Genomic DNA, 71368 nt, shown 5'->3' on the forward strand with positions numbered 1-71368 from the left:
TTTGCGCCAGAACACGCCTCCTCCTTCCGCCGAACCGCCCCTTGGGGCGCATGATCAATCCCTAATTTACCGGCGAGTGGCGGTGGTGGGAAAAGAACGCTCTGCGACAGTTGTAAACTAGCAACGACACATGCGCCAGTGACTAAGTCACTTGCGCCAGATGCAAGATAGGGCCCTAGGCCATCTGGCCGTGGCCGTTTTCACACCTAACCGTGCTCAAATCTGCCAGTGTGAGTGTGGCCAGTGTGGCCAGGCCAGGCCAACTTGGCCACTTGGGAGAGGTGTGCTGCTACGGTACGGGCCGCCACAGTACAGATGCTAATGAGCCGACACGCGCACACGCACGGCTACGCAACCTGAGCTGGATGATGTATAGACCATGCGACGACCATGGACATAATAAAGGCGACGAGCCTTCTTTCCAATTAAATGGTAAACATGGCGTCAAGCGGTTCAACTGTTGGTTCACGTTGGTCCCATAGAAAAGTCGAGTGTCTGTTAGCCATTTGGGCAGACGATAAGCAACAGACTCAGCAAAGTGCGAACTGTGTTCTCTGTGTTGTTGTCCATTGCTGTTAAAACTCTGACCGGCGGCAGACTTTATTATGGTCCATGCAGCGGACGCTTGGTGATGACGTGTTACGACGTGATGACGTATGTACAAGAGCCTTCCGTGGCCAGGCCACAGCTGCGACAGCCAACGGCCACGGCCAGATGGCCTAGTGTGAGTGCAGGCCAGAGAACACACGGTTAGGTGTGAAAACGGCCAACGGCCACGGCCAGATGGCCTAGTGTGAGTGCAACCTAATACCTCCTTTAACATGTAGCTAAGTGACATTCAAAATAAAGGTATATTACGAGGGACAAATAGTATAAATTTTTATTTATTTTTTTAATACTTTATTTAAACATGCCAATTACAAAATATAAATACCATTTCAGGTTAAACATCTTTACAATGGGTCTTGCTCGTTGCCCGAGACAATGGCAGCCAGTCTGTCTCTTGTATCATTACCAGGGGTCTGGTTATCTGCCAGGGGGCACGGGGAGGCCATGATGACGTCACAGGGTAGGGTTGTCCCATTTGGTAGGGGATCGGTTAGGGGTAGCAATGAGGGGTAGCAATGAGGGTTAGGGTTGAGACAGTGAGCAAAGAAACGGGATTGGGCCTTTATATGACCTGGATTACACATATGTTGTTTGTGGATTTGAATGATCATTTTTCATGCAAAGAAAACTAAAAATGTTCGTGAAGAAGATTGATAATTTTAGGTTTTATGTGAGGCCGCTTTGTGAACTACAGCTCTTCGCTGCTCTCGACGCATATGATATACGTCACAACACCCGCACTTGGAACTCGGCACAGAGATTCAAAGATGGCGATCTCTCTGCCCACTTCACCGCTGTTTCCAAGGGGAGGATAAAAGCATCGAAAGAGGTGAAAACCATCATAAGTCGGGGCACGTGCAGAGTTTCAGTTATGCCGATGGGAAGATTGTCGGTCTTCTCCACACCAGTCGCAGGGAGCGTGACGTCACATACGAGCCGTGTAGTCTTTCTCGTTGCGTTTTCTCTACAGCCTTTATCTGAACAATTGCACAATAAACGGTCGAACTCTTTGCATGAAAAATTATCCTTTAAATCCACAAACAACATATGTGTAATCCAGGGCATATAAAGACCGGGACCAGAAAATAATTATTTTCTCTCCATTGACACCCATTCATATTTTTCGATCTCATAGGTCCCATGAGCTCTACCGGAAGGGGCGTGACTTCGCCACTCGATAGTCGAATCTCTGGACTGAAAAGGCAGATCTGATTCGACCCTGAATGAATCTGAGTAAACTGGCAGTTTACACCGATTAAGACGTTCAAATGTATTTATGTAGATAAAGTTGTTAAATTGTGTTAAGAAATGTGTTTAAAAACGCACAAAGATGTTGTAATGTTTCAGAAATATGTTTAAAATATTCTGACGTGTTGCTGAAAAAATATGTTTCAAATGTTTCAAAAATATGTTTCAAATGTTTTAAAATTATGATCAGAGATGTTTAAAATGTGTAAAATAATTAAGATAGCTTTCAAAACACAGGTATTTAGAAAAAAAAATTGGGGGGGGGGGGCTCAGCTGAAATTTCTTCTCTGAGGGGGGGCTCACTCTCTCACACTTTGAAAACCCCATTAAGCTTTATGCCTTTAAACACAGGTAAACATTATCTTCTCTGAAATGTCTACCTGGATTGTCCACAGTTCAGTTTCAATTGAGTAAAAGTACAGTATCAACATTGCCACTTAACAAGTCACAGTTCAGTATTAATTTGTCTCGTCGTTAATAATTTTGTTGACTTTCAATGTATGTGGCAAAGTCAGTAACAACACTCCACCTAGGTGAATAGGGTTCTCCAGACAAAAGAGGCAGGGTGGTGGCATTAAAAATCTGGTTGATTGCAAATGTTTGATAATTAACATGGCAGGGGTGCTCCACTGCCATCAACATGTGCGCACTGATTCCTCATTGTGCAACAGGTGTGCAGCCTCACCCAGCCCCATAGTCCAATCAGACTCAGTCACGTTAGGCTGCTTAAACCAGCCGTCATCCATACACACCATCAAAGAAAAATAACTGGAACCTGAACCCCATTGTCCCTGCACCCCCTGGGATACACACCAACCCACCCTCCCCCTCCTCCCTGGAGACCGGAGACATGGGATGCTGCCTTGCCTGGCTGAGCTTCAGCGGATGCGTTGGTGGCAGGGCTGTCAGGACAGGGCTGCTGGGGTTGAGGTTCAGATGGGCTACAGTGGAAGCTCCTCGGATGGCCGGAAACAGCCCCTGGTAGGGCCACCCTCTCCCAGGGCCATTCCACAACCCCTCATGGAGCATGCAGCCATTTTTTGTTCCTGTGCTGGCTGGCCGAGGGGTGACTGGGCCTGTGCTGCTTTTGGTGCAGGGCTGGGCTAGCTGTAGACGCTTGCCTCCCAGTGGCTGCCTCCCCTGGTCACCACTGCATTGTTGGGGAAAGGGCTGATGCTGGCTGCCTATCTCCGCTGCTGGTGGTCAGTGCGTCCCTGGACATTCCTTCTGGGGCCCCAGCGGTTTTGAGAGGCCCCACATTGGCCGCCAGTGTAAGACTGGCTATTGCCAGGCCAAGATCAATCGTAGATTGCACGTTGGTCTGGGGAAGCTGCCGTCATTTTCTTCAGCACAAGAGGCATGATCAACGGGCCTAGTTCAAATGACTCTGTATGCGATTGGCTGCTTGCTGTTGCTTCCCTGCCGTCATTGTGTTAAACCAGCCAATAGCGCGCCAAGGGGAAAAGCCAACTTGGTAATTGGCTCCCGCAAAAAAGCTTCAGAAGCAGAAAGAAATGTATTGCTCTTCTCCAGACCCTTGTGCAGGGCGAACCCAAATCGCCGGCAGAATGGGCGGGGGTACCCAGTTTATGCCAGTGTAGCAAAGGCCATGCCACACTCCACCGAAGAGACTCTTCCAGCCGTCATCCAAACACCAGAAAAGTCCCCTAGGCTCCTCCAAACATGAAGGACAGGACAAGGGTGGTGATGTTAAATCTGGTTTATTGTTAATGAACATGGCAAGGGTGCTGTGCTGCCATACATGAGATCTGTGTGGAGATTGCTGGTTAAGCCAGTACACACTGATTACCCAATGTGCAACATGTGTGCAGCAGGGTCCAAAGCAGCCATCATCCATACACTGCCACAATGTCAACATTGTAAAGTAGACACTCAATACGATTATCAAGAACATATCGACATGTATTAAATTAAGTCTCATTAAATAACGGTTATAACAGTTTCATTATTTAATCAACCACATGAATAGCAACTTTTTCCAACTCATTTTCTTCAACTAATATTGTAATTGAGTGCTTACTGCGTACATACCAATCTATATTTCTGTATATATATATATATATATATATATATATATATATATATATATATATATATATACTTTAATTTGTATATAAATACAAAGAGCAATACTTTATGGTAGCGTGACTGTATTATACTACTATATGCACAGCCAGTAGTAACCATGAGGACAATTCATTGATTGCTGTCGCTGGTCTGATGAACATTAAGGTAGAGAACAGCGAGCAGAGTGAGTGAGCGGTAGTTGGATCCTCCGGCCAGGGCCAGATTATCCATAAGGGCATGTGGGCCCGTGCCAAGGAGCACCAACCATTGGCAATGGCAACCACTGGGGGGGCCCCATATGAAAGAAGCTTTACTTTTCTTTTTTTTCGGAAATTGTTAGATTATTCACTTGAAATTGTTGAAAGACCATACATTACTCGTTTATGAATATTAATTTCACAAAAATAACAATAATAAAAATAATAATTAAATCAAGATGACCACTATCACTCCCCCTCCCCAATCTGTCAGAATTGAGTTGGTCCACAAGCGCGCGCAAATGTGCAAACGCTCAACTTGATAAATTGGAAACCGTGATTATGACAGATGTTTGGGAAAGCATACCTACCAGGTTCAAGGCCACTACTTTGCAAACCCATGACATAACTTTGGATAATGCACAACGTCTTTTGGAGTCACTGCGTTCTTAATTGGCATAGCAGAGGGATCAAATGTAACGCTAGCCCTCATGTACTTCACTATACTATACAGTTTATATCTTCTAATATGATACATCTATTCAAATTCTACTGTATTTGCGGGCGCTGAATGCAATAAAGATGATAAAAAAGACATGATGTGAAAAGTTCCGCTTTCAGCCTGCATTTCAAACACAACATTAAACTGATATGTAGCTAAAGCAAAAGTTTAATCAGGATGACATTGAAAGCACCTCCACTTCAACTCTCAACCAATTAGGACCTCATGCATTAACAGTACAATTGCGCGCCAACACAAGCATTCATGCTTGTCACTTGTCTGTTGTTTTCATTGCGACTCGCTGCAGCCCTCCTCTATTCTCTATTCTGTAGCGTCTAGACAGCGTCTAGACAGCGTCAAGGGGGTCAGGGGTCGGGGCGCAGGGTCAGCTTAGCTCAGGAGGTAGAGTGGGTTGACGTGTAAACGGAAGGTAGCTATTTAGATGCCCGGCTCCTCCTAGAGTGTAGAGAAGACCCTGAGTAAGACGCATCACCCTAACTGCTCCCGATGAGCTGGCTGTCGCCTTGCATGGTTAACTCCGCCGTCGGAGTGTGATGGTGTCTAATCGCCAAATGTGTTGTCAATAAATGTTGTGGTTCATTTAAAATACTTTGCTCTCCTGATTAAAATACCTACTATCGGAGTAAAATAAGGTTCTACATCAATGAATACAGTACAAACATTGACAGGTTTGAAAGCATTTTTCATATCTGTTACATTTATTTTAATCAAGTATGAATTATTTTCATACAAGTGAGGAAAATATTTTCAATCCCATTTATACTCCTGCTCCTTGGTATTTTTCTGTTCAAACACTGACTCATTCCATATGCAGTGTGTTTGACAGCTGCCGTAGTGATCTGGTACATGTTGAATCAAAGGTCAGGCTACTGATTTCAATGTTCTTGACATACAAACTTTATAAGTCACACAAACACACGCACGCATGCACGCACGCACACACACACGCACACGCACACGCACACACATACACACAACCACACACAAACACACACATAATTTTGGTTGAAGCTATAAGCATCCTTATATATCGCGTTTCATAAATGTATGAGGTTTTTTTCTGCATACATAAAATAGGTAATCCGATAACTAGATGGATAGCCAGACAGATAGGAAGATATATGCTGTGTGGAGCCACAATAACTTTATAAATAATTTGTAAACGGATGTTTATTAGTTTATTCTAAGTAAAAGATTTGTTACATAGCACACTACATTGATGAAATAATAATAAAAAAACATAGTAGCAATGGAAACACTGGAAGGTGTGGAACCTAAAGGTATAAATACATGCAACACTATACCCTCCAGTATCAGGCCTCTATAAAATCTTAATCCCTGGCATTATGTCATCAACATCTTTAAATTCTAACCATGCCTGGAAAGGAATGCAGGCTCGCAGTTGCAACTGCTATCAAACTATATATTTATAGAGTCAACCGATTTTCAGCTTATCAAACATAGCAAATGTTCAAAACATCAGCATGGAAACACATTAGAAAATGTGCATTAAATATCTCCACACGTTATAGCATATACAATTTCAATAAATTATAATATTACATATTATTATATAATATTTGAATCGTGGAAAAACATAACATATACGTTAACATTATAATGCATTCTATTTTGTATTATTTGAAAGAGATTATGAATTGTATTCCAGGTCTACACTATTGTGATAGAAATTATTAATCTATATATATACTGCTATCATGTATGATATTCAAGGTATGAGCCAATGACAAAATCTAGTGCAAAGCTAAATAAAACAGCCATTTGAAGATCTGTCCTTATATAGTTGGCCTGGACTGCAGGACCACCTATATATAAGAGGCTAGAAGATGAGATGGATAGTCTGCAGGGGAGTTCAGGTTATTACAACTGGTGGTAAGTAAGACAGAGGCATCAGCTGCTGTGTAGGGGAGACCACTGCATTAGAGTGGAGAATCTTTCAAGCATGTTTTCTTGGAGGTTATTTTCCTGTATTTCAATTGCTCTTACCTACCTAATTCTTCTTTACCTTATTTATTTATTTTACTTGAAAGATACTTACCTATATTTTAGTTTAAGAAACCATTAGAATGCACATTTGCATGTAGTTGTTTCCTGTAAGGTTACGTTTTTTATGCATTAACTCTTATCTACTTTTATTTAATTCTATGAAGGTTATTTAAGATTTGTATTTGATATTAGTATAGTTGTTTTCAGATGATAAAATGTCAATGGAAGAGATACATCTATTAGGTTATAAAGTATACACAATCAATTTCCGTTTTGTCTGCAAATTTCTACTCAAAATACAGAATAAACATTTTGAAGTCAGTAAATTGTGAAAGTTAGACTGTGACTTTTACAAGTGACTCATTAACATAATGACTAACTTTTTTTGAAGGAACACTTTCTTCTACAGTTGAAGGAAAGAAGACGGTAAGAATAATTAAATATCATCTCAACATTATCATCTCAAACTTCTCCAAACAGCTTAAAATATGTTTATAATATTATAATATTATTATATATGATATTATGTATAATATATATTTTTTTTTTTTCATGAAATAAGCCTCCATCATGAGTACGGACGCAGAGATGGCCGCTTACGGCAAGGCTGCCATTTACCTCCGGAAGCCAGAGAAGGAGAGGATTGCGGCCCAGAGCGCGCCATTCGATGCAAAGGCTGCTGCATATGTCACTGATGTTAAGGAACTGTACGTAAAGTGTACCATCAATAAGAGGGAGGGTGGCAAAGTCACCGTCACCGTTTTGGCTACAAAGGAGGTAGGCAGTGGTTGATCATGGCAGAGGCTAATCTGTTGGAATCAACAGTACGAAAGGGAAAGTTGCAATAGATGCACTCGTAAGAAAACTAAAAAAGGATTTCCATATTTTAGGAGAGAACAGTCAAGGAGGACGATGTCACACCCATGAACCCTCCCAAGTACGACAAAATTGAGGACATGGCCATGATGACTCATCTCAATGAAGCCTCTGTGTTGTATAACCTTGCAGAGCGTTATGCAGCATGGATGATCTACGTAAGATACTTAACATTCTAAATGAAAATAAATAATATATACAATATATAATAATATATTATATCAATCACTATTCATCTCTCTGTGAATTCCTTCAGACCTACTCTGGGCTGTTCTGTGCCACTGTAAACCCCTACAAGTGGCTCCCAGTGTACGATCAGGAGGTTGTCAATGCCTACAGAGGCAAGAAGCGTATGGAGGCTCCACCCCACATCTTCTCTGTCTCTGACAACGCCTTTCAGTTCATGCTCACTGGTTTGTAAATTCAAAGTTTCAATTCCCTAATTTTATTAATTAGAAGCATACTCATGCAATGTTTGATACATTTGTTTTACAGATAGAGAGAACCAGTCTGTCCTGATCACGTAAGTTTGATTCTGTCCACATTATATAAATATACTACAACGATTCCTACATTGGAAAACATGTCAGAATTAACTTACTTTATTCTTCTTTTCATACCCAGTGGAGAATCCGGTGCTGGAAAAACTGTGAACACCAAGCGTGTCATCCAATACTTTGCTACCATCTCAGTGGGTGGAGAGAAGAAGAAGGATGAAGGCGCTGGAAAGATAAAGGTGTGTTTAAAAATGAACAGTAAATCAATGAATCAATACATAAAGAAATCACATAATAAGAACATGAAGAATATAAATATGATTCAATAAAAAGGTATTCATATTTTATCTTTTGATTATAGGGGTCACTTGAGGACCAGATTATTGCAGCCAATCCCCTGCTGGAGGCCTATGGTAATGCCAAGACTGTGAGAAATGACAACTCCTCCCGTTTTGTAAGTATGACGTTAGAATTCCTCCCTGAGGAAGCTCCTTAGATTGAATTGATGTTTTTAGGATGCTTAAACTAATTATTTCCAAACAGGGTAAATTCATCAGAATTCATTTTCACGCAACTGGTAAACTGTCCAGTGCTGACATTGAGACGTGTAAGTATCTCATTCTAAATTTGAATTAACTATGATAATTAGTGGATGTGGTAGTTTTGTTTATCGAATGGGCCTTTTAGACCTGTTGGAGAAGTCCAGAGTGACATTCCAGCTTCCTGATGAGAGAGGCTATCACATCTTCTACCAGATGATGACCAACCACAAACCTGAGATCATTGGTGAGGTTGTTTAATAGTGAAGCATATGTATCATGTAAAGATGCATTGTTATTAAAACTTTTTTTAATTATAATTATTTTTAAATGTATTTAACTTTGTGAAGGAGTGTGCTTTTCATTCTAGAATTAAATGGTTGCTGGTAACGTTTATATCTCTCATTGCAACGTTTGTAACCACTTAAAGCATGCAAGTGCAAAGAAAGAGTTTCAATCTTTGATTTGGAAGTGTTCTGTTAGCTGGTAGAGCGAACAAGAGACATTGATACAATTTGAGGAGAATATACCTTTATTTAATCCCTCAGAAATGACTCTCATCACGACAAACCCCTACGACTTCCCCATGTGCAGTCAAGGTCAGATCACTGTGGCCAGCATTGATGACAAAGAGGAGCTGGATGCTACTGATGTCAGTAGTTGTTTTGAACACACATATATTCTCCACGCTATATTTACTTTCTGAATTATGTGTAACATTAGCCTTGTTTTCACACAGACTGCTATTGATATTTTGGGCTTCACTAATGAGGACAAGATGGGCATCTACAAGTTCACTGGTGCTGTGCTTCACCACGGTAACATGAAGTTCAAGCAGAAGCAGCGTGAGGAGCAGGCTGAGCCTGATGGCAATGAAGGTAACGATTAACATGAATTCATCAGTGAACTACAAGTTATATTGATGCATATTTGCTTGTATTACATTGGAGTAATTATTATACTGAATAAAAACACATTTTTCATGTTACCTTTGTAGAGGCCGACAAGATTTCCTATCTACTGGGTCTGAACTCTGCTGATATGCTCAAGGCTCTTTGCTACCCAAGAGTGAAGGTCGGAAATGAGTATGTCACCAAGGGACAGACTGTACCTCAGGTAAGAAAAACACAATGTGTTCATGAAATATGGTACAAATTGTCAAAACATGATGCATTGTCTAATATCAGATTAATATTTTTGAGGATTTTTGATGAAAATGTATTTTCAGGTCAACAACTCAGTGAGTGCCCTGGCCAAGTCTATCTATGAGAGGATGTTCTTGTGGATGGTCATCCGTATCAACACGATGCTGGACACCAAGCAAGCAAGACAATTCTACATTGGTGTGCTGGACATTGCTGGTTTTGAGATTTTTGATGTAAGTTGTTACATAATGTGGCCGCATCGCTTCCTAGCATTTCCTTCATTCAGACAGAATAGTACCATTCAATTATTGAAAACTTGTAACAGTTGGTTTATTAAATGTCCCCTAATAGTACAACAGCATGGAGCAGCTGTGCATCAACTTCACCAATGAGAAACTGCAACAGTTCTTCAACCACCACATGTTCGTCTTGGAGCAAGAGGAGTACAAGAAGGAGGGCATCATCTGGGAGTTCATTGACTTCGGCATGGACTTGGCTGCCTGTATTGAGCTCATTGAGAAGGTATACCTGAGTAATATAACAATATATCATTATTCTATGTGTCGCTAAAAAGGTACTTTTCAAAATTTGTCCTCTTTTGAATATGTCCTTTTTTCTCTTAAGCCAATGGGCATCTTCTCAATCCTTGAAGAGGAGTGCATGTTCCCCAAGGCCTCAGACACTACCTTCAAGAACAAGCTGTATGACCAGCATCTTGGCAAGACCAAAGCATTTGAGAAACCAAAGCCTGCAAAGGGCAAGGCCGAGGCCCATTTCGCCATGGTGCACTATGCTGGTACTGTGGACTACAACATCACTGGCTGGCTGGACAAGAACAAGGATCCCCTGAATGACTCTGTTGTGCAGCTGTACCAGAAGTCCTCAAACAAACTGCTGCCCGTCCTGTACCCACCTGTAGTTGAAGGTACATGTTCAGAGTGTAACCGTAGTTTATAACTGTTGATACATTATATTAAAATACCCATTCATTTAATCCATTTATTGCCTACATTTTATCAATAAAAACGTATATATATATATTTCTTTTACTAATTACCAATAATTTAAAACAGAGACTGGGGGTGCAAAGAAGGGAGGCAAGAAGAAGGGTGGCTCCATGCAGACTGTGTCTTCACAATTCAGGGTAAGGGAAAACTAGCAAACTAATGTAAAAATATATGTAATTTGGTACCAAATGTCACATGTATTTTCTGAATTTGTTCTTTATCAGTTCATTTGTACATGTTTCATATTTTATTCTGTGTTGAGTCTTTAGGAGAACTTGGGCAAACTGATGACCAACTTGAGGAGCACCCATCCTCACTTTGTCCGTTGCCTGATTCCCAATGAGTCAAAGACTCCAGGTACAGTGAGCACTTAGTTAGTCACTGCTAAACCAAACTAATTATATTCACAATGTATTTCTCACCTATGTCAAAGGTCTCATGGAGAACTTCCTGGTTATCCACCAGCTGAGGTGTAACGGTGTACTGGAGGGCATCAGAATCTGCAGAAAGGGCTTCCCTAGCAGAATCCTCTATGCTGACTTCAAGCAGAGGTATTAACTAAATGATTATTCAAGGACAACTTTACAAATGCCTTTGAAATTTTTAATTAATGTTAAACACATTACAATGGTCTTCTTTAGGTACAAAGTACTGAATGCCAGTGTCATTCCTGAGGGCCAGTTTATTGACAACAAGAAGGCTTCTGAGAAACTGCTTGGGTCCATTGATGTGCCTCACGATGAGTACAAATTTGGACACACCAAGGTCTGTTTATTGTTGTTAAAAACGATGTTTATACTTTATTGAAAATTACTGGCTGACAAATATCTGTTCTTACATTAAGGTGTTCTTTAAAGCTGGTCTTCTGGGTACTCTTGAGGAGTTGCGAGATGAGAAGCTTGCAGCTCTGGTCGGAATGATTCAGTCTGCATGCAGAGGTTATGTCATGAGAAAGGAGTATGTGAAGATGACGGAGAGGAGGTATGTTTTAAAACATAATGCTCAAAATTCAAACAGGTTTCTGGCCCCTGAGTGCAACCCCAATAGGATGGTTTGTTTATTTTTATAGGGAAGCCATCTTCACTATTCAGTACAACATCCGCTCATTCATGAATGTCAAACACTGGCCATGGATGAAGGTGTACTACAAGATCAAGCCTCTTCTGAAGAGTGCTGAAACCGAGAAGGAGCTTGCCAATATGAAGGATAACTATGAAAAGATGAAGATAGACCTAGCAGCTGCCCTGGCCAAGAAGAAGGAACTTGAGCAGAAGATGGTTTCTCTCCTGCAGGAGAAGAATGATCTTGCGCTGCAAGTGGCTTCTGTAAGTAAACATCATATTTTGTGTTCACTTGTGCAAACATTAATATACATGTGATATGATATGTTCTACCTATCTAAATATTATACAGGAAGGAGAGAATCTGAATGATGCTGAAGAGAGGTGTGAAGGACTTATCAAAGGTAAGATCCAGCTGGAGGCCAAACTCAAGGAGACGACTGAAAGACTGGAAGATGAAGAGGAAATGAATGCTGAGCTGACTGCCAAGAAGAGAAAACTGGAGGATGAATGCTCTGAGCTCAAGAAGGACATTGATGACCTGGAGCTTACCTTGGCCAAAGTGGAGAAGGAGAAACATGCCACTGAGAACAAGGTTTGTACATATTTTAGCACAATACCAACATCCTCAACATTGTCCAAACCATCATCAGTAGAGTTCAGTCATTAATGAGGAAGTATGACACATGATTTTGTTTTGTTCAGGTGAAGAACCTGACTGAGGAGATGGCCTCTCAGGATGAGAGTGTCGCTAAGCTGACAAAGGAGAAGAAAGCCCTCCAAGAGTCACATCAGCAGACTCTTGATGACCTGCAGGCAGAGGAAGACAAAGTCAACACTCTGACCAAGGCTAAGACCAAGCTTGAACAGCAAGTGGATGATGTGAGTATATAAAATCCCATTGAGCTTTGAGCACGAAGTGAATTTTTATTAATCCATTCGATCGTTTTGAATTAACCCTAATTTTAAATTATTGACATCCAGCTTGAAGGTTCTCTGGAGCAAGAGAAGAAGCTCCGTATGGACCTTGAGAGATCCAAGAGAAAACTTGAGGGTGATCTGAAACTGGCTCAGGAATCTGTCATGGATCTTGAGAATGACAAACAACAGTCTGACGAGAAACTCAAGAAGTAACATATATATTTTCTGAACCACAAAAGGATGAACTCCATATTCCTTCTGATTAAATTGAGCTGACCATTGTTTAAATTAATTATTCACAGGAAGGACTTTGAAACCAGCCAGCTACTGAGCAAAATTGAGGATGAGCAGTCCCTGGGTGCTCAACTTCAGAAGAAGATCAAAGAGCTTCAGGTTGGGAATACCAGAAATTTCTCTTAATGACGTTTTTTATTGATTTCTGAAATCATATGTTTGGATATTAATCCCAATATTTGCCCATTATTTAGGCTCGTATCGAGGAGCTAGAGGAAGAGATTGAGGCTGAGCGTGCTGCTCGTGCCAAGGTTGAGAAGCAGAGAGCTGATCTCTCCAGGGAACTTGAAGAGATCAGTGAGAGGCTTGAGGAGGCTGGTGGAGCCACTTCTGCTCAGATTGAGATGAACAAGAAGCGTGAGGCTGAGTTCCAGAAGCTGCGTCGTGACCTTGAGGAGTCCACCCTGCAGCATGAAGCCACTGCTGCTGCTCTGCGTAAGAAGCAGGCTGACAGTGTAGCAGAGCTGGGAGAGCAGATTGACAACCTCCAGCGTGTCAAGCAGAAGCTTGAGAAGGAGAAGAGCGAGTACAAGATGGAGATTGATGACCTCTCCAGCAACATGGAAGCTGTTTCCAAAGCCAAGGTAAGTTATTCTTAAATGCCTTCATTGAATTAAGAAGTAATAAAAAATAATATAGAAAATAAGTACGTAAATATTAATAAATTAACATGATTTCAAATTGATAAAATCTTTATCATCAGGGAAATCTGGAGAAGATCTGCCGTACCCTTGAGGACCAACTGAGTGAAATCAAGGCTAAGAGTGATGAGAATGCTCGCCAGATCAATGACATCAGTGCTCAGAGAGCAAGACTACTGACAGAAAACGGTTGATAGTTCTTCCATTCACTCATTTGAAAGACTATTTTGGGAACATAATTTAACATACATTTCATGTTTCACAAATTTTACATTTTTTTTATATTTCTCTTCCAACTAGGTGAGTTTGGTCGTCAGCTTGAGGAGAAGGAAGCTCTTGTCTCCCAGCTGACCAGAGGCAAGCAGGCTTATACTCAACAGATTGAGGAGCTGAAGAGGCAAAATGAGGAGGAAGTAAAGGTAAGGTAGTATTATTCTTAAAAGTTTCAGGGTACAAAGATAAAAAAATATCTTGGATTGACATGCTCTCTTTCCCCTTTTGTAGGCCAAGAATGCTCTCGCACATGGTGTGCAATCAGCCCGCCATGACTGTGACCTTCTGAGGGAGCAGTTTGAGGAGGAGCAGGAGGCCAAGGCTGAGCTGCAGCGTGGAATGTCCAAGGCCAACAGTGAGGTGGCTCAGTGGAGGAGCAAGTATGAAACTGATGCTATCCAGCGCACTGAGGAGCTTGAGGAGTCCAAGTGAGTTAAACATTTAATACTTTCGCTAAATAACACATACAATTTGATGAATGTAGACCAATTAAGCAATGCTATAATTCATTAACAGGAAAAAGCTTGCCCAACGTCTTCAGGAGGCTGAAGAACAGATTGAGGCTGTGAACTCAAAGTGTGCCTCTCTGGAGAAGACCAAACAGAGACTCCAGGGTGAAGTGGAAGACCTCATGGTTGATGTGGAGAGGGCCAATGGACTGGCTGCCAACCTAGACAAGAAGCAGAGGAACTTTGACAAGGTTTGTACACATTGATTTAAAACTATAGTTTAATCTTGATTATCCCGATCTCTCGTCAAGTGCTAAACATTGCTAAACAACAATTTTCTACAGGTTTTGGCCGACTGGAAGCAGAAATATGAGGAGGGCCAGGCAGAGCTTGAAGGAACGCAGAAAGAGGCTCGTTCTCTCAGCACTGAGCTTTTCAAGATGAAGAACTCCTATGAGGAAACTCTGGATCAGCTGGAGACCCTGAAGCGTGAAAACAAGAACCTCCAACGTGAGATTATGCTCTGTGATGTTTACAGCACTAGTCTGTGGATAAGAAAAATATACCATACCTAAACACATAACATTACTCTACAGAGGAGATTTCCGATTTGACTGAACAAATTGGTGAGACTGGAAAGAGCATCCATGAGCTGGAGAAATCCAAGAAGCAGGTGGAGACTGAGAAGTCTGAGATCCAGACAGCCCTTGAGGAAGCTGAGGTGAGCATGACGAAATAAGCAACCATAATTATAAAACGTTCTATCAAGTTTTTAATACATCTGCCTAAAACATCTTTGACCTACATCAGGGAACTCTGGAGCATGAAGAGTCCAAGATTCTGCGTGTCCAGCTGGAGCTGAACCAGATTAAGGGTGAGGTTGACAGGAAGCTGGCTGAGAAGGATGAGGAGATGGAGCAGATCAAGAGGAACAGTCAGAGGGTCACTGACTCCATGCAGAGCACGCTGGACTCTGAGGTTAGGAGCAGGAATGATGCCCTGAGAATCAAGAAGAAGATGGAGGGTGATCTGAACGAGATGGAGATCCAGTTGAGCCATGCCAACCGCCAGGCTGCTGAGGCCCAAAAGCAGCTGAGGAATGTTCAGGGACAACTGAAGGTATGACACAACCTAATGTATGGCGCATGTAAAACATGTCATGTAGCTATCTTGTTAGGGATGTTTTCTGATATGTGTTTTCTGTATAATATTAGGATGCCCAACTGCATCTTGATGATGCAGTCAGAGCTGCAGAAGACCTGAAGGAGCAGGCTGCCATGGTGGACCGTAGGAACGGTCTCATGGTGGCTGAAATTGAGGAGCTGAGGGCAGCTCTGGAACAGACAGAGAGAGGCCGCAAAGTGGCTGAGCAAGAGCTGGTGGACACCAGCGAGCGTGTTGGACTGCTGCACTCTCAAGTAAACAAACATTCCAAGCCTATCATTTGAATACAAGAACACATATTTGTTTTGATAGAAATTGTATAATGATATGTTTCAGAACACAAGCCTGTTGAACGCAAAGAAGAAGCTTGAGTCTGACTTGGTCCAAGTCCAGGGTGAGGTGGACGACACCGTCCAGGAAGCCAGGAATGCTGAAGAGAAGGCCAAGAAAGCCATCACTGATGTAGGTCCACACTAGTTTGTTTGTCGATGTTATGAAAACTTAATGGAACTCTTAATGAATATATTACTTGACCTTGTAGGCTGCCATGATGGCTGAGGAGCTTAAGAAAGAGCAGGATACTAGTTCTCACCTTGAGAGGATGAAGAAGAACCTGGAGGTCACAGTGAAAGACCTGCAGCACCGCCTGGATGAGGCTGAGAACTTGGCCATGAAGGGTGGCAAGAAGCAGCTCCAGAAACTGGAGGCCAGAGTAAGATGATAATCAGAATGCATTTTAAAAAGTTTGCGTCCAATGTAAGGACAAGATTAATTCATTCACTTTTACTCACTTTTAAAGGTTCGTGATCTGGAGGCAGAGGTTGATAATGAACAGAGACGAGGAGCAGATGCTGTAAAAGGTGTCCGCAAATACGAGAGGAGAGTAAAGGAACTGACCTACCAGGTATGTCCAACTTAAATCTCCAAACATGTTTCTACTGCATTAGCATTTTGATCATATATAAAGGCCACATGATGTTGATTTTTCACTTTCAAATGTGGACCAGACTGAGGAAGATAAGAAGAATGGTGCCAGACTCCAGGATCTTGTTGATAAGCTGCAGCTGAAGGTGAAGGCTTACAAGAGGCAGTCTGAGGAAGCAGTAAGTAGAATTACTTAACAAAATCTGGTTATTGCATCAAGTATAAATTATTTAAACAAAATATGAATGTTTCAACAGGAGGAGCAGGCCAACTCTTACCTGTCTAAGTGCAGGAAGGTTCAACATGAGCTGGAGGAGGCTGAGGAACGTGCTGACATCGCTGAGACTCAGGTCAACAAGCTGAGGGCCAAGAGCCGTGATGGTGGCAAGGTAATTGGATGGCAAAGTACTGTTCAGATTATTGCGCAAACATCAGAGAATCAACAAATGAATATTTACTTTAAAAATCACAATATATCTAATTCATATGTCACAATATATCTAATTCATTCATTTGTTTTTTATTTCTCTAAGGGAAAGGACAGTGCTGAATAATTCCTTCCCATTGGAAATATTGCACATTGTACAAGTCAATGTGACACAATTTCGAATGGCATACAATAAACTATATATAAACTTTTCACCTTGTAATGTGTAGCTATTTGTTTGGCTTTACTTCCTCTGCCCAGTTCTAAAAACAGGGCTTACCCTTACTAGAGCTGAACTCATAGGTCATCGGATGTAGGCCGAAAGGTTTAACATAAAAATGCTTTCAGGCTTATGGATATCAATGTAGTGAAGGAAGAAGTTAAGCAATGCAAAGTGCCTACCTTATTACACAACGCAAGGATCTAGAAATATTATAAATGTGGCTTTAACTGGTCCAACACAAGTGCTACAGATATCTCAGTTTTCCGAATTCCATGTGGAAGATAGGCTACGTAATGTGTTATATTGAGGGTGAGGACTGGGAGATGTAGAAAATTTAAATATGCATTAAATATTAGGCTATGCAAGCCCCCCCCGCAAATCTGTGTATGGCGCCGGGTCTGTCAACGCAAAACATTTGGCTGCAAACTCGCAGGTATGAGCTGCCACAGCCCCTGAAGCTGGCGCTAGCAGGCAGCCTGGTCAAGGCACACTCGACTGAGATAAATTGAATCTTGAGTGAGATGGAAATGTTATTAATTTGATCTTAAAATGCACCGTATGTTAATGAAAGACATGTTTTAAATAAAAGTGGCATTGAACTTTAAAGTATATTATGTATATTATTCATTGAATCACTCGTCTGCCATAATTAAAAAATGTAAGTATGCGATTAATTTAGATGAATTAATCACAGAGCCTGTAATTAATTAGATTATTTTTTTAATCGCTTGACAGCCCTAACGAAAACAATTATTCACTTTGCCTTCAGCGAATAATTGTTAAATATATATATATATATATATATATATATATATATAAATATATGTATATATATGTATATATACACACGCAAACATATATATATATTTTTAATATGAAGCGATGTGATGCATTATAAATAGCACAAGTAAACATGATATTCTCCTAGATATAAACTGTAGTACTTAAAAAGCCCAAAAACTTTAACTCAAAGAAAGTATTTTCAAAGGAAATTTGGTTATTACTAACCTAATGAAATGCAATCTTACAACTATTTATGTATGTGCAACCATATTCCAATATTTCGTCAGATGCCAAGAAACCAGTCCAAAAAGGTATTTCTGGTCTCAGCTGCAATGTGAACCTGAATTATTTATAGACAGTTGGCCAAGCATTTTTTTTATCTATCAAAGAAGATAATTGATAGTGAATATAGCTTACAACAAATATGAAAATGATATCTCGCTTTTAAAATTGTAAATAAAGAATGGTAAACGGACGGAAACAATAAGCTTGCGTGGTATCGCTGCATGTGGGCGTTGAAAAAAAAGTGTTGTGAAGATATGTGTGTAGATTTCACAATACACACTTCTAGCCAGATTTTCCAGTGTCATACACCATTTGTAAAACACAGAACAAGACCCACAGACCTAACCCAAAACAAAAGTATTTTCTTCAAGTATAATTATTTACAATTTCAAACACAAATTATATTAAATAAGGCCATGACTCTTAGCAGGAAACCGGTGGATTGCTTACTCCAGGTAGGAAATGAGTCCTTAGCCCAAGTGAAGGACTTCAAGTACCTCGGGGTCTTGTTCGCGAGTGAGGGTACGATGGAGCGTGAGATTGGCCGGAGAATCGGAGCAGCGAGGGCGGTATTGATCGATCTTTGTTCCTATCCTCACCTATGGTCATGAGGGTTGGGTGATGACCGAAAGGACGAGATCGCGGGTACGAGCGGCCGAGATGAGTTTTCTCATAAGGGTGGCCGGTGTCTCCCTTAGGGATAGGGAGAGAAGCTCAGCCATCCGTGAGGAACTCGGATTAGAGCCGCTGCTCCTTTACTTAGAAAGGAGTCAGCTGAGGTGGTCCGGGCATCTGGTAAGGATGCCCACTGGGCGCCTCCCTTGGGAGGTGTTTCAGGCACGTCCAGTGGGGAGGAGACCTCGGGGAAGACCCAGGACTAGGTGGAGAGATTATAACTCAACACTGGCCTGGGAACGCCTCGGGATCCCCCCTTCAGAGCTGGTCAATGTGGCCCGGGAAAGGGAAGTCTGGGGCCCCCTGCTTGAGCTGCTCCCCCCGCGACCCGACCCCGGATAATGGATGAAGATGAGATGAGATGAGATGAGAACAAGACCCAAGTTGGAGGCATATGGCATCATATCGGGAGACAGGAACTGGAGAGCAGACAGACCGACAGGGCCTCGACGTTGGGTGGGAGGTCAGGCAGGCGAAGGGTCGATAACAGGAAGTCAGGCAGGTGGATCAGGAGACGGGGACAGAGGAGCAGACAGACCGACAGGGACTGGACGGCAGGCAGGAGGTCAGACAGGCGAGGGTTTGTTAACAGGCAGAGTGGAGTCGACGAAGTCAATCGGGAGTTGCGGAAAGCTCTGAATGAAACAAGAGACAATCTGGCAAGGACTGAGTGAAAGGAGAGGACTGTTATAGGGGGAGCACAGGTGAAGGTGGTTGGGTTAATTAGGGGAGATCAGGGTGGCAGGCAAGTGAATGGGAATACCAGGGGCGGACCATGACATCCTATTAAAATATTGATCACCAATTGTCTCTGCCTGTACTTTCCAATGATTATGCTGTAATAATAAATCAAATATTTTGCTGGCTGACGTGTACTAAAAATAAGTTTCTCTTCATCAGCATGATATATTTATAAACATTGGAGTACTTGAGAAACGCACAACTAATGCAAAAGTTTTCATCCCTGGTGTTAACCCACGTATTCCCTGTTTATGATTTGGGTGTGAATACTCAAAGTCTCTCAATTTCCAGAGAAAGACAAGATTTGAAATCCGAGACAAAAGCCCAGCGTAAAGGAATATCATAGCATGTGCAAAAGAGGGCAAAAACTGTAAAGAAGCAATCCGATATGCGCAGCGATACATCGCAGTGAACCAAGAGATATCGAGCAGCTTTGATATCTGGACCTGTCTGGGAGTCCAAATCCTGCAGATTGAAAGGTGTTGCAACCGCAATGACAGGAGCGAAGACCCTCAGCCAATGCGACTGCAAGACGGGGGCGATAGAAATACATGGAGGAGGAATCGTAACACATAGAAAATCTGCATTCAATATTGTGTATATCGGGATGGGCAACTGGCAGCCTGCGGGGTTGCCAGTTGCCCGAATCCTCACTCAGTGCGGCCCATAGTTAATTTAAATTACATTTAAATTTATTAAAAATAAAAACTATTAAAAATAAAAAAAAACCTCAAAGATTTTTTTTCTTTGAGGGGGGGATTTCATTTTGGAGACTGCTACCAGAAGCACGTTTTGGACAGCATGTTTGGGAGCACTTACATTTGTAAGAGCAGTTATTCAGTAATGAAGCACATTAAGTCAAAAGAGAGGAACATTCTCACGGATTACACTCTTTTTCCGCCGATGCGGATTGGATCTGCAAAGATTGACATTGATTTTCAGTCGATTGTGCGCCAGCAGGCGAAACAACAAGTATCTCATTGAGAGAGCCTGATTTAGGCTACCTGCTCTGGGTGAGGATGGGCATGCTTATGTGGGAAATGTTTGTAAATTCTAAAAGTGGAGTGGGGAAAAAAATGCAGTCAATCTAATGCTAGTTGTTGCACTCAATGTTGGGCCACTGATTTTCAGTTTGCAGCCATCATTGAATGATGATGTAAGTGAGCCCTCTGCAGTGGAAAAAAATACTAATCACCTATGTGGCTGTTCTTATTTATGTAAAAACAAAAGTGTTGTATCTGTCGTTTAACAAGAGTATCGAGATGTTGAAATTGCATTGAAAATATGAAATTAATGTATGTTGGTTCAATAAACATACAGACATATATACAAATATTTCGTTCTTATTTAGAATTTTTTTGTAGCCTCTCTAATATCCGATAAGTTGTAGTGCGCAGGCATGTGGCCCTCTGATGGGGATGATGAAAATTGTGGCCCTCTTTTTAATGAAAGTTGCCCATCCCAGGTGTATATATGCATGTATATGAATGTATAATATCTGTATTCTCTTTTTTGTTGTTTTATAACAACGACCTGGATGGCTAACTGTGGCGGGGATCCAATTTTGGAAGTGTTGTATCAGGAGTCTTTTTGTGACGTAGTTTGAAGACCAGTGAAGAGACTGCAAAACTACAACAAATACCAAATGATTATGCAACTCAGCTAAACAGTATTTTCTTTCCTATAATGCTTCTCAGTCGCCTCTCAAAGTCATGAATCAGTCAGACCACATGTATTTATAACTGGTGTGTAGCAGGGACTGTGCCTGGCGTTCACAGGTTGCTCACCATGGATTTAGTGGTCATCGGCACTTACACATGGGCCGAGCTGGCCCAAGTTCAGGCACGAGGGGGCTGCACTCTGGGCCAGAGCTGTGGCCCTGGTATGGGTAGCTGTGGTAGACAAGACATGCAAACTGTTGGCTTTCGTCACCGGATGAATTTGAAAAGGAGATTAAGAGCTCCGTCAAGACACATAAACACACACTTCATACTTTAAAGCGTGAACTTTTGAATTATTCCAACACATATATATCTATACAAAACATATTATTTATATTAGTATTATTAATGCCATGACTAATATTATTGTGTTGAAACTACGAGACTAAATTGGACATGATAATTATACTTAGCTTGCTACACATGGTGATGAAGCAACTTCAATCTTTATCTGTCAGCCAAATAGGTAGCAATGTGCCATTGCTGCATTTCATTGAGGTCAAGCACTCAATCAAGCTAACAAATTCATTGCTACAAAGATCAGACATAAAAGTACTGGCATAATGTAAAATGCAATACAATTTAGTGAGGTGTTATTAGATTGCAAAAATAACTAAATCAAACTATATTTATACTATCTATGTTTATAGAAGTATGTAAATGTACACACAAACACATCTTTTTTTTATATGAAGCGATATGCCTCATAATTTTCACAAGTAATCTGTATTACTTTAAAACATCCTCAATCTTCAGTAAAGGTAAGTATTTTCATATGAATTTGGTTATTACTCAATAATGGAATGGAAAATACTAACTAATGGAAATGCAATCTTAAAAATCTATGTAAGCATATGCAACACTATTCCTTGGCATGTTGTTCCAGTCAATATAGTCTTGTGCCAAAAAAACAGTCTAAAAAGGTATCTCTGCTCTCAGCTGCAATGCAAACCTTAAGTATTTATAGATAGATGCCAAAATAGCTTTTCATCTGTCCAAGACGGTAAATGATAGCAAAGATAGTTCCAAAGCAGATATGAATTAGATATCTAGCTATTAAAATTGTACACTAGGAATGGTAAACAGACAGGAACAATGACCTTGTGTATCTGTGTATTTGGGTGATGACTGCAGTAAAGATGATAAGAAAGAGGCGTTGTGGAAGGAAATTCAACGGAGTGAAATAAACCTTGGGAATGTGCATGACCTTTTTAATTGTGAACATTGGATACTTAAGTAATACATTGCACAATGTACAACTAATGCAAAACTTTGCAGTTTAAAACGAGTTAACCTGTTCAACTTGAGCTTGGGGTTGGGATTAAATACCTAAGGCTAGAGTTCACACTACACAATTCTAGCCAGATTTTCCAGTCACCTACATCATTTTGAAATCACAAAAAAAGGCCCAAGCTGGAGGCATTTGGCATCACGGAAAGGATGTTCGTGGAGTGTGAACTGCAAAGATGCAATATGAGCGGCTCAACAATGCGTTGCAGAGCCCTGAGTGATCTAGCAGGTTAAATATCTGGACGTGTTGGGAGTCATAATCCTGGAATGTGAAGCGACTGTCAATGACAGTAGCAACCTTCATCCAATGAGAGAGCAAGACTAAAGGTAAAGGTAATCCTTTGGAGGAATCACAACACCTACAAAAGATATCGGAAAACATGGCTGAGAGGAAGACTCAGCAGTGTGTATATATATACATAAAATGTATACTTTTTTTATTATAATTGTTTTGAAGGGAGGATTCCTCCTTCTAAAACATCTTGAAATATGACTCCCTGCAAAACTATTTTTGAGGCTAAACAGTATTCTCTTTCCCATAAAACTTCTTACTCTCCCCCCAATGTTTATTAATCAGACCACATGTATTTACAACTGGCATCTGCAATGAAGTTACACATCTCAGACAATTTTTGATATGGGTGGAAATGTTGTATGTGTATGGGTGCCAATATAAATATAATTGCTTTTGACCGGTTACACAAGCCAATAAAGTCTGTTCAATCTTAATATCCTTTCTGCCAGCCAAATAGCAAGCGATGTGCCACTGGTGTATTTATGTGAGGTCAAGCACTCCGACATCAAGCTAGAGGATACAGTGTAACATAAACAACTGTCCATTATGAAGATATCAAACATACAATAGTACAATAAAAAGTATTTTCATACAATTGAATAAGAAGGTGATTACATAGTAGAATTAATTTGTGGATAGACCTTTGAATATATATATATGTTTATAGATATATGCCAAAAAACAAGTAAACATCTTATTCCCTTGGTGGTCCACTTTTGCACATTAGATTGAATATGTATTCAGTTTAAAAGCACAATCATTGCAGATTGAACAAATAATTGAAGCAAAGCTGAATGGAAACACAATCTGAAAAAAATGTAAAAATACATTCATCACTATTCCTTGGCATCATGTCATGAAATTTGATATACTCTAACCATGCCAAAAGTGGTAATCAGGTGACAGTTGCAATGTTGCAATATGGACAATAATTTGGATATTTATAGAATCTCAAACTTCTTCTTCATCTTTTAATCTGTTAAAGTAAATAAATGATACTAAAGATAGTTTTGGAACAGATATGCACATGGTATATCTATTAATATAGGGAGACGGCAGATGAGTGTCTGTACACCTGTGGATACAAGTATACAAGAACTTAAAAAATCAGTCATGATTAAAATAAATGAACACATGCAGCCCTATACCCCCCGGCATAAGGAACTCTATTGAATCGTCTACCTTGGCATAATGTCATAAATGTTTGAATACTGTGACAAAGCCAAAAAAGGAACCCTTGCTTACAGTTGCAATGTGGCATGGATACGTATTCAACGTTTGTACATGATATAATTATAGATTGTGTGAAAGTGATTGTTAAATAAGTGATCACAATCTGCAAGGAAACAAAATATGAATAACAAAATATACGTTGAGAAAATACAATAAGCTAACATTATATTGTATTCTATATATCTTCAAAGTCAATTATTAATTTGCTTTCAGAATTGTAACTGTTGGAAATGTATATGCCAATGAACAAATTAAATGCAAAGCTCAACAGAACAAGAAGATCTGCCCTTATTTAGTTTCAGCCTGGACTGCAGAACCACCTCTATATAAGAGGCCACAAGATGAGATGGAGAGACTGCAGGGGCTTTTAGGTTATTACAACTGGTGGTAAGTCAGACTGATGCTTCAGCTGCTGTGGAAGGGAGGGCATTGCATGGGGGATCAGAAATGCTTTTTTTATTGCGTTCATTGAAAATATTCCTATTTATCTACCTCTTAAAATGAAGAATATTTTTATTTCACATGTCTTTTAGATAATGTTTAGGATCTTTGGTTATTCAAATTACTATCTAGTGTTGTTTACATTCGTAACGATTTTTCCAAGTAATCTTCTTTCTAGGTATTCTTCTTATTTTAGAGGTCATTAGAGGTGTCTTATAGCTGCATCTTATCTGAATTTTTTATTTAATTGTTTTGTTGTCAAAACAAAACATTGATGTAAGTATGTAAAAATCGACCTTTACTTATACATGTGACTTAATAACACTAATAATAACTTTTATTTTAAAGGAACAATTTATTCTGCGATTAGAGGGAAGGAAACGGTAAGAATATGAATATCTCGTGGGCAAACACCATCACAAAACCTTCTTGAAGCCATCTATATATGTCAGTTAAAATAAATAAATGAGTATGTTTGTTTTCATGAAATAAGCCTCCATCATGAGTACGGACGCAGAAATGGCCATTTATGGCGATGCTGCCATTTACCTCCGGAAGCCAGAGAGGGAGAGGCTTGAGGCCCAGAGCACGCCATTTGATGCGAAGGCTGCTGCATATGTCACTGATGTTAAGGAACTGTACGTCAAGTGTACCATCACTAAGAGGGATGCTGGCAAAGTCACCGTCACAGTTTTGGCTACAAAGGAGGTAGGCAGAGGTTGATCATGGCATGGACTAGATTGTTGGTATCAACAATGCGAAAGTGAAAGATGCATTATTAAGAAAACTAAAAATGGGTTTCCATATTTCAGGAGAGGACAGTCAAGGAAGACGATGTCTATCCCATGAATCCTCCCAAGTATGACAAAATTGAGGACATGGCCATGATGACCCATCTCAATGAAGCCTCTGTGTTGTATAACCTTGCAGAGCGTTATGCAGCATGGATGATCTACGTATGATATTTAACATTCTAAATTAAAATACATAAAATATATAATAGTATAGTATATAAATTACCCTGAAACTCTCTGTGATTTCCTTCAGACCTACTCGGGGCTGTTCTGTGCCACTGTAAACCCCTACAAGTGGCTCCCAGTGTACGATCAGTCGTGTGTCAATGCCTACAGAGGCAAGAAGCGAATGGAGGCTCCACCCCACATCTTCTCTGTCTCTGACAACGCCTTTCAGTTCATGCTCACTGGTTTGTAAATTCAAAGTTTGAAATCCCTAATCTTACCTTGTTTTGGTGGTGTAATCATTCAAATGTGAATTTTCTTTGCAGACAGAGAGAACCAGTCTGTCCTGATTACGTAAGTTTGATTCTGTTAATATGACATAAATATAATACAATGAATCATGCATTGAAAACATGTCAAAATGAATTTACTTTATTCTTCTTTTCACACCCAGTGGAGAATCCGGTGCTGGAAAGACTGTGAACACCAAGCGTGTCATCCAGTATTTTGCTACCATCGCAGTGGGTGGTGGAGGAGATAGTAAGAATGCAGGCGCTGGAAAGATAAAAGTATGTTTAAAAAATAGTAATAAACATTCAATCAATGAATCAATTCATTAATAAATCACATAAGAACATGATGAATTCAAATATAAATCAGTAAAAAGGTATAAACATTTTATGTCGGATTATAGGGGTCACTGGAGGACCAGATCATTGCAGCAAATCCCCTGCTGGAGGCCTATGGTAATGCCAAGACTGTGAGAAATGACAACTCCTCCCGTTTTGTAAGTATGAAATGAATTCCTCCCTGAAGATGCTCCCTAGTTTTTGAGTATTTTTTTGAGGATGATTAAAACTAATTATTTTGCAAACAGGGTAAATTCATCAGAATTCATTTCCACGCAAACGGTAAACTATCCAGTGCTGACATTGAGACGTGTAAGTATCTAGTTCTACATGTGGATTCCTTAACCAAGATTATTAGCGGTATAGGTTTTGATTAATGAATGGGCCTTATAGATCTGCTGGAGAAGTCCAGAGTGTCATTCCAGCTTCCCGATGAGAGAGGCTATCACATCTTCTTCCAGATGATGACCAACCACAAACCTGAGATCATTGGTGAGATTTTATAATAGTAAGAGTGTGAAGAATGTACTTAATATTAAGATGAAAAGTTGTCCTGAATTGCCTTTATCTATTCGAATATGACGTAATATGTACAAATGACTTCTGAAGTTCAAATATTTAAAGGGCTAGTTTTCTCTCTAGAATAAATCGTTTTTGGTAAAGATTATATCTTCCATTGCATATTATGGAAATGCATTTGGAAAAGCAAGATTAATTATTTTTTTATTCAAAAGTTAACTGTTAGGTAGCAGCATATAAAGCAGAAAAAATGACATTTGTTTAATCCCTCAGAAATGTGCCTCATCACCAGCAACCCCTACGACTTCCCCATGTGCAGTCAGGGTCAGATCACTGTGGCCAGCATTGATGACAAAGAGGAGCTGGATGCTACTGATGTCAGTGGTTGATTGAAAAACAATTCATATATTTTCCACGTGGCATACGTTTTACAAAATGTTTTCTAAATGTTCTTTGTTTTCAACACAGGCTGCTATTGATATTTTGGGCTTCACTAGTGAGGACAAGGTGGCCATCTTTAAGTTTACTGGTGCTGTGCTTCACCACGGTAACATGAAGTTCAAGCAGAAGCAGCGTGAGGAGCAGGCTGAGCCAGATGGCAATGAAGGTAACGATTAACATGTATTCATCAGTGCACTAGAAGGTATATTGGTGCATATTTGCTTGTATTACATTTGGGGTAATTATTATACAGAATAATAACACATTCGTTTTTCATGTTACCTTTGTAGAGGCCGACAAGATTTGCTATCTACTGGGTCTGAACTCTGCTGATATGCTCAAGGCTCTTTGCTACCCAAGAGTGAAGGTCGGAAATGAGTATGTCACCAAGGGACAGACTGTACCTCAGGTAAGAAAAACACAGTTTGATAAGGAAATATGGTACAAGTTCTGTTAACATGGTTTGTCTATTATGACGTATAGTATATTTTGATATAATTGTGATGATTTTATATAAAAAAATATTTTCAGGTCAACAACTCAGTGAGTGCCCTGGCCAAGTCTATCTATGAGAGGCTGTTCTTGTGGATGGTCATCCGCATCAACACGATGCTGGACACCAAGCAAGCAAGACAATTCTACATTGGTGTGCTGGACATTGCTGGTTTTGAGATTTTTGATGTAGGTTGTTCAATAAGTGGCAGCATTTCTGAAAGCATTTCCTTCATTCTGAGACGTTAGTCATTACCATTCAATTCTTGAAAACGAGTAATAGTCGGTTTATTAAATGTCCCCTACTAGTACAACAGCATGGAGCAGCTGTGCATCAACTTTACCAATGAGAAACTGCAACAGTTCTTCAACCACACCATGTTCGTCCTGGAGCAAGAGGAGTACAAGAAGGAGGGTATCATCTGGGAGTTCATTGACTTTGGCATGGACTTGGCTGCCTGCATTGAGCTCATTGAGAAGGTACACCTGAATATTATAAGTATAAATAATTATTCTTTGCGTGAATTACAAATTACTTTTGATAATGTTTCATCAATATTTTTTTCTCTTAAGCCAATGGGAATCTTCTCCATCCTTGAAGAGGAGTGTATGTTCCCCAAGGCCTCAGACTCTTCCTTCAAGAACAAGCTGTATGACCAGCATCTTGGCAAGAACAGAGCATTTGAGAAGCCCAAGCCAGGAAAGGGCAAGGCTGAGGCCCACTTCTCCCTGGTGCACTATGCTGGTACTGTGGACTACAACGTCACTGGCTGGCTGGACAAGAACAAGGATCCCCTGAATGACTCTGTTATTGGGCTGTACCAGAAGTCCTCTAACAAACTGCTGCCTGTCCTGTACCCACCTGTAGTTGAAGGTACGGCTCACATTTGGGACCAGTAGTTTTTACGTCAGTGATATTATAATTATTTCCAGCCACTAAATGTGTTTCTTAGAAAAAACTAAAGTTATAAATTGAACAGTGACCAATCAACTATAATTAAAAACAGAGGTCGGGGGTGCCAAGAAAGGAGGCAAGAAGAAGGGTGGCTCCATGCAAACAGTGTCATCACAGTTCAGGGTAAGGGTAAACACACAAATAAATGTAAAAATGTACTTGTAGTACTACTTACTACATATGCATATATAATTCTAAATCGTTCTACGTAATTAATATTTAGTTTCGTGCCTTTAGGAGAACTTGGGCAAACTGATGACCAACTTGAGGAGCACCCATCCTCACTTTGTGCGTTGTCTGATTCCCAATGAGTCAAAGACTCCAGGTACAGTGACTACTAGTAAATGTTCATCAAGATTATACATTTAGTTAACTTATAATATTAAATTCATGAATTTCAACAAAATGACAGGACTCATGGAGAACCACCTGGTTATCCACCAGCTGAGGTGTAACGGTGTGCTGGAGGGCATCAGAATCTGCACAAAGGGCTTCCCCAGCAGAATCATCTATGCTGACTTCAAGCAGAGGTATTAACTCAAGGATTTTGATTTTTTAACTTTGTCTTTTAACATTTTAGTTATTGTTAAAAACATTACAATGGTCTTCTTCAGGTACAAAGTACTGAATGCCAGTGTCATTCCTGACGGTCAGTTTATTGACAACAAGAAGGCTTCTGAGAAACTTCTTGGATCCATTGACGTACCTCATGATGAGTACAAATTTGGACACACCAAGGTATGTTTATTGCTGCAAAAACTAGGTTTATAATGGATTTGACGCTGACAAACGTCTCTTGTTACATTAAGGTGTTCTTCAAAGCTGGTCTTCTGGGTGCTCTTGAGGAGATGCGAGATGAGAAGCTGGCAGCTCTGGTCGGGATGATTCAGGCTGCAGGCAGAGGTTATGTCATGAGAAAGGAGTATGTGAAGATGACAGAGAGGAGGTATGTTTTAAACATAGTGCTCAAACCTCAAACAGGTTTTAAGATACTGAGTGCAAAATATGACTGGTTTATTTTGTTTGATAGGGAAGCCGTCTACACTATTCAGTACAACATCCGCTCATTCATGAATGTCAAACACTGGCCATGGATGAAGGTGTACTACAAGATAAAGCCTCTTCTGAAGAGTGCTGAAACCGAGAAGGAGCTTGCCAATATGAAGGAAAACTATGATAAGATGAAGACTGACTTGGCAGCTGCCCTGGCCAAGAAGAAGGAACTTGAGCAGAAGATGGTTTCTCTCCTGCAGGAGAAGAATGATCTTTCACTGCAAATGGCTTCTGTAAGTAAACATTATGTAAAATGTATGTGTGCAAACATTGAGATACATTTGATGTGACATGTTTACCAATATAAATATCACACAGGACGGAGACAATCTGAATGATGCTGAGGAGAGGTGTGAAGGACTTATCAAAAGTAAGATCCAGCTGGAGGCCAAACTCAAGGAGACAACTGAGAGATTGGAGGATGAGGAGGAAATCAATGCTGAGCTGACTGCCAAGAAGAGGAAACTGGAAGATGAATGCTCTGAACTCAAGAAGGACATTGATGACCTGGAGCTTACCTTGGCCAAAGTGGAGAAGGAGAAACATGCCACTGAAAACAAGGTTTGTTAAGATTTAACCACAATACCATCACCATCAACATTGTCCATCCGTTATAGAGTTTAAGGGAAGGTTACATTTTACTTATGAGAAATTATGATACTGTGAATTTGTTTTTTTCAGGTGAAGAACCTGACTGAGGAGATGGCTTCTCAGGATGAGAGCGTTGCTAAGCTGACAAAGGAGAAGAAAGCCCTCCAAGAGTCACATCAGCAGACTCTTGATGACCTGCAGGCAGAGGAAGACAAAGTCAACACTCTGACCAAGGCCAAGACCAAGCTTGAACAGCAAGTGGATGATGTGAGAAAAGCTCATGGAAACTTTCAATGAATATTACTAATGGAGTTGAGTGAATATTCAATATTACATTGGATTGTTCTTAATTATTTTTCAATTATTGACATCCAGCTTGAAGGTTCTCTGGAGCAAGAGAAGAAGCTCCGTATGGACCTTGAGAGATCCAAGAGAAAGCTTGAGGGTGATCTGAAACTGGCTCAGGAAACTGTCATGGATCTTGAGAATGACAAACAGCAGTCTGACGAGAAAATCAAGAAGTAATTAATTTGTTTTTTAACAATAACAATCGGGTTTAGTGCATGTGACTGTTTTGATATAGTTTACAATTTTTCTTATTAATTATTCACAGGAAGGACTTTGAGACCAGCCAGCTTCTGAGCAAAATTGAGGATGAGCAGTCATTGGGTGCTCAGCTTCAGAAAAAGATCAAGGAGCTTCAGGTGGGAAAATTAATCAATTTAATTGTTTTAATATAAACGTTCTGAAATTATGAACTTGGATATTGACCTTAATATTTGTGTATTATTTAGGCCCGTATTGAGGAACTGGAGGAAGAGATTGAGGCTGAGCGTGCTGCTCGTGCCAAGGTTGAGAAGCAGAGAGCTGATCTCTCCAGGGAACTTGAAGAGATCAGTGAGAGGCTTGAGGAGGCTGGTGGAGCCACTTCTGCTCAGATTGAGATGAACAAGAAGCGTGAGGCTGAATTCCAGAAGCTGCGTCGTGACCTTGAGGAGTCCACCCTGCAGCATGAAGCCACTGCTGCTGCTCTGCGTAAGAAGCAGGCTGACAGTGTAGCAGAGCTGGGAGAGCAGATTGACAACCTCCAGCGTGTCAAACAGAAGCTTGAGAAGGAGAAGAGCGAGTTCAAGATGGAGATTGATGACCTCTCCAGCAACATGGAAGCTGTTTCGAAGGCCAAGGTAAGTTATTCCTTAAATCCTTCAGTGTGTTAATTATTATTTTTAAATAAATAGATAAAAGTAAATGTACATTGAATTCAAATTTTTAATGATCAGGGAAATCTGGAGAAGATATGCCGTACCCTTGAGGACCAACTGAGTGAAATCAAGGCTAAGAGTGATGAGAATGCTCGCCAGATAAATGACATCAGTGCCCAGAGAGCAAGACTGCTGACAGAAAATGGTATACGCTTCAGCATATGGTCATTTGTGTTCATCATAAATGCATCTAAATGGAGGCCTGGAGAGACTCTTTAATGAAAAGAATTGAATCTAGATTTTAAACAACATATTCAATATTTAACATTCCACATCCAACTAGGCGAGTTTGGCCGTCAGCTTGAGGAGAAGGAAGCTCTTGTCTCACAGCTGACCAGAGGCAAGCAGGCCTATACTCAGCAGATTGAGGAGCTGAAGAGGCAAAATGAGGAGGAAGTTAAGGTATGGTAGTATTATTCATAAAAATTGTAGGGGACAAAGATAGAAGATTATCTTGAATTGACATGGTGTGTTTCACCTTTTGCAGGCCAAGAATGCTCTTGCTCATGGTGTGCAATCAGCCCGCCATGACTGTGACCTTCTGAGGGAGCAGTTTGAGGAGGAGCAGGAGGCCAAAGCTGAGCTGCAGCGTGGAATGTCCAAGGCCAACAGTGAGGTGGCTCAGTGGAGGAGCAAGTATGAAACTGATGCTATCCAGCGCACTGAGGAGCTGGAGGAGTCCAAGTGAGTCAAATATTTAATACTAGCTAAGGTAGACATTATATTTGATGGTACACAAATTCAACCAGGTAATTTTTTAACAGGAAAAAGCTGGCCCAGCGCCTTCAAGAGGCTGAGGAACAGATTGAGGCCGTGAACTCCAAGTGTGCCTCTCTGGAGAAGACCAAACAGAGACTCCAGGGTGAGGTGGAGGACCTCATGATTGATGTGGAGAGGGCCAATGGACTGGCTGCCAACCTTGACAAGAAGCAAAGGAACTTTGACAAGGTGAGTTTTAATTAATTTAAATGAATTGTATTATTATCATCCCATGATCCTTCCTCCGGTCCTAAACCACCACTAACCAAAAATAATGTATAGGTTTTGGCTGACTGGAAGCAAAAATATGAGGAGGGCCAGGCAGAGCTTGAAGGAACTCAGAAAGAGTCTCGTTCTCTCAGCACTGAGCTTTTCAAGATTAAGAACTCCTATGAAGAAACTCTGGATCATCTGGAGACCATGAAGCGTGAAAACAAAAACCTCCAACGTGAGTATTTGTCATTAACATAAGTAGTACTAGAATGCAGATAAATATCCATGACAGACTTGTAACAAATACAAATCTGCTTGGCAGAGGAGATTTCTGATCTGACTGAACAAATTGGTGAAACCGGAAAGAGCATCCATGAGTTGGAGAAATCCAAGAAGCAAGTGGAGACAGAGAAGACCGAGATCCAGTCAGCCCTTGAGGAAGCTGAGGTTAGGATGACTAAATAAGCAAACAGCACTTGAAAGAATAAATTCAATTTCCACAAATGTGTCTAATTTCATTTTATACATCAGGGAACTCTGGAGCATGAAGAATCCAAGATTCTGCGTGTCCAGCTGGAGCTGAACCAGATTAAGGGTGAGGTTGACAGGAAGCTGGCTGAGAAGGATGAAGAGATGGAGCAGATCAAGAGGAACAGCCAGAGGGTCATTGACTCCATGCAGACCACTCTTGACTCTGAGGTCCGGAGCAGGAATGATGCCCTGAGAATCAAGAAAAAGATGGAAGGAGACCTGAATGAGATGGAGATCCAGCTGAGTCATGCTAACCGCCAGGCTGCTGAGGCACAGAAGCAGCTGAGGAATGTTCAAGGACAACTGAAGGTATGACACAAACTATTGTATGGCGCATGTAAAACATAGTTCGAGCTATCCTGTTGGGATTTTTTCTGATACGTGTTTTCTGTTAATATTAGGATGCCCAGTTGCATCTTGATGATGCCGTCAGAGCTGCGGAAGACCTGAAGGAGCAGGCTGCCATGGTGGATCGTAGGAACGGTCTAATGGTGGCTGAAATTGAGGAGCTGAGGGCAGCTCTGGAACAGACAGAGAGAGGCCGCAAAGTGGCTGAGCAAGAGCTGGTGGACGCCAGCGAGCGCGTTGGACTGCTGCACTCTCAGGTAACCAACATTCGAATTGTATCATTCGAATACAAGAAAACGTACATGTTTTGAAAGAAATTTTATAATAATTTGTTTCAGAACACAAGCCTGTTGAACTCAAAGAAGAAGCTGGAGACTGACTTGGTCCAAGTCCAGGGTGAGGTGGATGACAGCGTCCAGGAAGCCAGGAATGCTGAAGAGAAGGCCAAGAAGGCCATCACTGATGTAGGTCTACACTCGTTTGTAAATGATGTTATTGCACCTTAATGGAACTCTTAATGAATATACTACTCGACCTTGTAGGCTGCCATGATGGCTGAGGAGCTGAAGAAAGAGCAGGACACTAGCTCTCACCTGGAGAGGATGAAGAAGAACCTGGAGGTCACAGTGAAAGACCTGCAGCATCGCCTGGATGAGGCTGAGAACCTGGCCATGAAGGGGGGCAAGAAGCAGCTGCAGAAACTGGAGTCCAGAGTATGATAATAATCAGCATACATTTAAAAAAGTGTCCAAAAAAGACCAATCGAAGGACAAGATTTATTAAATCAATCTACTCTAAAGGTTCGTGATCTGGAGTCAGAGGTGGATAATGAACAGAGACGTGGAGCAGAAGCAGTAAAAGGTGTCCGCAAATATGAGAGGAGAGTCAAGGAACTCACCTACCAGGTATGTCAAACTTACATCTCCAAATATGTTTCGAATGCATTAGAATTTTGATCATAACTAAAGGACACATGATGTTGATTTTTCACTTTCAAATGTACATCAGACTGAGGAGGATAAGAAGAATGGTGCCAGACTCCAGGATCTTGTGGATAAGCTGCAACTGAAGGTGAAGGCTTACAAGAGGCAGTCTGAGGAAGCTGTAAGTAAAAACTACATTACAAAATCCGGTTATGCATCAATTTCAGTACTTATTAAAAACTAAATGTAAATGTTCCTACAGGAGGAGCAGGCCAACTCTTACCTTTCCAAGTGCAGGAAGGTTCAACATGAACTGGAGGAGGCTGAGGAACGTGCTGACATCGCTGAGACTCAGGTCAACAAGTTGAGGTCTAAGACCCGTGACTCTGGAAAGGTAATTGGACAGTAAAAATACAGTGTTTTTTATTCCACAAACATGTGTCCTAAAAATGTCCTCATATTATTTTATACAAATGCCCTTTAAACAAATTCTACATTTGTTTTGTGTTTCGCTTTAGGTGAAGGACAGTGCTGAATAATTCCGTCAAACGTGAATCATCGCACACACAAGTCATACAATATGACTCAATTGCGAAATCAATAAACTTTCCATCAACCGTCCATCTTGTAATGTGTAGTTATTTGTTTTGCTTTACTTCCTTTGCTCAGTCCTATCAACAGGTTTATCTTTAATAGAGATGGATCTCATAGGTCATTGGATGTAGGCCGAAAGGTTTAAAATAAAAATAATTGTAATCAAATTCTACATGCTTTCAGGCATATGTAGCGAAGGAAAATGTAAAGCAATGCTTTGGAATGTGCATGTGTCGTGGAAATATCAATCATAAATAGGGCTGGGTATCGCAGCCAATTTCCTAAATCGATTCGATTTCTATTCATAAGGTTCTGAATCGATTAATCACGATTCGAATCGATTCAATCTGCTCTTAAATAATAAAAATGGCTCAACTGTGTTACAAAATGCAAATGTACTTTATTCTTTATTCTTATTACATTTTTCTCATCATCTTAAACAACAGATTTTAAGTGCAAACTTATAAATTGGACAGTATAAACTTGTGCTGTAAACAAAACTGTCTCAAGTCTCAAAAGTGCAATTTTGAAATTAGAAAGGAATTGCAAGGGAATCGTCGGTGGGTCAGCAGGCGAGGAGTCGACAACGGGAGGGCAGAAGAGCAGATCGGGAGACGGGAACTGGAGAGCAGACAGACCGACAGGGACTCGACGTTGGGTGGGAGGTCAGGCAGGCGAAGGGTCAATGACAGGAAGTCAGGCAGGTGGATCAGGAGACGGGGACAGAGGAGCAGACAGACCGACAGGGACTGGACGGCAGGCACGAGGTCAGACAGGCGAGGGTTCGTTAACAGGCAGAGTGGAGTAGACAAAGTCAAATGGTAGTTGCGGAATGAATGAAACAAGAGACAATCTGGCAAGGACTGAGTGAAAGGAGAGGACTGTTATAGGGGGAGCACAGGTGAAGGTGGTTGGGTTAATTAGGGGAGATCAGGGTGGCAGGCCAACCCGGTATCACGCAATTGCGTGCTCCTGCGCACGAACGTTAATCTATTGAAGCGTGTTCCCGAGCACGATAGTCCGACTTTTTGCGTGTTACACAAAACGAAATGTAAACCAATGCATTCTGAATGGGAGTGTTCTAAGACAATTAACGTGCTCCACAAAACGGTACGAGAGAGAGAGAAAGAGAGAGCGGGAGGGACAGAGAGAGAGAGAGAGAGCAGAGAGAGGCTTCAGAAAGGGTGTGCGCAGATAGTACAGTGCACCCTAGTTATGTTTATGCCAAAACCTATATATATAATTAGGCTGTGGAAATTGCAGTAAGTTAAGAACACAACTTCGCACGTTGAGCACACAGCCGTGTGACTCGTTTATTTTGTAAAAAAGAAAACCGGAAAACAAATCATGCTGAAGGTAAACAAATCCAGCATGGTCTGTGACGTCATGAGACGCACGTAATCCTTAGGGACCGCGATCCCTGAACCACCAAGAACGTAAATGACATGCAGTAAACAACAACACAATTGAAAGAACAACACATAACGAAATACTGTCGGTGAATTATGTTACGGTCACTACAAGGCTATAATTATATTATTTAGCGTGTAATGAGACAATCTATAGCCAAATTGTCGAAGATGCCCGAGAATCTTCGGGGATATCAGCATGGGAAATCGGCGAATCAGACCCATGAAGGGGGGGGGGGGGGGACACGTTAGTTGAGGGGGGGGGGGGGGGGGGGGACACGTTTGTTGAGGGGGGGGAGACACGTTTGTAGGGGGGGGGCACGCCCGACAACGAGAGTTTGTTTTTATTGAACGCTCGACAACGAGAGTTGTTTTTTATTGAACGAGACTTCAACACGGAACAGCTGCACGAAACGATGGTCACGTCACTCTCGGTGACGGTGTCGACAATAATGAACACACGAACAATGTTAATAGAACAACACACAACCACATAACATCCCGAACCCATTAACCCCACTTAATCCGAACAACAAAACAAGTTAACAAAAGCCCCATTTGTCAACTGAGAACCCCAATTCCCAGAATCCCCCGCGGCTCCGGAACACGGCGTAGCTTATATTAATCTTTATTATCTGAATGGGAAATGCAATATTTTAGGACAGATACACCATTAAACGCGTTTCTAATGACATTTCTAGCGAGAAATGTACATTTTCCTTACATAATCTTCAGTTAGTGAATGTGTATGATCTTTATTAATCTTTATTATCTGAATGGGAAATGCAATATTTTAGGACAGATACACCATTAAACGCGTTTCTAATGACTTTTCTAGCGAGAAATGTACATTTTCCTCACATAATCTTCAGTCAGTGAATGTGTATGATCTTTATTAATCTTTATTATCTGAATGGGAAATGCAATATTTTAGGACCGATTCACCGTTAAACGTGTTTCTAATAACATTTCTAGCGAGAAATATACTTTTTACTTGCATAATCTTCAGTCAGTGATTGTGTCTGATCTTTAGTTTTATAGTTATTAGGATTTGATCGGCTCGCTCGCATGTTTCAACGACGTCAGGTTGCTTTCGCTAAACTAGCAGCTCACGTGCTTCCTGCGTTTGTGTTATTAAACTGTTACTTTATGTAACTTTTAATGATATCATCTTGTTAGAAACACGTATATCTGAGAGCCAACCCAGTCGCCAAAAGCATACGTTGACAGTGTACTTTTCGTGAACACTGGATTACGTCGCATTTCAACATAAAATAGCGTGTTATACACACACACACGCACGCACACGCACAGACACACACACACAAGCACACACAAGCACACACACGCACGCACAGACACACAGACACACACACACACACACACACACACACACACACACACACACACACACACACGCACACGCACACGCACACACGCACACGGTGCATTTTGCTGCTAAAACAACAACAGCAAAATATTCCCTCAAATATTATTACTTTCAAAACGTTGGCCAAAATGGCCAATAATATAATTTTTTATTTGGGATGCTTCTAGGACATTTTGGGTGGATTTTGAACGGTATGTGGGGGGCACGTTTTTTTGCAGGACCTGGCAACCCTGCGCTGTTGCCCGAGATCTGGATCCACCCCGGCGTGGTGCCGTCTCCTTTTGACCTTTTGACCCCAGACTTCTGGGGGAATAGCTGAATCAATTCATTAGTCAATCAGAAGCATGTAAATATCGTCCCGGTGGCGTAAGAGGACAAACAAGGTGTCCTTCAACATCTACGCTTCCAGGAGATTGCAACGGTGCCACACATGAGCATATTCGAACATGTTTAATGGTAGTAATTAGCTGTCGAAATTGGAGGCCTTAATCAATACTGAGCAGCTATTGATTTGCTTCCCGATAAAGATTTGTCACAAATGACATGTTATTTAGCATCTACACGTTGAGCTGAGTCCAATGACACCAAGAACGACACTCTAGCTAATGGTAACATGTATTTTACATGGTACACCTAGGTCTAGGACATGATCTCGGTGTAGCAAGAGGCCGAGCTTGATCTCATTGGACTCAGCTTAACGTGTAGATGCTAATTAACATGCAATTTGTCAAAAATCTCCATCGGGAAGCAAATCTTTAGCTGGTCATTATTGATAAAGGCCTCCAAAATCGACAGCTAATTACTACCCCGAAACATATTCAAATATGATCATGTGTGGCACTGTTGCAATCGTCTCGAAACGTAGATGTCAAAGGACACCTTGTTTGCTCTGTTGCACTACCGGGAAGATATTTTCATACTTCTAATGGATTGATTCATATTTTAAGGTTCTCGGAGTGAGACTTTAAGTGGCTGCAGCAGAAGTGTTGAGACGAAAGATGATATCAAGAGATTTATAGAATATTCCCATTCACATTATGATTCTTCGACGTAACATCCGACCAAACATCCTTTACATTCACAGAGCGAAGATTATGAAAGTCCAGGCTCAGCAAGTGCTCCATCTCGTTGCACCTGCACCCAGCGGCTCGCTTGCAAGATTTTGGCCTGAAGTTCTTCCCAGACCTACACCCTAGCCATCCAACATGCATATCTGAGAATCAGGCCTCTCTTTAATAATGACAAAAAGTTATGAGAGAAACACACATTAACTTTTTGTTATCTCATAAGCGGCGTGGTGCCGGCTCCTTTTGACCTTTTGACCCCCGACTTCAAAAACGTGGCCACAGGCCAGCTGTGTCTACACACCTTTAGCCACAAATGTACACCTCCATCCCACAAAAAATGGGGACTAGAAACTAACCTCTGTCTTATGTACATTTACTGTACTGTTGGAGGTCACGCCCCTTTGCCGACCTTTTCGAGATTGCTAGGGATGCTAAAATTTTTACACACATTTCCCGGGGCCCCCTGTACGACATATCCGAGATTTGGAGTTCTAGCCCTTAGAGAAAAAAAGTTTTCCCAAATGGAGTGTCATTTGGACAAAGCCCCTCAGAAGTGTAGCCTGCAAGGCCTAATGGTTCAGAATGTGGTGGAAAAACAGTTTTTGAGATAGGAAGGTCCTACCGCCCTGAAATTTTAATACCTTATTCTAGGGCCTAACTGGGACCTCCGCACCGAAACTTGGCCCGGTCGGACCCCGAGGGCAGGAAGGGGGGGCCCTTCCTGCCCGAGACTTGGCCCGGTCAGACCCCGAGGGCAGGCCCCCCCTTCCTGCCCTCGGGGTAACTAGGGTGCACTGTACTATCTGCGCACACCCTTTCTGAAGCCTCTCTCTCGCTCTCTCTCTCTCTCGCTCTCTCTCTCTCTCTCTGTCCCTCCCGCTCTCTCTTTCTCTCTCTCTCGTACCGTTTTGTGGAGCACGTTAATTGTCTTAGAACACTCCCATTCAGAATGCATTGGTTTACATTTCGTTTTGTGTAACACGCAAAACGTCGGACTATCGTGCTCGGGAACACGCTTCAATAGATTAACGTTTGTGCGCAGGAGCACGCAATTGCGTGATACCGGGTTGGGCAGGCGGGTGAATGGGAAAACCAGGGGTGTACCTTGACACCCTATTAGAATATTGATCACCAATTGTCTCACTGATTGTATCCTTGGTAACTTTTCTGCCTGTACTTTTCCATGATTATGCTCTAATATTAAGTTAATTAAGTTTCTCTTCATCAGCATGATATATTTATAAACATTGGAGTACTTGAGAAACGCACAACTAATGCAAAAGTTTCCATCCCTGGTGGTAACCCACGTATTCCCTGTTTATGATTTGGGTGTGAATACTCAAAATCTCACACATTCCAGAGAAAGACAAGATTTTGAAATCCCAGACAAAAGCGCAGCGTAAAGGAATATCATAGCATGTGCAAAAGAGGGCAAAAACTGCATAGAAGCAATCCGATAGGCGCAGCAATACATCGCAGTGACCCAAGAGATATCGAGCAGCTTTGATATCTGGACCTGTCTGGGAGTCCAAATCCTGCAGATTGAAAGGTGTTGCAACCGCAGGAACCGACAGGAGCGAAGACCTTCAGCCAATGAGACTGCAAGACGCTGGCGATAGGAAAACATGGAGGAGGAATCGTAACACATAGACCTGGAAAATCTGCAAGCAAGGCTCTGCATTCAATATTGTGTACATCGGGATGGGCAACTGGCAGCCCACAGTTTTTATTAAAAATAAAAAAATCCAAAAAATGTTTCAATGAGAGGGGGATTTCATTTTGGAGACTGCTACCAGAAGCAGTCAATCTAATGCTAGTTGTTGCACTCAATGTTGGGCCACTGATTTGCAGTTTGCAGCCATCATTGAATGATGATGTAAGTGAGCCCTCTGCAGTGAAAAAAATACTAATCACCTATGTGGCTGTTCTTATTTATGTAAAAACAAAAGTGTTGTATCTGTCGTTTAACAAGAGTATCGAGATGTTGAAATTGCATTGAAAATATGAAATTAATGTATGTTGGTTCAGTAAACATACAGACATATATACAAATATTTCGTTCTTATTTAGAATTTTTTTGTAGTTGTAGTGCGCAGGCATGTGGCCCTCTGATGGGGATGATGAAAAATTGTGGCCCTCTTTTTAATAAAAGTTGCCCATCCCTGGCGTATATATGCATGTATATGAATATATAATATCTATATTCTCTTTTTTGTTGTTTTATAACAACGACCTGGATGGCTAACTGTGGCGGGGATCCAATTTTGGAAGTGTCATATCAGGAGTCTTTTTGTGACGTAGTTTGAAGACCAGTGAAGAGACTGCAAAACTACAACAAATACCAAATAATTATGCAACTCAGCTAAACAGTATTTTCTTTCCTATAATGCTTCTCAGTCTCCTCTCAAAGTCATGAATCAGTCAGACCACATGTATTTATAACTGGTGTGTAGCAGGGACTGTGCCTGGCGTTCACAGGTTGCTCACCATGGATTTAGTGGTCATCGGCACTTACACATGGGCCGAGCTGGCCCAAGTTCAGGCACGAGGGGGCTGCACCCTGGGCCAGAGCTGTGGCCCTGGTATGGGTAGCTGTGGTAGACAAGACATGCAAACTGTTGGCTTTCGTCACCGGATGAATTTGAAAAGGAGATTAAGAGCTCCGTCAAGACACATAAACACACACTTCATACTTTAAAACGTGAACTTTTGAATTATTCCAACACATATATATCTATACAAAACATATTATTTAAATTAGTATTATTAATGCCATGACTAATATTATTGTGTTGAAACTACGAGACTAAATTGGACATGATAATTATACTTAGCTTGCTACACATGGTGATGAAGCAACTTCAATCTTTATCTGTCAGCCAAATAGGTAGCAATGTGCCATTGCTGCATTTCATTGAGGTCAAGCACTCAATCAAGCTAACAAATTCATTGCTACAAAGATCAGACATAAAAGTACTGACATAATGTAAAATGCAATACAATTTAGTGAGGTGTTATTAGATTGCAAAAATAACTAAATCAAACTATATTTATACTATCTATGTTTATAGAAGTATGTAAATGTACACACAAACACATCATTTTTTTATATGAAGCGATATGCCTCATAATTTTCACAAGTAATCTGTGTTACTTTAAAACTTCCTCAATCTTCAGTAAAGGTAAGTATTTTCATATGAATTTGGTTATTACTCAATAATGGAATGGAAAATACTAACTAATGGAAATGCAATCTTAAAAATCTATGTAAGCATATGCAACACTATTCCTTGGCATGTTGTTCCAGTCAATATAGTCTTGTGCCAAAAAACCAGTCTAAAAAGGTATCTCTGCTCTCAGCTGCAATGCAAACCTTAAGTATTTATAGATAGATGCCAAAATAGCTTTTCATCTGTCCAAGACGGTAAATGATAGCAAAGATAGTTCCAAAGCAGATATGAATTAGATATCTAGCTATTAAAATTGTACACTAGGAATGGTAAACAGACAGGAACAATGACCTTGTGTATCTGTGTATTTGGGTGATGACTGCAGTAAAGATGATAAGAAAGAGGCGTTGTGGAAGGAAATTCAACAGAGTGAAATAAACCTTGGGAATGTGCATGACCTTTTTAATTGTGAACATTGGATACTTAAGTAATACATTGCACAATGTACAACTAATGCAAAACTTTGCAGTTTAAAACGAGTTAACCTGTTCAACTTGAGCTTGGGGTTGGGATTAAATACCTAAGGCTAGAGTTCACACTACACAATTCTAGCCAGATTTTCCAGTCACCTACATCATTTTGAAATCACAAAAAAAGGCCCAAGCTGGAGGCCTTTGGCATCACGGAAAGGATGTTCGTGGAGTGTGAACTGCAAAGATGCAATATGAGCGGCTCAACAATGCGTTGCAGAGCCCTGAGTGATCTAGCAGGTTAAATATCTGGACGTGATGGAAGTCATAATCCTGGAATGTGAAGCGACTGTCAATGACAGTAGCAACCTTCATCCAATGAGAGAGCAAGACTAAAGGTAAAGGTAATCCTTTGGAGGAATCACAACATCTACAAAAGATATCGGAAAACATGGCTGAGAGGATGACTCAGCAGTGTGTATATATATACATAAAATGTATACTTTTTTTATCATAATTGTTTTGAAGGGAGGATTCCTCCTTCTAAAACATCTTGAAATATGACTCCCTGCAAAACTATTTTTGAGGCTAAACAGTATTCCCTTTCCCATAAAACTTCTTACTCTCCCCCCAATGTTTATTAATCAGACCACATGTATTTACAACTGGCATCTGCAATGAAGTTACACATCTAAGACAATTTTTGATATGGGTGGAAATGTTGTATGTGTATGGGTGCCAATATAAATATAATTGCTTTTGACTGGTTACACAAGCCAATAAAGTCTGTTCAATCTTAATATCCTTTCTGCCAGCCAAATAGCAAGCGATGTGCCACTGGTGTATTTATGTGAGGTCAAGCACTCCGACATCAAGCTAGAGGATACAGTGTAACATAAACAACTGTCCATTATGAAGATATCAAACATACAATAGTACAATAAAAAGTATTTTCATACAATTGAATAAGAAGGTGATTACATAGTAGAATTAATTTGTGGATAGACCTTTGAATATATATATATGTTTATAGATATATGCCAAAAAACAAGTAAACATCTTATTCCCTTGGTGGTCCACTTTTGCACATTAGATTGAATATGTATTCAGTTTAAAAGCACAATCATTGCAGATTGAACAAATAATTGAAGCAAAGCTGAATGGAAACACAATCTGAAAAAAATGTAAAAATACATTCATCACTATTCCTTGGCATCATGTCATGAAATTTGATATACTCTAACCATGCCAAAAGTGGTAATCATGGGTGACAGTTGCAATGTTGCAATATGGACAATAATTTGGATATTTATAGAATCTCAAACTTCTTCTTCATCTTTTAATCTGTTAAAGTAAATAAATGATACTAAAGATAGTTTTGGAACAGATATGCACATGGTATATCTATTAATATAGGGAGACGGCAGATGAGTGTCTGTACACCTGTGGATACAAGTATACAAGAACTTAAAAAATCAGTCATGATTAAAATAAATGAACACATGCAGCCCTATACCCCCCGGCATAAGGAACTCTATTGAATCGTCTACCTTGGCATAATGTCATAAATGTTTGAATACTGTGACAAAGCCAAAAAAGGAACCCTTGCTTACAGTTGCAATGTGGCATGGATACGTATTCAACGTTTGTACATGATATAATTATAGATTGTGTGAAACTGATTGTTAAATAAGTGATCACAATCTGCAAGGAAACAAAATATGAATAACAAAATATACGTTGAGAAAATACAATAAGCTAACATTATATTGTATTCTATATATCTTCAAAGTCAATTATTAATTTGCTTTCAGAATTGTAACTGTTGGAAATGTATATGCCAATGAACAAATTAAATGCAAAGCTCAACAGAACAAGAAGATCTGCCCTTATTTAGTTTCAGCCTGGACTGCAGAACCACCTCTATATAAGAGGCCACAAGATGAGATGGAGAGACTGCAGGGGCTTTCAGGTTATTACAACTGGTGGTAAGTCAGACTGATGCTTCAGCTGCTGTGGAAGGGAGATCATTGCATGGGGGATCAGAAATGCTTTTTTTATTGCGTTCATTGAAAATATTCCTATTTATCTACCTCTTAAAAAGAATCATGAAGAATATTTTTAATTCACATGTCTTTTAGATAATGTTTAGGATCTTTGGTTATTCAAATGACTATCTAGTATTTTTCAAGTAATCTTCTTTCTAGGTATTCTTCTTATTTTAGAGGTCATTAGAGGTGTCTTATAGCTGCATCTTATCTGAATTTTTTATTTAATTGTTTTGTTGTCAAAACAAAACATTGATGTAAGTATGTAAAAATCGACCTTTACTTATACATGTGACTTAATAACACTAATAATAACTTTTATTTTAAAGGAACAATTTATTCTGCGATTAGAGGGAAGGAAACGGTAAGAATATGAATATCTCGTGGACAAACACCATCACAAAACCTTCTTGAAGCCATCTATATATGTCAGTTAAAATAAATAAATGAGTATGTTTGTTTTCATGAAATAAGCCTCCATCATGAGTACGGACGCAGAAATGGCCATTTATGGCGATGCTGCCATTTACCTCCGGAAGCCAGAGAGGGAGAGGCTTGAGGCCCAGAGCACGCCATTTGATGCGAAGGCTGCTGCATATGTCACTGATGTTAAGGAACTGTACGTCAAGTGTACCATCACTAAGAGGGATGCTGGCAAAGTCACCGTCACAGTTTTGGCTACAAAGGAGGTAGGCAGAGGTTGATCATGGCATGGACTAGATTGTTGGTATCAACAATGCGAAAGTGAAAGATGCATTATTAAGAAAACTAAAAATGGGTTTCCATATTTCAGGAGAGGACAGTCAAGGAAGACGATGTCTATCCCATGAATCCTCCCAAGTATGACAAAATTGAGGACATGGCCATGATGACCCATCTCAATGAAGCCTCTGTGTTGTATAACCTTGCAGAGCGTTATGCAGCATGGATGATCTACGTATGATATTTAACATTCTAAATTAAAATACATAAAATATATAATAGTATAGTATATAAATTACCCTGAAACTCTCTGTGATTTCCTTCAGACCTACTCGGGGCTGTTCTGTGCCACTGTAAACCCCTACAAGTGGCTCCCAGTGTACGATCAGTCGTGTGTCAATGCCTACAGAGGCAAGAAGCGAATGGAGGCTCCACCCCACATCTTCTCTGTCTCTGACAACGCCTTTCAGTTCATGCTCACTGGTTTGTAAATTCAAAGTTTGAAATCCCTAATCTTACCTTGTTTTTATGAATAAATGGTGTAATCATTCAAATGTGAATTTTCTTTGCAGACAGAGAGAACCAGTCTGTCCTGATTACGTAAGTTTGATTCTGTTAATATGACATAAATATAATACAATGAATCATGCATTGAAAACATGTCAAAATGAATTTACTTTATTCTTCTTTTCACACCCAGTGGAGAATCCGGTGCTGGAAAGACTGTGAACACCAAGCGTGTCATCCAGTATTTTGCTACCATCGCAGTGGGTGGTGGAGGAGATAGTAAGAATGCAGGCGCTGGAAAGATAAAAGTATGTTTAAAAAATAGTAATAAACATTCAATCAATGAATCAATTCATTAATAAATCACATAAGAACATGATGAATTCAAATATAATTCAGTAAAAAGGTATAAACATTTTATGTCGGATTATAGGGGTCACTGGAGGACCAGATCATTGCAGCAAATCCCCTGCTGGAGGCCTATGGTAATGCCAAGACTGTGAGAAATGACAACTCCTCCCGTTTTGTAAGTATGAAATGAATTCCTCCCTGAAGATGCTCCCTAGTTTTTGAGTATTTTTTTGAGGATGATTAAAACTAATTATTTTGCAAACAGGGTAAATTCATCAGAATTCATTTCCACGCAAACGGTAAACTATCCAGTGCTGACATTGAGACGTGTAAGTATCTAGTTCTACATGTGGATTCCTTAACCAAGATTATTAGCGGTATAGGTTTTGATTAATGAATGGGCCTTATAGATCTGCTGGAGAAGTCCAGAGTGTCATTCCAGCTTCCCGATGAGAGAGGCTATCACATCTTCTTCCAGATGATGACCAACCACAAACCTGAGATCATTGGTGAGATTTTATAATAGTAAGAGTGTGAAGAATGTACTTAATATTAAGATGAAAAGTTGTCCTGAATTGCCTTTATCTATTCGAATATGACGTAATATGTACAAATGACTTCTGAAGTTCAAATATTTAAAGGGCTAGTTTTCTCTCTAGAATAAATCGTTTTTGGTAAAGATTATATCTTCCATTGCATATTATGGAAATGCATTTGGAAAAGCAAGATTAATTATTTTTTTATTCAAAAGTTAACTGTTAGGTAGCAGCATATAAAGCAGAAAAAATGACATTTGTTTAATCCCTCAGAAATGTGCCTCATCACCAGCAACCCCTACGACTTCCCCATGTGCAGTCAGGGTCAGATCACTGTGGCCAGCATTGATGACAAAGAGGAGCTGGATGCTACTGATGTCAGTGGTTGATTGAAAAACAATTCATATATTTTCCACGTGGCATACGTTTTACAAAATGTTTTCTAAATGTTCTTTGTTTTCAACACAGGCTGCTATTGATATTTTGGGCTTCACTAGTGAGGACAAGGTGGCCATCTTTAAGTTTACTGGTGCTGTGCTTCACCACGGTAACATGAAGTTCAAGCAGAAGCAGCGTGAGGAGCAGGCTGAGCCAGATGGCAATGAAGGTAACGATTAACATGTATTCATCAGTGCACTAGAAGGTATATTGGTGCATATTTGCTTGTATTACATTTGGGGTAATTATTATACAGAATAATAACACATTCGTTTTTCATGTTACCTTTGTAGAGGCCGACAAGATTTGCTATCTACTGGGTCTGAACTCTGCTGATATGCTCAAGGCTCTTTGCTACCCAAGAGTGAAGGTCGGAAATGAGTATGTCACCAAGGGACAGACTGTACCTCAGGTAAGAAAAACACAGTTTGATAAGGAAATATGGTACAAGTTCTGTTAACATGGTTTGTCTATTATGACGTATAGTATATTTTGATATAATTGTGATGATTTTATATAAAAAAATATTTTCAGGTCAACAACTCAGTGAGTGCCCTGGCCAAGTCTATCTATGAGAGGCTGTTCTTGTGGATGGTCATCCGCATCAACACGATGCTGGACACCAAGCAAGCAAGACAATTCTACATTGGTGTGCTGGACATTGCTGGTTTTGAGATTTTTGATGTAGGTTGTTCAATAAGTGGCAGCATTTCTGAAAGCATTTCCTTCATTCTGAGACGTTAGTCATTACCATTCAATTCTTGAAAACGAGTAATAGTCGGTTTATTAAATGTCCCCTACTAGTACAACAGCATGGAGCAGCTGTGCATCAACTTTACCAATGAGAAACTGCAACAGTTCTTCAACCACACCATGTTCGTCCTGGAGCAAGAGGAGTACAAGAAGGAGGGTATCATCTGGGAGTTCATTGACTTTGGCATGGACTTGGCTGCCTGCATTGAGCTCATTGAGAAGGTACACCTGAATATTATAAGTATAAATAATTATTCTTTGCGTGAATTACAAATTACTTTTGATAATGTTTCATCAATATTTTTTTCTCTTAAGCCAATGGGAATCTTCTCCATCCTTGAAGAGGAGTGTATGTTCCCCAAGGCCTCAGACTCTTCCTTCAAGAACAAGCTGTATGACCAGCATCTTGGCAAGAACAGAGCATTTGAGAAGCCCAAGCCAGGAAAGGGCAAGGCTGAGGCCCACTTCTCCCTGGTGCACTATGCTGGTACTGTGGACTACAACGTCACTGGCTGGCTGGACAAGAACAAGGATCCCCTGAATGACTCTGTTATTGGGCTGTACCAGAAGTCCTCTAACAAACTGCTGCCTGTCCTGTACCCACCTGTAGTTGAAGGTACGGCTCACATTTGGGACCAGTAGTTTTTACGTCAGTGATATTATAATTATTTCCAGCCACTAAATGTGTTTCTTAGAAAAAACTAAAGTTATAAATTGAACAGTGACCAATCAACTATAATTAAAAACAGAGGTCGGGGGTGCCAAGAAAGGAGGCAAGAAGAAGGGTGGCTCCATGCAAACAGTGTCATCACAGTTCAGGGTAAGGGTAAACACACAAATAAATGTAAAAATGTACTTGTAGTACTACTTACTACATATGCATATATCATTCTAAATCGTTCTACGTAATTAATATTTAGTTTCGTGCCTTTAGGAGAACTTGGGCAAACTGATGACCAACTTGAGGAGCACCCATCCTCACTTTGTGCGTTGTCTGATTCCCAATGAGTCAAAGACTCCAGGTACAGTGACTACTAGTAAATGTTCATAGTGTCTGCATCAAGATTATACATTTAGTTAACTTATAATATTAAATTCATGAATTTCAACAAAATGACAGGACTCATGGAGAACCACCTGGTTATCCACCAGCTGAGGTGTAACGGTGTGCTGGAGGGCATCAGAATCTGCACAAAGGGCTTCCCCAGCAGAATCATCTATGCTGACTTCAAGCAGAGGTATTAACTCAAGGATTTTGATTTTTTAACTTTGTCTTTTAACATTTTAGTTATTGTTAAAAACATTACAATGGTCTTCTTCAGGTACAAAGTACTGAATGCCAGTGTCATTCCTGACGGTCAGTTTATTGACAACAAGAAGGCTTCTGAGAAACTTCTTGGATCCATTGACGTACCTCATGATGAGTACAAATTTGGACACACCAAGGTATGTTTATTGCTGCAAAAACTAGGTTTATAATGGATTTGACGCTGACAAACGTCTCTTGTTACATTAAGGTGTTCTTCAAAGCTGGTCTTCTGGGTGCTCTTGAGGAGATGCGAGATGAGAAGCTGGCAGCTCTGGTCGGGATGATTCAGGCTGCAGGCAGAGGTTATGTCATGAGAAAGGAGTATGTGAAGATGACAGAGAGGAGGTATGTTTTAAACATAGTGCTCAAACCTCAAACAGGTTTTAAGATACTGAGTGCAAAATATGACTGGTTTATTTTGTTTGATAGGGAAGCCGTCTACACTATTCAGTACAACGTCCGCTCATTCATGAATGTCAAACACTGGCCATGGATGAAGGTGTACTACAAGATAAAGCCTCTTCTGAAGAGTGCTGAAACCGAGAAGGAGCTTGCCAATATGAAGGAAAACTATGATAAGATGAAGACTGACTTGGCAGCTGCCCTGGCCAAGAAGAAGGAACTTGAGCAGAAGATGGTTTCTCTCCTGCAGGAGAAGAATGATCTTTCACTGCAAATGGCTTCTGTAAGTAAACATTATGTAAAATGTATGTGTGCAAACATTGAGATACATTTGATGTGACATGTTTACCAATATAAATATCACACAGGACGGAGACAATCTGAATGATGCTGAGGAGAGGTGTGAAGGACTTATCAAAAGTAAGATCCAGCTGGAGGCCAAACTCAAGGAGACAACTGAGAGATTGGAGGATGAGGAGGAAATCAATGCTGAGCTGACTGCCAAGAAGAGGAAACTGGAAGATGAATGCTCTGAACTCAAGAAGGACATTGATGACCTGGAGCTTACCTTGGCCAAAGTGGAGAAGGAGAAACATGCCACTGAAAACAAGGTTTGTTAAGATTTAACCACAATACCATCACCATCAACATTGTCCATCCGTTATAGAGTTTAAGGGAAGGTTACATTTTAATTATGAGAAATTATGAAACTGTAAATTTGTTTTTTTCAGGTGAAGAACCTGACTGAGGAGATGGCTTCTCAGGATGAGAGCGTTGCTAAGCTGACAAAGGAGAAGAAAGCCCTCCAAGAGTCACATCAGCAGACTCTTGATGACCTGCAGGCAGAGGAAGACAAAGTCAACACTCTGACCAAGGCCAAGACCAAGCTTGAACAGCAAGTGGATGATGTGAGAAAAGCTCATGGAAACTTTCAATGAATATTACTAATGGAGTTGAGTGAATATTCAATATTACATTGGATTGTTCTTAATTATTTTTCAATTATTGACATCCAGCTTGAAGGTTCTCTGGAGCAAGAGAAGAAGCTCCGTATGGACCTTGAGAGATCCAAGAGAAAGCTTGAGGGTGATCTGAAACTGGCTCAGGAAACTGTCATGGATCTTGAGAATGACAAACAGCAGTCTGACGAGAAAATCAAGAAGTAATTAATTTGTTTTTTAACAATAACAATCGGGTTTAGTGCATGTGACTGTTTTGATATAGTTTACAATTTTTCTTATTAATTATTCACAGGAAGGACTTTGAGACCAGCCAGCTTCTGAGCAAAATTGAGGATGAGCAGTCATTGGGTGCTCAGCTTCAGAAAAAGATCAAGGAGCTTCAGGTGGGAAAATTAATCAATTTAATTGTTTTAATATAAACGTTCTGAAATTATGAACTTGGATATTGACCTTAATATTTGTGCATTATTTAGGCCCGTATTGAGGAACTGGAGGAAGAGATTGAGGCTGAGCGTGCTGCTCGTGCCAAGGTTGAGAAGCAGAGAGCTGATCTCTCCAGGGAACTTGAAGAGATCAGTGAGAGGCTTGAGGAGGCTGGTGGAGCCACTTCTGCTCAGATTGAGATGAACAAGAAGCGTGAGGCTGAATTCCAGAAGCTGCGTCGTGACCTTGAGGAGTCCACCCTGCAGCATGAAGCCACTGCTGCTGCTCTGCGTAAGAAGCAGGCTGACAGTGTAGCAGAACTGGGAGAGCAGATTGACAACCTCCAGCGTGTCAAGCAGAAGCTTGAAAAGGAGAAGAGTGAGTTCAAGATGGAGATTGATGACCTCTCCAGCAACATGGAAAATGTTTCTAAAGCCAAGGTAAGTTATTCTTCAATACCTTCATTGTGTTAACAAATACTAATAGTAAAAAAAAAAGAACAATGATTTCAAATTGATGCATTTTTAATCATCAGGGAAATCTGGAAAAAATTTGCCGTACCCTTGAGGACCAACTGAGTGAAATCAAGGCTAAGAGTGATGAGAATGTTCGCCAGATAAATGACATCGGTGCTCAAAGAGCAAGACTGCTGACAGAAAATGGTACATAAGGTCATTTGTAATCGTCATTAATGCATTTTAATGGAAGCCTGGGAAGACACTTTAATGAACATAATTCAGTCAACATCTTCTGTTTTATTTCGTGTTCTGCCCCGACTAGGCGAGTTTGGTCGTCAGCTTGAGGAGAAGGAAGCCCTTGTCTCCCAGCTGACCAGAGGAAAGCAGGCCTACACTCAGCAGGTTGAAGAGCTGAAGAGACAAAATGAGGAGGAAGTTAAGGTAAGTTGTTAGTCTTATAAAGTGTGAGGATACGAGGATTCAAAACATTCTTGAATTGACCTGATCTCTGTCCATATTGGCAGGCCAAGAATGCTCTTGCTCATGGTGTGCAATCTGCCCGCCATGACTGTGACCTTCTGAGGGAGCAGTTTGAGGAGGAGCAGGAGGCCAAGGCTGAGCTGCAGCGTGGAATGTCCAAGGCCAACAGTGAGGTGGCTCAGTGGAGGAGCAAGTATGAAACTGATGCTATCCAGCGCACTGAGGAGCTTGAGGAGTCCAAGTGAGTCAAATATATAAAACTTTACGTAAAGTGCACATTCTATGTGATGAATATACACAAATAAAGCTATGCTATTCTTTAAGGAAAAAGCTGGCCCAGCGCCTTCAAGAGGCTGAGGAACAGATTGAGGCTGTGAACTCAAAGTGTGCCTCTCTGGAGAAGACGAAACAGAGGCTGCAGGGTGAAGTGGAGGACCTCATGGTTGATGTGGAGAGGGCCAATGGACTGGCTGCAAACCTAGACAAGAAGCAGAGGAACTTTGACAAGGTTTGTAGTAATTCATTGAAATAATAGTTTAACTATTATTATCCTATAAATCTTCTTCAATTGCTCAACATGTGCCACTTATTTAACAATTTTGTACAGGTTTTGGCCGACTGGAAGCAGAAATATGAGGAAGGCCAGGCGGAGCTTGAAGGAACTCAGAAAGAGGCTCGTTCTCTCAGCACTGAGCTTTTCAAGATTAAGAACTCATATGAAGAAACTTTGGATCATCTGGAGACCATGAAGCGTGAAAACAAGAACCTCCAACGTGAGTTGATGCTCAGTGATATTTACAGCTCTATTCTGTAGATAAGAAATACAAACGATAATTAAACCCATCAAATTGCTCTGCAGAGGAGATTTCCGATCTAACTGAACAAATTGGTGAGACTGGAAAGAGCATCCATGAGCTTGAGAAATCCAAGAAGCAGGTGGAGAGTGAGAAGTCTGAGATCCAGACAGCTCTTGAGGAAGCTGAGGTGAGGATGAAATGAACTAAATACGAGACGAAAATTACAAATAATTATATTGAGTTTTTAATAATTGTGTCTAATGCATCTGTGTCATACATTAGGGTACTCTGGAGCATGAGGAGTCCAAGATTCTGCGTGTCCAGCTGGACCTCAACCAGATTAAGGGTGAGGTTGACAGGAAGCTGGCTGAGAAGGATGAGGAGATGGAGCAGATTAAGAGGAACAGCCAGAGGGTCATTGACTCCATGCAGACCACTCTTGACTCTGAGGTCAGGAGCAGGAATGATGCCCTGAGAATCAAGAAGAAGATGGAAGGAGACCTGAATGAAATGGAGATCCAGCTAAGTCATGCCAACCGCCAGGCTGCTGAGGCCCAGAAGCAGCTCAGGAATGTCCAGGGACAATTGAAGGTATGACACAAAAATAATTTGAGATCCCTGTGTATTTACCACCATTCATAGTTTAAGTTTTTATTTTTTAGTCTCATATTATTTCAAGTATGAAAATAAATGTTCAACCTTATTTAGGATGCCCAACTGCATCTTGATGATGCCACCAGAGCTGCAGAAGACCTGAAGGAGCAGGCCGCCATGGTGGACCGTAGGAACGGTCTCATGGTGGCTGAAATTGAGGAGCTGAGGGCAGCTCTGGAACAGACAGAGAGAGGCCGCAAAGTGGCTGAGCAAGAGCTGGTGGACGCCAGCGAGCGCGTTGGACTGCTGCACTCTCAGGTAACCAACATTCTAATTGTATCATTCGAATACAAGAAAACGTACATGTTTTGAAAGAAATTTTATAATAATTTGTTTCAGAACACAAGCCTGTTGAACTCAAAGAAGAAGCTGGAGACTGACTTGGTCCAAGTCCAGGGTGAGGTGGATGACAGCGTCCAGGAAGCCAGGAATGCTGAAGAGAAGGCCAAGAAGGCCATCACTGATGTAGGTCTACACTCGTTTGTAAATTATGTTATTGCACCTTAATGGAACTCTTAATGAATATACTACTCGGCCTTGTAGGCTGCCATGATGGCTGAGGAGCTGAAGAAAGAGCAGGACACTAGCTCTCACCTGGAGAGGATGAAGAAGAACCTGGAGGTCACAGTGAAAGACCTGCAGCATCGCCTGGATGAGGCTGAGAACCTGGCCATGAAGGGGGGCAAGAAGCAGCTGCAGAAACTGGAGTCCAGAGTAAGATAATAATAAGCATACATTTAAAAAAGCATCCAAAAAAGACCAATCAAAGGACAAGATTTATTAAATCAATCTACTCTAAAGGTTCGTGATCTGGAGTCAGAGGTGGATAATGAACAGAGACGTGGAGCAGAAGCAGTAAAAGGTGTCCGCAAATATGAGAGGAGAGTCAAGGAACTCACCTACCAGGTATGTCAAACTTACATCTCCAAATATGTTTTGATTGCATTAGCATTTTGATCATAACTGAAGGACACATGATGTTGATTTTTCACTTTCAAATGTACATCAGACAGAGGAGGATAAGAAGAATGGTGCCAGACTCCAGGATCTTGTGGATAAGCTGCAGCTGAAGGTGAAGGCTTACAAGAGGCAGTCTGAGGAAGCTGTAAGTAAAAACTACATTACAAAATCCGGTTATGCATCAATTTCAGTACTTATTAAATACTAAATGTAAATGTTCCTACAGGAGGAGCAGGCCAACTCTTACCTTTCCAAGTGCAGGAAGGTTCAACATGAACTGGAGGAGGCTGAGGAACGTGCTGACATCGCTGAGACTCAGGTCAACAAGTTGAGGTCTAAGACCCGTGACTCTGGAAAGGTAATTGGACAGTAAAAATACAGTGTTTATTCCACAAACATGTGTCCTAAAAATGTCCTCATATTATTTTATACAAATGCCTTTTAAACAAATTCTACTTTTGTTATGTGTTTCGCTTTAGGTGAAGGACAGTGCTGAATAATTCCGTTAAACGTGAATCATCGCACACACAAGTCATACAATATGACTCAATTGCGAAATCAATAAACTTTCCATCAACCGTCCATCTTGTAATGTGTAGTTATTTGTTTTGCTTTACTTCCTTTAATCAGTCCTATAAACAGGTTTATCTTTAATAAAGATGGATCTCATAGGTCAATGGTTGTAGGCCGAAAGGTTTAACATAAAAATAATTGTAATCAAATTCTACGTGCTTTCAGGCATACGTAGCGAAGGAAAATGTAAAGCAATGGTTTGGAAAATGTGCAAGTGTCGTGGAAATATCAATCATAAATAGGGCTGGGTATCGCAGCGAATTTCCTAAATTGATTCGATTTCTATTCATAAGGTTCTGAATCGATTAATCACGATTCCATTCAATCTGCTCTTAAATAATAAAAATGGCTCAACTGTGTTACAAAATGCAAATGTACTTTATTCTTGATAATTCACTTGATCGGCTGGCGGCCGAGTGTGAATCGGCTGGGATGAGGATCAGCACCGCTAAATCTGAGGCCATGACTCTTAGCAGGAAACCGGTGGATTGCTTACTCCGGGTAGGAAATGAGTCCTTAGCCCAAGTGAAGGAGTTCAAGTACCTCGGGGTCTTGTTCGCGAGTGAGGGTACTATGGAGCGTGAGATTGGCCGGAGAATCGGAGCAGCGGGGGCGGTATTGCGTTCGCTTTACCGCACCGTTGTAACGAAAAGAGAGCTGAGCCGCAAGGCAAAGCTCTCGATCTACCGGTCGATCTTTGTTCCTATCCTCACCTATGGTCATGAGGGCTGGGTGATGACCGAAAGGACGAGATCGCGGGTACAAGCGGCCGAGATGAGTTTTCTCAGAAGGGTGGCTGGCGTCTCCCTTAGGGATAGGGTGAGAAGCTCAGCCATCCGTGAGGAACTCGGATTAGAGCCGCTGCTCCTTTACTTAGAAAGGAGTCAGCTGAGGTGGTTCGGGCATCTGGTAAGGATGCCCACTGGGCGCCTTCCTTGGGAGGTGTTTCAGGCACGTCCAGTGGGGAGGAGACCTCGGGGAAGACCCAGGACTAGGTGGAGAGATTATATCTCAACACTGGCCTGGGAACGCCTCGGGATCCCCCCGTCAGAGCTGGTCAATGTGGCCCGGGAAAGGGAAGTCTGGGGCCCCCTGCTTGAGCTGCTCCCCCCGCGACCCGACCCCGGATAAGCGGATGACGATAAGATGAGGACTTTATTCTTTATTCTTATTACTTTTTTCTCTTCATCTTAAACAACAGATTTTAAGTGCAAACTTATAAGTTGGACAGTATAAACTTAAGCTGTAAACAAAACTGTCTCATGTCTCAAAAGTGCAATTTTGAAATTAGAAAGGAATTGCAAGGGAATCGTCGGTGGGTCAGCAGGCGAGGAGTCGGCAACGGGAGGGCAGAAGAGCAGATCGGGAGACGGGAACTGGAGAGCAGACAGACCGACAGGGACTCGACGTTGGGTGGGAGGTCAGGCAGGCGAAGGGTCAATAACAGGAAGTCAGGCAGGTGGATCAGGAGACGGGGACAGAGGAGCAGACAGACAGGGACTGGACGGCAGGCACGAGGTCAGACAGGCGAGGGTTCGTTAACAGGCAGAGTGGAGTAGACAAAGTCAAATGGGAGTTGCAGAAAGCTCTGAATGAAACAAGAGACAATCTGGCAAGGACTGAGTGAAAGGAGAGGACTGTTATAGGGGGAGCACAGGTGAAGGTGGTTGGGTTCATTAGGGGAGATTAGGGTGGCAGGCAGGTGAATGGGAAAACCAGGGGCGGATCATGACACCCTATTAGAATATTGATCACCAATTGTCTCACTGATTGTTTCCTTGGTAACGTTTCTGCCTGTACTTTCCCATGATTATGCTCTAATATTAAATCAAATATTTTGCTTCAAGCTTCTCTTCATCAGCATGATATATTTATAAACATTGGAGTACTTGAGAAACGCACAACTAATGCAAAAGTTTCCATCCCTGGTGTTAACCCACGTATTCCCTGTTTATGATTTGGGTATGAATACTCAAAATCTCACACTTTCCAGAGAAAGACAAGATTTTGAAATCCCAGACAAAAGCGCAGCGTAAAGGAATATCATAGCATGTGCAAAAGAGGGCAAAAACTGCAAAGAAGCAATCCGATAGGCGCAGCAATACATCGCAGTGACCCAAGAGATATCGAGCAGCTTTGATATCTGGACCTGTCTGGGAGTCCAAATCCTGCAGATTGAAAGGTGTTGCAACCGCAGGAACCGACAGGAGCGAAGACCTTCAGCCAATGAGACTGCAAGACGCTGGCGATAGGAAAACATGGCGGAGGAATCGTAACACATAGACCTGGAAAATCTGCAAGCAAGGCTCTGCATTCAATATTGTGTATATCGGGATGGGCAACTGGCAGCCCACAGTTTTTATTAAAAATAACAAAAATCTCAAAAAAAATTCAATGAGAGGGGGATTTCATTTTGGAGACTGCTACCAGAAGCACGTTTTGGCCAGCATGTTTTGGAGCACTTACATTTGTAAGAGCAGTTATTCAGTAATGAAGCACATTAAGTCAAAAGAGAGGAACATTCTCACAGATTACACTCTTTTTCCTCCGATGCGGATTGGATCTGCAAAGATTGATATTGATTTTCAGTCGATGGTGCGCCAGCAGGCGAAACCACAAGTATCTCATTGAGAGAGCATGATTTAGGCTACTTGCTCTGGGTGAGGATGGGCATGTTTATGTGGGAAATGTTTGTAAATTCTCAAAGTGGAGTGGGGAAAAAAATGCAGTCAATCTAATGCTAGTTGTTGCACTCAATGTTGGGCCACAGATTTTCAGTTTGCAGCCATCATTGATCAATGATGAAAAATGCAATTGAAAAAAATTGAAAAAATTGAAAAATGCAGTTGAAAAATGCAATAACTTCCTATACTTCTTCTATGATAAAATCAGCACAATCCACAGCCAGTTGACCATCGACCCCGCCCTACGTCCCAAACCGGATCCCCCCCTAACCACCGGTCAATCCTTCTCCACATTTGCTACCATCACCTCCTCTGATCTTTCCTCCATAGTCTCAACCATGAAATCCACAACCTGCAACCTGGACCTGCTCCCCACCACACTTCTAAAGGCCTGTCTCCCCATTCTCTCCACCCTCATCACTAACACTGTAAACTCCTCTCTATCCTCCGGCCATGTCCCCTCCTCCCTAAAGCTTATATCAGTTACCCCCGTATTAAAGAAACCCGGCCTGGATCCTGATTCCCCTAACAACTACCGCCCCATCTCCAATCTACCTTTCCTGTCTAAAATCCTGGAACGTGTTGTTGCCAAACAACTCATCACCTACCTTGACACCAACGACCTCTTCGAACTCTTCCAATCCGGTTTCCGCTCCAAACACAGTACAGAAACTGCCCTCCTCAAAGTGACCAATGACCTTCTGCTATCCTCTGACACTGGCTCCCTAAATATCCTCATCCTCCTTGACCTCAGTGCTGCCTTTGACACGATCAATCACTCCATTCTCCTCTCCCGTCTCCAATCCACCCTTGGCATCACTGGCACCGCCCTCTCCTGGCTTGGATCCTATCTCTCCGACAGACATCAATTCATCGCCATCAACAACTGTCAATCAGCCACTACTCCTCTCATCCGATCCCCCATGGACTCCGGTTCCATTGTTACGCCGATGACACACAGCTTTACCTCCCCTCCAAAACCATCAGTCCTTCCACCCTCTCAACCCTCTCCAACTGTTAGACTGACATCAAGACCTGGATGCAAAACAGCTTTCTCAAACTCAACTCCAACAAATCCGAAATCCTCATCATTGGTCCTGACACGCTCACTCACTCCACTCTGAACTTCACCCTTAACATTGACGGCTCCACCATCACCCCCTCCACCAAAATCCGTAACCTTGGAGTTATCCTGGACCCCACTCTCTCCTTCCTCCCCCATGTTAACCATATTACCAAAACTGCCTTTTTCCACCTCCGAAACATCGCCCGCCTCCGCCCCAACCTGTCAACTACCGCTGCTGCAACACTCATCCACGCTTTCATTTCATCCAGGCTTGACTACTGCAATGGTCTTCTCTACGGCACCACCAACAAAGTCCTCAAAAAACTTCAATATGTCCAGAACTCTGCGCTGCACGCCTCCTCACTGGTACCCGCTCCAGAGAAAACATCACACCTGTCCTCCGTGAACTCCATTGGCTTCCAATTAAACACAGAATCAACTACAAATTCGTACTCATCACCTACAAGGCCCTCAACAGCCTAGCCCCCCGCTACCTTGCCGACCTCCTCCATCACCACGCCCCCTCCCGATCCCTCAGGTCCAATTCTGCCAACCTGCTACAAGTTCCACGGACTGAGCGACGGACTTGGGGTGATCGGGCCTTCTCAGTTGCTGCCCCCACCCTTTGGAATTCACTCCCCTCCCACATCAAAGTCTCACCAACCCTCTCTTCTTTCAAATCTGCCCTCAAAACATACCTTTTCACACTAGCCTTCCCCACCTAACTCCCACCTTATTCTTCATGTTTAACCTCTGTTTTTCTTTTATTCCTAGTCTGTTTTACATAGTTTTGATAGGGCAATATGTAAAGCGTCTTCGAGTACCATATTAAGCGCTATATAAATTTAATTTATTATTATTATTATTATTATCAAAACCCGTTGGCTTTTTGCCGAGGGAATCCAGGGCGACGCTCACTTCCGGGTTGGCCAACATACGTCATCACATGTTCAAGTTGAATGAGAATAATAATAATAACAATAATAATTCTGCCATAGTATTTATTTAAGGGGGGGGGGGGGGGGGTACAAGTCTCTTGGCCATTCGTAGTGTTGATCAGCAGAGAAATAATTTGTCCCCAAAGACGGTGACGTCGCTTAGCAACGGAAGACGCTGGGGTAGACAAGTCACCGGACTACTACCAGAGCCCGTCTACGAAGAGCCTGGGCACTCCCTATACGCCCCATTGTACCGATTTTGGTTGTAATTCCATGAGACATCCACTGGAGGTGATCGCGGGCGAGTCCAGATTGACTGGGAGTCAATGGGGCTAAACGGCTAATTATGCCTCTTTCACCTGCTTGTCGTTGAAATATCGCAAATTTTATTTATAGATTCCGCAAGTTCAATATAGATTATGGTTCAAAAGTCGAATGAGTGCGTACTTATGTCCTTTCGATTGCTTACAGTTTGGGCCGTTGTTGGCCATACACGCTAGCATTCTGCTAATGAATGCTGATTGGTCAGGGACGGACTTGCGACTGATTACGACCAGAGACCCCTCTTGACGGCATCTGAAGCTGAAGAGCAATCAGAAACGTGTTGACTCAATTTTTGCGTACTGTATTTATATTTTCCTGCAGGCCCTTTTATTTTTTTAGATATCATGTATGGTGAAAGTACATGGGCATAAATGGAATTTCTTCCATTTCTTGTGTTCAATGTTCAATGTGTTATATACATGGTAGGTACGGTATGACCACCATAAATAATAGTCAATATCCCGCTCAATATCATTTAATCTGTCATTGTCTATTTTTCGAAAATAAAGATAGTTTAAAAAAGAAATGCCTCGTAAATGTGCAATGATAAACTGCACTTACAGTGGAAACGGATTGTCCGTCTTTTCGTTTCCCAAGGACAGAAAAAGGTAACGTTCTTGCTTGCTCCTGTATGAATGGTCCTAGGCTACCTGAGGCTTCACCTGGTAAGGAAAGTTGCGCTGGAGCCCGGGTAATATCGCACATGGCTTATTCAAGTTGCGCGCTAGACATTCTCTAAAGTGTCGAGACTCAAGCACTTAACTTACCTTAACCGATTGTTCCATACAAATGGTTAGTTAACGATTTAACAACTTCAACATCTGCTATTACAGTCGTTATTTTTTTTGAAGGACTTGGACTAATGACCTTGCACAGAGGGAAAACCATCTACACCACTTGTCATTGATTTCTATGCATTCACTGATCTTTACAGATGGGTTTGTTTTAAGCCATTGAATATAATTGCTCTGCCATGCAACACATTATAAGCTACACATGTTTGTTAAATGAGAAATATGGTCTGGGTCACATTGAAACAGTAACAGTTGTATAACAGTAATTATACAAACATTATACCAACATTGCAACCGGCAAGTTTATTCAAACATCACACTAACAAGAACACAATAAGAACAGTAACTAATAAAAAAAAAAGATAAATGATTTAACAACACTGAACATACTGAACAGAGGCAGGGGAAAAGGACAGAGGAAGAAGACTTGTCCGTTGTCACAGCATCAAGGTCCGACTGTAGAGATCAAGAAAGGAAGAGGCATGAGGAGAACAACAGAACACTGCTCTCTAGCAGATTGTTTACTGATGTAAACTAAATTGATGCAGTCTTAAAATTATGATTGATGAGGTTGATGAGGTTTCTATTTTAGGAGAAAGAAATGGCTCATAATCGTTACTAAAAAAAAAGCTTTATCATCGGCACTAATGAGGATTAGAAAATCCTAAGTAAGTAACATACATATGTAAAACATTTGCGCATTTCTTTTTTTTACATTAGCTCACTAAAACTCTGTAACTAGGGTATTAAGCAAAAAAAAGCCTTACCTACTTCCCTAAAGGGAAGTGCTTTAGAAACTGCCGTAAAGCAGTACCTCTGACAGTATTACAGTGTGTGACGTCATCGCATGTTTTTAACGCCTTTTTAGAACAGATACGTGACCTTAAAAAATGCAATATTCAGCTGAGTTTATTATCTTAGCCACACCCTTTGATAGCAACTTTGAAATTACTTGACAAAAAATTACATTGTGAGAAAAGTGGATTCTGAGGATAAAACCCCGTTGGCTCCCATTCATTCTGGACTCGCCTACGAGCGCCCCGCGTGGTAAAAGATTATTACTGCAACCAGTCCAGAAAACCGGAACTAACCCGCGAGTGCCAGTTCTCCTCATATTAGACATTCTCTGCTACTACCCATGCAAGTGAACGGAGCGTTCCACGGCATTGAGAAGACCCGTGTAATAAATGCCTATAATATTTCTGTGTATGGCATAGATTTCTCCTGAGATTAGGCCAATAAACCAATGATAAAATAAAAATAAAAACGCTTGATCGAAAGGTTAAACATTAAAATACTTTTGGTCAAATAATACATACTTTTAAGCACATGGATATCAATTTAGTGAATTATAAAGTAGAACAATGCTTTGGAATAAATGCAAAAGTTTGGTGTACAGCATTTTAGTTTCAGTACTTTCCATCCCTCGGGGTGACCAACGTTTTCACTGCTTCTGAATACTAGGGTAAGTAGGCTAAAAAGCTAACACTACACGATTTAAGCCAGATTTTCAAGTGAAAGAAAGAAAGACAAGATTTGAAATCACAGTCAAAAAGGTTGCTTGGAGGCAAACAGTAGCATGTGCCCAAGAGTGATTATTGTGTAGTAAGAGGCACTGCGATACATTGCAGAGCCCCGAGAGATATCAATCAGCTTTAAAGGTCCAATGGCATGAAAATGTCACTTTATGAGGTTTTCTTACATTAATATGTGTTCCCCTAGCCTGCCTCTGGTCCCCAGTAGCTGGAAATGGTGTGAGGTGTAAAACGAGCACTAGCTATCATGCTCTGCCTTTGAAAAAACAAAGCTCAGACGCGCCTTTTGGGATTTTCCCCCGTACGGGGACATTTTACCTCCGCTTCCTCTGCTTTGCCCAATCAGCTACGACCATGCAAGCGGCACATGTTTGTGTGTGTGAATACACACACTGTAACGCAAGTATTAAACACTTCTTGGTTATTTGGATAACCGTTCTGCTGTTGGTTATATAACATGTCAGGTTCTCTGACGTCTCTGGTATTTCCATAACGAGACTCATAGTGGGGTTATCTCAGCCATGGTTGAGATGGAATAGGGGGGAAAGGAACTTTGGCTTTGACTCCCTAAAGTACATGAGCCGCGACATGGAGGAGAAAGGGGTTGACCGGCACCACTGCTTCGGCAGCGGGCAACTGCCAAGGCACCGCCACCCCGCGGCGGTGGTGCCTCGCGGCGGTGTTGCCTCGGCAGCGGGCAGCACCGAGGCACCACCGCCCGCGGCTGCGTCCGGGGCTGCGTCGCGGCGGTGGTGCCTCGCGCAGGCGGGCAGCAGGGCTACGGCGGGAAACAATCTTAGGCAACAATCACAGGCAACAATCCCCTTCTCCTTGATGAAGAGAAACTTGTTTTTATAACAACCTCAATGGCCTATGTTCCGAAAGGAATACAAAGGCCTAACTAACTAACTAACTAATGATCATGGGAAAGTACAGGCAGCAAAGTTACCAAGGATACATTCAGTGAGACGATGGGTGATCAAGATTCTAATAGGGAAACGTTTGCTTTGTGGGTAGGGAATACACAGGTAAGTGGGAGTGACCATAGTGGAAAGTTTAGGATTGGCGGGAGAGGCCAAGTTAACTGCAATACACTATGGGAGAAGGGGACATGTCTCATGGTTAAAAGAATCTACACAACAAAAAGTCAGTAGATTGGCCTGGCCTTAGTATCAGACATAGTGGCTCCAGTGGGAATGCAAATGAGAACTTTCTTAACCTCAGTTAGAGAGAGGGAGGGTTGTAACTTAAGATACAGGGAGAATGTATATACCGTATTGGTCAGAATATAAGACAGCCTTTTTTCCCTCGAAAAAGGTCCGAAAAAGTCGGGTCGTCTTATGTTCGGGGTCTAGTAGGCCTATGCAGAGCGCAGTTTCTCTTCTTCGCCTCTCCCTTTAAATGTCAATACACATTCGCGGCCGCAGGTTGCGCCAGAAATTGGTTCTTCCGGGAAGAAGTAGTCCAGCGTCCTTAACAACCAGACCGTTACCGGTGTTTAAAGACAAGCTGATCATTTAGAGACAAGTGGCTCAAAAATGGGTCAGGTCGATCAACGACAGCGGAGGAGCTATGATGCCAATTTTAAAATAATGGTCGTCAATAAGGCAGAGTCAAGTCACAACTGCCAAGCTGCCAAGAAGTTCGGGGTCACGGAGTGTAACGTAAGAAGATGGCGAGCACCAAAACAAAGTCTCAAAGATGCCAACAGTCAGCGCAAATCCTACCGTAATCCTACAAGTGTTTAATTCACTGTGTTTTTAATGTTGTTTTTAATAAGTTCTTTGTTCTGCCAATCTGCTGGGGCCTGTACGGTACAAACAAGCGACTTTCGCGGTTGATTTTGATTTCCATTTTCTGGAACCATGGCTGTTTCCCGTTCGCGTCCTATGGAGATGAGACTATGGCCGTTTCTCAATTCCTAGCACGCGTGCTACGGACTCGATGACTTGCAAGTCCGTACTTCAAGCACAGACTTGCGAGCACGCGAGTACGTACCTGCAATTGGAACAGCAGCGGACTCGATGACGTCACCACCTCTGCTCATCCGTTAACTATGGCAAGCCGAATTGTCATTTATTAACAAAATTTGACTATCCGGAATTTACATTGTAGATATCAACAACTTCATTCAAGATATCTGTAATGTAGTTGTGACTAGTCGAAACGACAGTTAGAGATATCTGTAATGTAGTTTTGACTAGTCGAAACGACTGTTAGAGATATCTGTAATTCAGTTTTGACTAGGCGAAACTGAATTACAGATATCTGCAATGACTTCACGGAAAACGACATTCAACTCGTCACACATCTTAAATGACAATTGCAGATATCTGTAATTCAGTTTCGCCAAGACAGAATGAAAGTTAGAGATATCTCAAACGTCATTTGAGTGTTGGGCATTACGTTTTAGATATCCAGAAATACGTAATTTCCCCTTGCCGCCATAATCAAAGAAGAAGTGGGTTCATTTCCGAATGGAATAAGAAAGGAGCAGTCATGGCGTTGGCTGTGATCGAAAAGATCACGAGAAAATATGGAGCGATGTAATCAGTGAATTGTGTGAATGATGATTGAACGAGGAGCTGCTCCGCAACGGTCCTATAATTTGTCATTACAGATATCTGAAACGTCATTACAGATATCTGAAACGTCATTTCGCCTAGTCAAAACTCGAATTCAAGATATCTATAATTCAGTTTCGCCTAGGCAGAATGAAAGTTAAAGATATCTACAATTGTAGATATCTCTAATCAAAATTCCTTTCAAGATATCTATAACTTGATAATAGATATCTTCAACGTCATTTTGACTAGTCGTAACTCCAGTTAGAGATATCTACAACGTCATTTTGACTAGTCGTAACTCCAGTTAGAGATATCTACAACTTAATTTCGCCTAGTCAAAACTTAATATAAGATATCTGAAAAGGGACATGTAGATATCTTGAATTGAGGTGAATTAAAGATATCTTGAACTGGAATTATGACTAGTCAGAATCAAATTGTAGATATCTCAAACTAGAATTACAGATATCTACAATTCAGTTGCAGATATCCGTAATTCACAAAGTGGATATCCGCAACTGAATTGTAGATATCCGCAATGAGAAACCCCATAGACATGAATGGCGAAAATGACGTAATTTCGCCTAGGAGGAATGTCTTTGTGGATATCTGAAATGACAATTGCGGATAGGAGGAATGTAGTTGCGGATATCCAAAATGTTAGTTTTGACTAGGTGAAACTGAATTGCAGATATCTGCAATGTAAATTCCGGATAGTCAAACTTAGTTAATAAATGACAATTCGGCTTGCCATAGTTAACTTATGGCAAGCCATCCCCGCCAGAAAGCGGCATCATTTAGACGCGTATCACCTTCATTACGCCGTAAAATACGCCGTAAAATGCAGAAAAACTGCGTATTTTACACCGTCATGCGCAAAAAAGCTCTGCTTTTTACGCCCGCAAATGAGCCTTTCAAGAGCGCGTAAAAAGCGCCGTTTTGAACATCAAAACGCGCGTAAAATACGGCGCTTTTGTGCACATCACAACGCCGTAAAATACGGCGTTTCTATAGTATGCTAATAACCTACGCCCTTCTTTTCTCTCAGCCAATGCATTTGAAGTGTTTGCGCCCAATCGCTGACCAAGACAAGCAGACCAAATCAGTTCAACACAGATCTGCTTTGAGGATTTCTCCTCTCATTTGGCGATAGTTGTAGCGTCATTTAGATACATATATTAGTAAATGCATTTCTGTCTGTGTGGTTCACTTGGCACATTTGATAGAGACGCTTGATCTACAGGCAGGAGGTTGTCAGATTGAATCCATTTATTACCGGATTTCTGCTTTTGTCAGATGGACACGCTTTTATGATCGCAATGCTTTTTCGTCGGCGAGCCAGACCTCCTGTGTTATAAGTTCCAAAGACAGTGCCTTTTTAGTCAGCCAGCCAGATCATCTCGGTGTCTTGTAACACGTTTTATAAGTTAATTATATTTAAATTATTATAGCCATCGAGCCTTTATTTTCGTGGAGTTATCGTTACATCCTCTCGTTCAATCGATATAAATACACAGTGGAAAGGAGTGAGAGGGAGCCACAGTTACAAAAGTGTCAAACAAGCTGTCCTCTAAATCACCATTTCCCTAGGCCTATATGTTTTCAGGCCGACAAATGGTTGAAATAAAGTAACGTTCTGACCCGGCGTATATTAGACTTGTTAAATGCAGAAATGCTTGCTGGCAGTGTCTATTCAGTTTCAACACTCCAATTCCAAAATTATGTTTTCATGTCGTCAAATGCTCGAAATAAAGTCAGGTTGTGACTCGACATCTACTTGACCCAGTCTCACCAATATGCGTACAGATCGCACGGTTTGACACTTTCAAAATGCGTGCAGTACATACGCCAAATGACCATTTCGCGTGCATATGATACGCAAAACCCAGCATTAACTACTGTGGAGGGCGGATGCGTCCATTTCGCGTGCATATGATACGCAAATCCCAGCATTAACTGAATGGGAAATGCAATATTTTAGGACAGATTCACCATTAAACGTGTTTCTAATGACATTTCTAGCGAGAAATGTACTTTTCCCTTGAATAATCTTCAGTCAGTGAATGTGTATGATCTTTATTAATCTTTATTATCTGAATGGGAAATGCAATAGTTTAGGACCGATTCACCGTTAAACGTGTTTCTAATAGGCCTAACGTTTCTAGCGAGAAATATACTTTTTACTTGCATAATCTTCAGTCAGTGATTCTGTCTGATCTTTAGTTTTATAGTTATTAGGAAGATTTTATCGGCTCTATCATCTTGTTAGAAACACGTAGGCCTATATCTGAGAGCCAACCCAGTCGACAAAAGCATACGTTGACAGTGTACGTTTTCGTGAACCCTGGATTACGTCGCATTTCAACATAAAATAGCGTGTTATACACACACACACACACACACACACACACACACACACACACACACACACACACACACACACACACACACACACACACACACACACACACACACACACACACACACACACAATGCATTTCGCTGCTTAAACAACAACATATATTATATTCCCTCAAATATTATAACTTTCAAAACATTGGCCAAAGTGGAATATCTTTTTTATTTGGGCTGCTTCTAGGACATTTTGGGTGGATTTTGAACGGTATGTGGGCAGGACGTTTTTTGCAGGACCTGGCAACCCTGCGCTGTTGCCCGAGGTGGTGAAATGCTCCGGAACAGATCTGGATCCACTATGGCCAAAAGACTTGTATGCCCCCCCTCCCCCCTTAAATAAATACTATGGCAGAATAAAGAATAAATTCATGCATTATCATTCCACTTGAACATGTGTTTTTACAGTATAGCGTGGTGGAGGGATGACGTATGTTGGCCAACCCGGAAGCGTCGCCCTGGGTTCCCTTGACAAAAAGCCAACGGGGTTTTCCATTGGATTTTGGATTATTGCAGAAAAAGCACCCCCTCAAAAACTGAAAATAAATAAATAAATAAAAATATCCTTGCTCTAAAGAACGAAATGTAAACCAATGCATTCTGAATGGGAGTGTTTCTCAGATTTTTCCATGCTACACAGAACGAAATGTAAACCCATGCAAATAAAGACTTCATGGTCATAATAATTTAAATATCATTAATCTCCTGAGGGTGGTATTCTATTTTTTTCAACGGGGCTGCATCCAGTCACTTGACCGTCATGGTTGCTATGGTGGTTGCTATCGACCGCCCCCTCATACTTACATGGCTCTAAAAACCACGCGGCAAAGGAGCTGCCGTAAATTGTGTTGTTTTTGTCGTAAACTAGGGTCCGATGGTTAAAAAATAGACAGATATTCCAAGGTATCCTTAAAAGGCAGCTTGGATGTTTTTATTTTCTGCAGTTTAGACTTCTTCTGTAACCTTTTTTTGAAAACAAAACACCAAGCTCATTGATTTAACGAGGCAGGGTTATTTGAAACAATTTATTAAATAAATATTTGTCAGAGGTCATTCCTTCTCCTGAGTTTGCTTCCTATTTATGTCTAGTGTACAACCCTACTGTCCACAAGCATCACGTAGCCATCCAAACTGCATATCTGAGAATCAGGCCTCTCTTTAATAATGACCAAACGTTATGAGAGAAATACACATTAACTTTTGTCTCATAAGCGGCGTGGTGCCGGCTCCTTTCGACCTTTTGACCCCTGACTTCTGGGGGAATAGCTGCATCAATTCATTAGTCAATCAGAAGCATGTAAATATCTTCCCGGTGACATAAGAGGGCGAACAAGGTGTCCTTTAACATCTACGCTTCCAGGCGATTGCAACGGTGCCACACATGAGCATATTCGAACATGTTTAATGGTAGTAATTAGCTGTCGAAATTGGAGGCCTTAATCAATAATGAGCAGCTATTGATTTGCTTCTCGATAGAAATTTGTGACAAATTACATGTTATTTAGCATCTACACGTTGAGCTGAGTCCAATGACACCAAGCATGACACTCTAGCAAATGGTAACATGTATTTTACATGGTACACCTAGGTCTAGGACATGATCTCGGTGTAGCAAGAGGGCGAGCTTGATCTCATTGGACTCAGCTTAACGTATAGATGCTAAATAACATGTAATTTGTCAAAAATCCCCATCGGGAAGCAAATCTATAGCTGGTCATTATTGATAAAGGCCTCCAAAATCGACAGCTAATTACTACCCCGAAACATATTCAAATATGATCATGTGTGGCACTGTTGCAATCGCCTCGAAAAGTAGATGTCAAAGGACACCTTGTTTGCCCCGTTACGGCCCCGGGAAGTTATTTTCATACTTCTAATGGATTGATTCATATTTTAAGGTTCTCGGAGTGAGACTTTAAGATGCTGCAGCAGAAGTGTTGAGACGAAAGATGATATCAAGAAATTTATAGAATATTCCCATTCACATTATGATTCTTCGTCATAACATCCGACCAAACATCCTTTACATTCACCGAGCGAAGATTATGAAAGTCCTGGCCCCCCCTTCCTGAACTCGGGGTCCGACTGGGCCAAGTTTCGGGCAGGAAGGACCCCCCCTTCCTGCCCTCGGGGTCCGACCGGGCCAAGTTTCGGTGCGGGGGTCCCATTTAGGCCCTAGAATAAGGTATTCAAATTTCAGGGCGGTAGGACCTTCCTATCTCAAAAACTGTTTTTCCACCACATTCTGAACCATTAGGTCTTGCAGGCAACACTTCTGAGGGGCTTTGTCCAAATGACAGTCCATTTGGGAAAACTTTTTTTCTCTAAGGGCTAGAAGTCCAAATCTCGGATATGTCGTTCTCGGGGCCCCGGGAAATGTGTGTAAACATTTTAGCATCCCTAGCTATCTCGAAAAGGCCGGAAAAGGGGCGTGACCTCCAACAGTACAGTAAATGTACATAAGACAGAGGTTAGTTTCTAGTCCTCATTTTTTGTGGGATGGAGGTGTACATTTGTGGCTTTAGGTGTGTAGACACAGCTGGCCTGTGGCCACGTTTTTGAAGTCTGGGGTCAAAAGGTCAAAAGGAGCCGGCACCACGCCGCTTATGAGATAACAAAAAGTTAATGTGTATTTCTCTAATAACTTTTTGTCATTATTAAAGAGAGGGCTGATTCTCAGATATGCATGTTGGATGGCTAGGGTGTAGGTCTGGGAAGAACTTCAGGTCAAAATCTTGCAAGTGAGCCGCTGGGTGAGGTGCAAAGAGATGGAGCACTTGCTGAGTCATTTCCTGTAGGGCTGGAGCCACAGGTTGGAGCGTATGCGTCCTTTCAGACCCCCTGATATATAAGAGACCCCAAGGTAGAGCTTACTTAAATGTTGTCGACTCAGTCACCTATTGCATCACTTCCTTTAGGGCTTCAGCCTCCTAATTGATCATTGTAGTAGGCTATAATTGAATGCCCTCTTTCATATATGATACCTCCTCCACTGGGACGTGGCAACAATTCTCTAAATCCATATGGGGAGGGGGGGGGGGGGGATGCTTGTGGACAGTAGGGGTGTACACTAGACATAAATAGGAAGCAAACTCAGGAGAAGGAATGACCTCTCACAAATATTTATTTAATAAATTGTTTCAAATAACCCTGCCTCGTTAAATCAATGAGCTTGGTGTTTTGCTTTCAAAAATAGGTTATAGAAGAAGTCTAAACTGCAGAAAATAAAAACATCCAAGCTGCCTTTTAAGGATACCTTGGAATATCTGTCTATTTTTTAACCATCGGACCCTAGTTTACGACAAAAACAACACAATTTACGGCAGCTCCTTTGCGGCGTGGTTTTTAGAGCCATGTAAGTATGAGGGGGCGGTCGATAGCAACCACCATAGCAACCATGACGGCCAAGTGACTGGATGCAGCCCCGTTGAAAAAAATAGAATACCACCCTCAGGAGATTAATGATATTTAAATTATTATGACCATGAAGTCTTTATTTGCATGGGTTTACATTTCGTTCTGTGTAGCATGGAAAAATCGGAGAAACACTCCCATTCAGAATGCATTGGTTTACATTTCGTTCTTTGGAGCAAGGATATTTTTATTTATTTATTTATTTTCAGTTTTTTGAGGGGGTGCTTTTTCTGCAATAATCCAAAATCCAATGGAAAACCCCGTTGGCTTTTTGTCAAGGGAACCCAGGGCGACGCTTCCGGGTTGGCCAACATACGTCATCCCTCCACCACGCTATACTGTAAAAACACATGTTCAAGTGGAATGATAATGCATGAATTTATTCTTTATTCTGCCATAGTATTTATTTAAGGGGGGAGGGGGGGCATACAAGTCTTTTGGCCATAGTGGATCCAGATCTGTTCCGGAGCATTTCACCACCTCGGGCAACAGCGCAGGGTTGCCAGGTCCTGCAAAAAACGTCCTGCCCACATACCGTTCAAAATCCACCCAAAATGTCCTAGAAGCAGCCCAAATAAAAAAGATATTCCACTTTGGCCAATGTTTTGAAAGTTATAATATTTGAGGGAATATAATATATTGTAGCGACCAGTGTTCGCGGGTTCATTCACTTCCGGGTTCGTGCCGGGGATTCTGGGGGATTCCCGGCGCGCATGTTGTTGTGTTATTGTTGCTGTTATTGTTGTTGTTCTGGGTCCGTTACTAGTTGTTGGGGTTATTAATGATCAGTGGGGTTAATGGGTTGGGATTGTTAATGGGTTGGGATTGTTCATTGTTGTGTGTTGTTCTGTTGTTGTTGCCACCGCCACCGAGAATGACTTGTGTGTTAGTTAGGTTTGCTGTTCTATGTACGTGCGAATGAGTCAATA

The 71368-nt window shown here is 41.3% G+C and overlaps 3 protein-coding genes and 1 long non-coding RNA gene across 4 annotated transcripts; 3 read left to right on the forward strand and 1 right to left on the reverse strand.

Annotated features, from left to right (window-relative positions):
- The first annotated feature begins 6491 nt into the window (after window positions 1–6491).
- LOC132455077 (myosin heavy chain, fast skeletal muscle-like) lies at window positions 6492–17103 on the forward strand. The gene is made up of 41 exons (XM_060048787.1): window positions 6492–6558; window positions 7064–7098; window positions 7235–7449; window positions 7563–7706; window positions 7805–7961; window positions 8044–8071; window positions 8173–8284; window positions 8407–8499; window positions 8589–8652; window positions 8733–8831; window positions 9133–9236; window positions 9324–9462; window positions 9582–9700; window positions 9813–9962; window positions 10081–10251; window positions 10354–10654; window positions 10803–10873; window positions 11006–11093; window positions 11170–11287; window positions 11378–11501; window positions 11581–11717; window positions 11806–12061; window positions 12150–12392; window positions 12503–12679; window positions 12782–12927; window positions 13021–13111; window positions 13207–13596; window positions 13716–13842; window positions 13954–14072; window positions 14158–14354; window positions 14443–14626; window positions 14720–14885; window positions 14972–15096; window positions 15186–15494; window positions 15590–15793; window positions 15876–16001; window positions 16081–16251; window positions 16339–16443; window positions 16547–16642; window positions 16721–16852; window positions 16997–17103. Exons 3-41 carry the CDS (start codon window positions 7243–7245, stop codon window positions 17015–17017), a joined length of 5811 nt encoding a protein of 1936 aa, XP_059904770.1. The 5' UTR covers window positions 6492–6558; window positions 7064–7098; window positions 7235–7242; the 3' UTR covers window positions 17018–17103.
- On the reverse strand, window positions 16088–34031 carry LOC132455090 (uncharacterized). The gene is made up of 2 exons (XR_009525067.1): window positions 33944–34031; window positions 16088–16152 (listed from the first exon to the last, which is right to left on the reverse strand). It is a non-coding gene; the product is annotated as an uncharacterized LOC132455090 (long non-coding RNA).
- On the forward strand, window positions 24926–34873 carry LOC132455087 (myosin heavy chain, fast skeletal muscle-like). The gene is made up of 40 exons (XM_060048802.1): window positions 24926–24960; window positions 25071–25285; window positions 25390–25533; window positions 25625–25781; window positions 25863–25890; window positions 25991–26105; window positions 26231–26323; window positions 26414–26477; window positions 26559–26657; window positions 26958–27061; window positions 27153–27291; window positions 27416–27534; window positions 27657–27806; window positions 27927–28097; window positions 28191–28491; window positions 28625–28695; window positions 28810–28897; window positions 28985–29102; window positions 29187–29310; window positions 29382–29518; window positions 29603–29858; window positions 29944–30186; window positions 30307–30483; window positions 30592–30737; window positions 30830–30920; window positions 31011–31400; window positions 31497–31623; window positions 31762–31880; window positions 31966–32162; window positions 32243–32426; window positions 32520–32685; window positions 32773–32897; window positions 32982–33290; window positions 33383–33586; window positions 33668–33793; window positions 33872–34042; window positions 34130–34234; window positions 34338–34433; window positions 34515–34646; window positions 34771–34873. The coding sequence occupies exons 2-40, from the start codon at window positions 25079–25081 to the stop codon at window positions 34789–34791; spliced, it is 5814 nt and encodes a 1937-aa protein (XP_059904785.1). The 5' UTR covers window positions 24926–24960; window positions 25071–25078; the 3' UTR covers window positions 34792–34873.
- A 9437-nt stretch (window positions 34874–44310) lies between these two features.
- LOC132455086 (myosin heavy chain, fast skeletal muscle-like) lies at window positions 44311–54714 on the forward strand. The gene is made up of 41 exons (XM_060048801.1): window positions 44311–44340; window positions 44730–44764; window positions 44875–45089; window positions 45194–45337; window positions 45429–45585; window positions 45675–45702; window positions 45803–45917; window positions 46043–46135; window positions 46226–46289; window positions 46371–46469; window positions 46770–46873; window positions 46965–47103; window positions 47228–47346; window positions 47469–47618; window positions 47739–47909; window positions 48003–48303; window positions 48437–48507; window positions 48622–48709; window positions 48808–48925; window positions 49010–49133; window positions 49205–49341; window positions 49426–49681; window positions 49767–50009; window positions 50130–50306; window positions 50415–50560; window positions 50653–50743; window positions 50834–51223; window positions 51319–51445; window positions 51564–51682; window positions 51766–51962; window positions 52046–52229; window positions 52329–52494; window positions 52581–52705; window positions 52801–53109; window positions 53227–53430; window positions 53512–53637; window positions 53716–53886; window positions 53974–54078; window positions 54182–54277; window positions 54359–54490; window positions 54612–54714. The coding sequence occupies exons 3-41, from the start codon at window positions 44883–44885 to the stop codon at window positions 54630–54632; spliced, it is 5814 nt and encodes a 1937-aa protein (XP_059904784.1). The 5' UTR covers window positions 44311–44340; window positions 44730–44764; window positions 44875–44882; the 3' UTR covers window positions 54633–54714.
- Window positions 54715–71368: the final 16654 nt, after the last annotated feature.

The sequence above is a fragment of the Gadus macrocephalus genome, chromosome 4, assembly GCF_031168955.1.
Source record: "Gadus macrocephalus chromosome 4, ASM3116895v1".
Taxonomy (NCBI): Eukaryota; Metazoa; Chordata; class Actinopteri; order Gadiformes; family Gadidae; genus Gadus; species Gadus macrocephalus.

Bases quoted from the DNA above. Each gene is read 5' to 3' on its own strand.
- LOC132455077 (XM_060048787.1), top strand. From the start codon at position 7,243: ATGAGTACGGACGCAGAGATGGCCGCTTACGGCAAGGCTGCCATTTAC. The intron at 13,597-13,715 runs GTAAGTTATTCT...CTTTATCATCAG, and splicing joins AAGCTGTTTCCAAAGCCAAG to GGAAATCTGGAGAAGATCTG. The intron at 15,097-15,185 runs GTGAGCATGACG...GACCTACATCAG, and splicing joins CAGCCCTTGAGGAAGCTGAG to GGAACTCTGGAGCATGAAGA.
- LOC132455087 (XM_060048802.1), top strand. From the start codon at position 25,079: ATGAGTACGGACGCAGAAATGGCCATTTATGGCGATGCTGCCATTTAC. The intron at 28,696-28,809 runs GTAAGGGTAAAC...TCGTGCCTTTAG, and splicing joins CAGTGTCATCACAGTTCAGG to GAGAACTTGGGCAAACTGAT. The intron at 34,647-34,770 runs GTAATTGGACAG...GTTTCGCTTTAG, and splicing joins AGACCCGTGACTCTGGAAAG to GTGAAGGACAGTGCTGAATA.
- LOC132455086 (XM_060048801.1), top strand. From the start codon at position 44,883: ATGAGTACGGACGCAGAAATGGCCATTTATGGCGATGCTGCCATTTAC. The intron at 46,470-46,769 runs GTGAGATTTTAT...TTAATCCCTCAG, and splicing joins CCACAAACCTGAGATCATTG to AAATGTGCCTCATCACCAGC. The intron at 53,638-53,715 runs GTAGGTCTACAC...TCGGCCTTGTAG, and splicing joins CCAAGAAGGCCATCACTGAT to GCTGCCATGATGGCTGAGGA.